This window comes from Suncus etruscus, chromosome 9, assembly GCF_024139225.1.
Source record: "Suncus etruscus isolate mSunEtr1 chromosome 9, mSunEtr1.pri.cur, whole genome shotgun sequence".
Lineage (NCBI taxonomy): Eukaryota > Metazoa > Chordata > Mammalia > Eulipotyphla > Soricidae > Suncus > Suncus etruscus.
The window spans coordinates 12,709,471-12,780,871 of record NC_064856.1 but is presented as its reverse complement, the minus strand read 5'-3'; the positions used below and the strand labels follow the sequence as shown (position 1 = coordinate 12,780,871).

At 46.2% G+C, this 71,401-nt stretch overlaps 1 protein-coding gene across 1 annotated transcript; it reads left to right on the top strand.

The window, feature by feature from the left end:
• The first annotated feature begins 25,232 nt into the window (after positions 1–25,232).
• Positions 25,233–58,302, top strand: FKBP1A (FKBP prolyl isomerase 1A). Its single transcript, XM_049779452.1, has 5 exons — positions 25,233–25,422; positions 25,528–25,575; positions 49,924–50,036; positions 54,571–54,734; positions 57,251–58,302. The coding sequence occupies exons 1-4, from the start codon at positions 25,386–25,388 to the stop codon at positions 54,697–54,699; spliced, it is 327 nt and encodes a 108-aa protein (XP_049635409.1). The 5' UTR covers positions 25,233–25,385; the 3' UTR covers positions 54,700–54,734; positions 57,251–58,302.
• Positions 58,303–71,401: the final 13,099 nt, after the last annotated feature.

Here is a 71,401-nt window from a genome sequence, read left to right as displayed (position 1 = left end):
TATTCTGTCTCTCTGGCCCCAAAAGATTTTTGATGAATTTAAATGCTTATTTTCAACCCAGACAGCTAAAAAGAAAATAAAAGAGGGGCCTGACACATGAAAATGTATGTTCTCCAAAATACCTGATAAGATAATTCCAGTAAGAGAGCTTACCATGGGCTAGGCACCATTCTAGAAGTATTATAAATCTAACTCAGATCCACTTACCAACTCCATCAGTGAGAGAAAAAAAAAAAAAACAAAGACTGGTAAGTGGTTTCTTCCCTGAGGTCACTCAAAAGTAGATGGATGAAATAGGATTCAAACCTGAGTACCTGTGGGACCAGTTTCTCTTCTATCTACAGAGAGAGAGAGAGAGAGAGAGAGAGAGAGAGAGAGAGAGACAGAGACAGAGACAGAGACAGAGACAGAGACAGAGAGAGAGAAGTGTGAAAGAAAAAAGCTAAAATTTGTTTTTAGAGAGGAGGTAAAAATTTGCCAGTTTCTCTTCTATCTAGGGAGAGAGAGAGAGAGAGAGAGAGAGAGAGAGAGATAGAGAGAGAGAGAGAGAGAGAGAGAGAGAGAGAGAGAGAGAGAGAAGCTGAAATTTGTTTTTAGAAAGGAGGTAAAAATTTGCCCATTTTAGGTTTAGTTTTTTGGTCCTGATTTCTGGGCTACTCATTGTACTTAGGGACTGACTACTCACAGTGTTTAGAGGTCGCTCCTGGTGGAGTCTAAAATTGGGGGACTGTGATATCCCCAGGATAGAACCAGGAGCTTCCATATGCAAATCCTGTGCCCATGAACTACATATGACCAGACCCCATCTTAGTTTTTGGCTGAGCCTCTAATGAAGAGTTTAGCAAGAGCAAAAACAGTTGAGTAATGCACGCATGCAGTGCACATCTCACGGAAGAAACCTAACAAACATGACTCAAATGGCAGCTTAAAACTCCCACTTGGAATGTGTCTTCAGCAAAGAACAATAAATCTCTAGAGAAATGACAGAACAAAGGAACAGTTTGGGCTTCCAAGAGCTGCACTGTAGGAAGTGAATCCATGGGAGGAAACCATAGCTTTGAGGCTTGTTTGCAGATTCCCATGGTGTCCTCTCTTCACTGATAAGAGTTTGGCTCCAGTAAAAGGAGGATGAATGCCCTGCCCAAAGGAAGAAAGGAGATAGTTTTCCCCTGGGCTGGTTGCTGCTTAATTACCTTCAGCTCAAAATAATTTTTATTATGAAAGAAGCATATTTTTGGATGGCATATTCTAATTTGCTTCTCTTCCATACTTATATGGAAGATGAATGTGCATATGCATAGATGTCACTTCCACACTCTAAAATCAACCAGATGGTGGATTGGAGAGATAGTACACTATGTTTGGGATGTTTGCCTTTCACGTGGTTGACCTGGGTTCAATTCCTGGCATCCCATATGCTCTCTTGAAGCCCACCAGGAGTAATGCCTGACACAGAGCCAAGAATAAGCCCTGAGCACCATTGGGTATGGCCTAGAAACAAAAAATGATCAGCCAAATGGTAGTTAGACAATCACTGTGGTTGTGGGCAGGGACTGGCTGAGGACTAGAATGGGAGGGAATTTATTTGCCACTTTGTTCTCCCCGTAGTATGTGTCCTTAGAGTTTTGAACCCCAAGAGAAAGCATGCTTTGCATGCAGGAGGCCTCTATTTGATACCCTATACTGCTAACACATGGTTCTTGAGAATGAACCACAGGTGTAGCCAAAAGAAAAAAAAATTTGTTTTGTACCCTGCTCTTTTAATGCCTATTAAAGGTCATGAAGGCTGGGGGAAGAAAATGGCTTACCAATATATACACTCCCATAGCTGGGAGAAGAAATTTTATAGTGCCAAATAGGCCTGTGTTCTCCCTTGAACTTGTATTTTGCTTGCCAGCTATATTTCTTCCTTCCTTCCTTCCTTCCTTCCTTTCTTCCTTCCTTCCTTCCTTCCTTCCTTCCTTCCTTCCTTCCTTCCTTCCTTCCTGCCTTCCTGCCTTCATCCTTCCTTCCTTCCTTCTTTCCTTTCTACCTTCCTTCTTCCTTCCTGCCATCTTTTCTGCCTCCTTCCTTCCTTCTTCCTTCCTTCGTTCCTTCCTTCCTTCTTTCCTTCCTTCTTCCTGCCTTCCTTCCTGCCTTCCTTCCTGCCTGCCTGCCTGCAATATCAATGGTTACTCCCGGCTCTGCGCTCAGAAATCACTCCGACCATATGGGATGCAGGGAATCAAACCGGGGTCTGTCCTGGGTTGGCCATGTGCAAGGCAAATGCTCTACCCCTGTGCTATCACTCTGGTCACTACCTGCTGATATATATTGGTTTTTTTTGTGTGTGTCACACCCAGCAGTGCTCAGGGGTTACTCCTGGCTCTACACTCAGAAATCTCTCTTGGCAGGCTCAGGGGACCATATGGGTTGCCGTAATTTAAACCACCGTCCTTCAACATGCAAGGCAAATGCCCTACCTCCATGCCATCTCTCCGGCCCCAAGAAATCTGTAACTGGCTGTGATCAATTAATCGTAAACACCACTGCACTTGGACCAGCCAGACCTGCTGTATTTTTTTGTTTGCTTATTTCCACTCTAGAGGAGCCTGTGTTCTCACTCAAACATGTATTTCTCTCCCCTCACATCTTTTGGCTTTGGATTTATTTGGGTTTTGTTGTTGTTTGTTTGTCTATTTGTTATTTGTTGTTGTTTAGGGCCACACCCGGTGGCACTCAGGGAGTTACTCCTGGCTCTGCACTCAGAAATTGCTCCTAGCAGGCTTGGGGGACCATATGGGATGCTGGAGACTGAACCCGGGTAGGCTAGTTGCAAGGCAAACTATCACTACACTGAATCACTCTAGCCCCACCCTCACATCTTTTAGGTTTTTTGGGGGGGCTGTGGTTTTGGGACCACAACCAGTGACTCTAAGGGGTTATTCCTGGCTCTGCATTCAGGAATCACTCCTGGCAATCTCAAGAGACTTATAGAATTCTAGGAATTAAACCAACATTGGCTATGTTCAAGGCAAATGCCCTACTGACTGTACTATTGCCCTGCTCTCCTCTCACAGCTTTTAAAATAAGTTTCAATAAAAAAAAATTTCTTGTTGGGCCCGGAGAGATAGCACAGCGGTGTTTGCCTTGCAAGCAGCCGATCCAGGTGGTTGGTTCGAGTCCCAGTGTCCCATATGGTCCCCCGTGCCTGCCAGGAGCTATTTCTGAGCAGACAGCCAGGAGTAACCCTAAGCACCGCTGGGTGTGGCCCCCCCAAAAAAATTTCTTGTTTCAAAAAAATAAAAAATAAATAAAAGTCCCAAGCAGGAAACCACCTAAATTCTCAATAGTTGAATATATAAATATATGTATATTTATAAAATAGGATGCAAATAGCAGATAAAAAATACACACAAGCATACTGATGAATTTCACAAGCATACAATAGTCAAAATAGTGCAGAATATTATACCTCCAGGGTAATTCCTGTACAGAGAACTAGGAATATCCCCTCAGCACTGTTAGGTGTGACCCATGCCCTTTCATCCACCCAGCTCTCCCCCAAGTAAGCAGGAACCAAGCAGTAAAACAGTGGGTAGGATGCTTGCTTCGCAGTTAATCCAAGTTCAATTTCTGGCACCACATAAGGTCCCATGAGCTACCTCCTTTCCCCATGACTGATCCCTAAGATCAGATCCAGGAATAAGTTCTGAGCACTGCTAGGTGTGACCCAAAATATCAAAACAAAATTCCCTAGTAATCTGTGTTGCCCAAAATCAGAATTGATGGAGTACCCTTTGGAAAGAGAAAAGGAGAAAATAGAAGAATTCCAGGAGACCTACAGGGCTGGTCATGGGATGTTTCTCAGCCTGATCTCCCAAATTGTCCGGTGTAAAATAAGTCCATTCACCATATTTCCAACTCTGGGTGAATGGGTCTGAAGAAGGGTAGCCACGAACAATTAATAAATCAAGCCAGTCAGGAGAGAAGCAGGAGTCAGTGGCTTCTCACCTTGTGGACTCCCTGCACGCTAAGCCAGACTGACTTTTCTTTATTAAACCGGTACCAATTAACTCAGGCTGGGGAGGGTAGATTGAGAGCCAGTTGGGTTTTTATATATCAAAGGGACAGGTTTAAAGAAAAGAGGAAACAGGGAAACACCTTTGTTTTGGGTTAACATCTGGGTGTCATCTAACAGTTCATAGAGATGGAACTGCACACTTGATATAAATATGCTACAAGTGACTGTTTCTTGACTGGGATATAGAGAGAAGATGAGTTATTTACAATTGTTGGGTTATTGATGAGTTAGTCATGACCCTGAAGGCTGAAGAAAGTGGATATTTCAAGGGTATAGTTGTCTGGGCCAGTGGTGCCTGAGAAGCTAGGAGAGCATCCATCTTCTGGTGTGCAACTCTCTATGGTGAAGAAGCTGTAGGTGACTCTGGCCTTTGGAAATATAGGGGCTCAGCTTTGAGCCTAGCAGAAGGATAGTGCCTATGTGGTATAAGGGAAGTAATATGAGGTAAGGGACTGAGTTATTCATGAGGAATCACCTGTGTCAGGAAAAACAGTCTTGTCCCTGGATCTCTAGACCTGAAGAAACCTGATCCTGCCTTTCTTGGTCCTCAGACTCTAAGGAAACTGAATTCCTATAACTTAGCCCTTGACTTAAGTTCTCCTGAAGTACGCATGGAGGGACAGTTGGCAATGAGTTATTGGGATTAAACCAAGGTGGGATTTAATGAAATTTCTCTGTCACTATTTCTAAAGTAGTAACTTTGGAGACATAGGAACTGGGGTCTGATAATACTCTAACTGACCCTAGCACAGACCTAGAAAATGCTGGTTCCTCTTGGGAGAGAAGCTCCAACAGGAACAGAAGGTTGTAATGAAGATGTGGAGGTAGACACCAAAAATTCCAGGTTCTTCCCTTTGATAACTTCCTAACTGTAAACTCTGATCTTCATAGAAGGCCCCATATGGAGGCAGTTTGGAAGTAAACCTGTAAAAACCAACTATGTAAAGGCAAGTGGGGCACATTCTGTGGGTTGTGTGACCCAAAATCTTATGAGGTGCTGAGATGAGTTCTCACATGAGTGCTCTCCTTTCTAGGCTTCGCCACATTCTCTCTAGCAAGTGTCTGATTCTCTCTCTCTCTCTCTCTCTCTCTATATATATATATATATATATATATATATATTGATATGTATTGATATATATAGATATATAGATAGATATAGATATATATAGTTATATAGATATATTGAATATATATACTTACTACCCCTTACCCCCAGCCCCTCTTCCTCATTATCTCTAAATAAAACTGTTTGACTTCACTATTTGTCTCCTGGAATTTATTTCATGGGGGAAGGCAACATTTCTGGAAAATCTGGGTAGACATCAGGACTGATTTTCTTTTCCTCATTCCAGCCTGGGTTCTATGCACCCCCACAAAAAATATCAGGTGACAGGGATCATTTCACACACAGGGCAGAGCAGTGGAACCCAGGTGAGTTTGACAGGCCCTGTGAGATGTGACACTGCATCATACAAGTGCTCAGAACAGGCTCTCATCAGTCCTAGATTTCCCAGGTACTTCCCCTGTGGGTTTATCAAGAAAGGCAATATTATCCCTCTCAAGGCTGTTTCCTCTCTTCTCCCCCAATCCACATATGTCATGTACAGTACTCCTATGCCAAGGCCTTGGGCAACATCTCTTCCAGCCTTTCTCATCCACCAACATTCCTGAATGGTCAACTGCACCCAACTACATGATGTTCCACAAAGGAACATATATATGATTTGTTCATGGGATTCTGCTTTGGCCAGTTTCTCTCTGCCCCACTTAATGTTCTACCTTGAACAAACTTTCCTGCTAATTTTCCTACAATACAAGCTGACTTGAAGAGACTTGCGATATATATTGTTTATTCTCCAAGAATCTCCTGAAACTAGATGTACAAGGCATCGGGGGGACCTTTACTGGCAGGGTCTCTCAACATTCAGCAGCTTAGTTTCCCCACATTCATCAGGCTCCATCAGTGTTCATGTTCACCAAGTGATTTTGTGTGTGTGTGTGCGCGTGCATGTGTGTGCATGCGTGATTTTTGGGTCACACCTGACAGCGCTATGGGGTTACTCCTGGCTCTAGCTCAGAAATTGCTCTTGGCAGGTTTGGGAGACCATATGGGATGCCGGGATTTGAACCTTCTGCATGCAAGGCAAATGCCTTACCTCCATTCTATCTCTCCGGTCTCACCAAGTGATTTCTGAATTGGCTTGAAGAAAAGTCACACTTTGTGACCTCTGTGTTCTCTATATATAAAAGTGCTTGCCTGGTTTTTTATCTTTATATTTATAGTCAAAGAAACAAAGTCATTTGTCTTATCAGCTTCTCCAGTCTGAGTGGGTGATATATCCCAGCTGTCACTTAACATGTTCTTTTTTCCCTTTATTTCCTTTTTCAGTGATCAAAGGTCTGAAACTTGGTCATGCTCAGGTTTTGGTTTGGGGACAAGAATAGTTATGAGAGGACCTGGAGAAAGTATAGCACATATGGCACTTACTTGGAATTAACAGGCCTGGGATTGATCCCCATCACTTCATATGGTCACCCAGAACTGCCAGGAGTGATTCCTGAGCACTGAGCCAGGATTAGACCCTGCGTATCACCAAATGTGGCCCAAAAATGAAAGAAAAAACAAGGACAAAAGGAGAAGGAAAAGGAGAGGGTGGGAGAAGAAGAAGAGAAGGGGAGATAAGACAGGAGAAAAGAAAACAGTTATGCACTTCTAACAAAGAGACCCAACGTCCCTTTTTAGACTATTAGCAACCACTGTGGTTCACATTTTTTAGATTTTATTTTGGGGTCACACCTGGTGATGCTCAGCGGTTACTGAGGAATTGCCCTATGATAGTGCTATTCTCTCCAACCCTAACATGCATTTTTAGATCCACTAATTCTAAGAATATGCAGAATAGCAACTTTAAACCTACTGTTTCTTCTGGTTATCTAGAATCATTCTACAATTTACTTTGAGCCAATGATCCTCTACTAAACACAGACCAATGCTGGATTATTTCTGTATATTTCCTAACTTGGAAAATCATGAGTTAAATTTTCAGCATCCTCCCCATGTGTTTGGGAAGACGTCAAAGGAAGTTCTGTATTTTTGTTTTTAGTCAGAATTTTGTTTTGTTTTGGGCACACCCAGAAGTGCTCAGAGCTTACTTCTGGCTCTTTGCTCAGGGATCACTTTGGGTTGGGGGGTGGGGGTGGTTGAGGAACCATACGAGGCACCAGGGATTGAACCTAGGTTGGCTGCAAGCCAGAGAAGCATCCTACCCACTCACTGTATTACCTCTCTGGACCCTTTTGGTCATATTTTTTTGTTTTTATGACCACCTGGAATGTATGGACTTATTTGGCATGTTCCAATCCATAGCAGTTATTACACACATAAGATTTGCTATTTGGGGGGCCAGAGCAATAGCATAATGCATAAGACATTTGCCTTGCACACACACAGCCAACCGGATTCAATCCTCAGCATCCCTTATGGTCTCCCTAGCCTACCAGGAGGAATTTCTTGAAAACAGAGCCAGAAGTAATGCCTGACTGCTGCCAGGTGTGAGAAAAAAAAAAAGGAACAAAAAGATCTGCTGTTTTGTGGACTTTGGAACCATTTTTAATTGGAATCTTTCCAATATGTCAGAGTTTTAGTTCCTACTGGAAGTTAGCCTCTCTGGACAAGCATAGTCCAATTTTAGAATGTTCATGTCTCTGAATAGCATTTGTTTTATTTGATCTTCAAGAGGTTGAATGAAAGGGCAGGAGCGGTGGCACAGTCGTAGGGCATTTGCCTTGCATGCGGCTGACCTAGGACGGACCATGATTTGATCCCCAAATGTCCCATATAGTCCCCTTAGCCAGGAGTGATTTCTGGACGCTCAGAGGTTACTCCTGGCTATGCGCTCAGAAGTCGCTCCTGGCTTGGGGGACCATATGGGACGCCGGGGGATCGAACCGCGGTCTGTCCTAGGCTAGCGCTGGCAAGGCAGACACCTTCTAGCACCACGTGCCGGCCTCAGGAGTGATTTCTGAGTGCACAGCCAGGAGTAACTTCTGAGCGTCACCGGGTATAGCCCCCCCCCGCCAAAAAAAAAAGAGGTTGAAAATTTCTATCAGTGTTTTAAAATAAAAAATTTCATAAACCCACAAACTCTGGATCTTTGACTTCCTTTTCAATTTATTTTATTTGGTTTTTGGTTTGGGGGTCACACCTGGCCCTGACTTCTTTTTTTTTTTTCCAGCTATTGTATTGACTTTGTTGGTGATACAATAATTTTCACAAATATAACTACTAATAAACTTTCTTCTCTTCTTTTCCCATTTTTCAGTTCTATTTGCTCTTTTCTATTTTCTCTTTCTATTCTCTTTCTATTTTTCTTTCTTTTTTTGTTTTTGTTTTTTTTTTGTTTTTTTTGGGTCACACCCGGCAGCACTCAGGGGTTACTCCTGGCTCTATGCTCAGCAATCGCTCCTGGCAGGCTCAGGGGACCATATGGGATGCTGGGATTTGAATCATCGACCTTTTGCATGCAAGGCAAATGCTTTACCTCCATACCTCCATGTTATCTCTCCAGCCCCTCTTTTGCTTTCTTTCTTCCGTTCTTTCTTGCTTCCTTCTTTCCTTTCTTCCTTTTCTTCCTTTCTTTCTTTCTTCTTTCTTTCTTTCTTTCTTTCTTTCTTTCTTTCTTTCTTCTCTTTCTCTCTCTTTCTTTCTCTTTCTTTCTTTCTTTCCTCCCTCTTTCTTTCTTTCTTTCTTTCTCTCCTCTTTCTCTTTCTTTCCTTTCTTTCTTTCTCTCTCTCTCTCTCTCTTTCTCTCTCTCTCTCTCTTTCTTTCTTTCTTTCTTTCTTTCTTTCTTTCTTTCTTTCTTTTCTTTCTTAATATAAATCTTTAAGCACCATGATTACAAGCATGTTTGTAGTTGGATTTCAGTTATAAAAGAACACCCCACATTACAAGTACAACCTTCCCACAACCAATGTCCCCCCCTTTTCCCCCACCCCTGCCTGTATTCGCAGACAGACATTTTTTAAAAAAAAATTAGCATGAAGGGGCTGGAGAGATAGGCATGGAGGTAGGGTGTTTACCTTGCATGTAGAAGGATGGTGGTTTGAATCCTGGCATCCCATATGGTCCCCCAAGCCTGCCAGGAGCGATTTCTGAGTGTAGAGCCAGGAGTAACCCCTGAGCGTTGCTGGGTGTGACCCAAAAAATTAGCATGAAAAGATACTCAGCATTTTTAGTAATTAAAAAAGTTATTAATAGGGACCAGAGCAATCGCACAGTGGTAGGGCATTTGTCTTGCACGTGGCTGACCTAGGACAGACCTTAGTTTGATCCCCGGTGTCTCATATGGTCCCCCAAGCCAGGAGCAATTTCCAAGCACATAACCAGGAGTAACCCCTGATGTGGCCCAAAATAAAAAAAGACAAAAATTATTAGTAATTAGTAAGCATTATTATTTTAATAAAAGCATTTTTAGTAATTAGCAATGCAGACCAAAACTGCAACCAAATACCACTTCATATTCACTGAGTTGACTGTAATAAAAAAGAGGGTCCGTAATTAGGATTGGCAAAAATAAAAAGAAAATGGCCCCACAGACATTGCCAATGAGAAAGTAAAATGGTTTAGAGTCTAAACTTTAGACCTTTTGGAAAAGTTTGTCAGTTCCTTAAAAATAATTGAACAGGAATGTGGTTCAGTGATAGAACACTTGACTTGTTTGTGTGCAGCTTGGGTTCATTCCAGAACTGCCCCCCACCAAAAACAGGGTTAAGCTTAGAGTAAAGATAATGTGACACTGCATAAGACATAAAGGGGTCGGGAAGGTGGCGCTAGAGGTAAGGTGTCTGCCTTGCAAGCACTAGCATAGGACTGACCGCGGTTCGATCCCCCAGTGTCCCATATGGTCCCCCCAAGCCAGTAGCGATTTCTGAGCGCATAGCCAGGAGTAACCCCTGAGCGTCAAACGGGTGTCACCCCCCAAAAAAAAAAGACATACAAAGCACTCACAAGCTCAACAACAAAAAGAGCCAATAACCCCATCATAAAATGAAGAGGGACACATCTAGTTGTATTTAACATTTATTCCAGGCAGGTCCAAGGGACCCTATGTGGTGTCAGGGCTGAACATGGGGTCATGCATGTAAGAAAAGTGCCTTATCCCCTTTATGTTTCACTCTTTGTCATTTTAGTCTTGGTCATTGGGTCTCCTAATAGACTTAATCTTACCCAAAGAGTGGGCAGTGAGAACTCTGCCCAGCTGCACTGTTATACATTTGGTGGCAGAGGAAGAGTCAAACCCACAGTGGTTCACTCCCAGCTCGCCATTGGCAAGGCTGTTTACCAGCCCCCTTGCCAGCCAGGCGGGGCTTCTCTCTTATCAGCAGGGAGTATCCCTGGAAGGCAAGGCTGCTTTCTTTTGCTCTGTCAGGGGTTGGTAATTCTGCATCTGGTTACTGTCTTCTCTTGGGGAGTGTAAGGGGCACAGAATGCTCCATCTCTATTGTTTCTTCAGTCCTGGGATACTGAGCCAGCTCACCCTCCTCAACAGCCTGTTAGTGCCTCCCTTGGGTTGTCTCTTGGCTCTCCAGGGAGGAGCAAGGGGAAATGAATGTCAGCTTGTTAAGCCAGACTTGGAGTAAGTACATTTTTTAAGGCTAGTCTTTATTTTTATTTGTTTATTTTTGTGGTTTTGTTTGCATGTTTTCTTTTTCTTGTGGGGCCACACCCAACTGTGCAAAGGGCTAACTCCTGACAGCTTAGATATCACTCCTGGCTGTGTTGGGGGATGTTATGTGGTGCTGTGGATCCACCGAACCTAGGTTGGTCACATGCAGGGTAAGTGCCATGCCCAATGTACTGTCCCTTTTTTGGTTTGTTTTTGAGTTCTTACCTCACAGTGTTCAGAATTGACTTCTGGTTCTGTACTCATGGACCAGTCCTAATGGTGCTGGGGATAGAACCAGGGTCAGTAGTATGCAAAGCATGCAAGGCAAGTACCTCAACCACTATATTATCTCCTTAGGCCCAAAGAAACTGATTGTATTCATATGCCCTCAAATAGGACATGGGTGTTTGTTGTTCTTACAGAGTAGGAAATTGAGATCACCAGCAGTATTACACAGGTACAGTGTAGCAGTACAAAGACTTGTTTAAATCCTGTGCTCAGGGGCCAGAGATAGTACAAGTAAGGCTCTTGCCTGCATGTGGCCAACCCAGATTCAATCCCCAACATTCTATATGGTCCTTGAGCACTGCTAAGAATGATTTCTGAGTGCAGAACCAGTAGTAAGCCCTGAGTATGGCCAGGTATGACTCAAAAAAAAAATCCTGTGCTCTTTCCATGATGCACCCTCTGGCTTGGAATCATTCCCCTGGCCAAAAGAGAAGGCCCAAGTAGATGACAGGTCCAGATCTGTACGAAGGAGCTGAAGTTAAAGTCTTAGGAGGGGCCAGAGAGATAGAACAGTGGGTAAGACATTTGCATTGCATGTGGCTGGCCAAATTTAATCCCTGACATTCCATATGGTTGGTTCCCCAAGCCCATCAGGAATGATCCCTGAGTGCAAGCCAGGAGTATCTTCTGAACACCAGCCCCCCCCCCAAAAAAAAGAGGGGAAAATGTAATAAAAAGAAAGCCTTAATCTATTGGGTAATTTTTTTTACATAATGGAGAAAACATATTAGGAGTTGGCTATCTGCTGAGAATTATGCAAATATTGGTGCTCTACCCAAATTCCCCAACACAAATTCACAAAGAACAGAAAACTCATCTGAACAAATTCTACAGACTATACAAGGCAAGTGGGTTTCAGACAGAGAGAAGACATGTTCTGCCTCTGAAAGCTGCACTTAAAGCCTACATTTCAGGAGAACATGTAGAAGTCAAGAGCTGTAATTAAAATGTATAGTGTAGGGGCCGGAGAGATAGCATGGAGGTAAGGTGTTTGCCTTACATGCAGAATCCTGGCATCCCATATGCCCCCCACCCAAGTCTGCCAGGAGCAATTTCTGAGCATAGAATCAGGAGTAACCCCTGAGTGCTGCCGGGTGTGACCCAAAAACCAAAAAAAAAAAAAAAAGTATAGTGTACACACTAAATTTCAAGGATTCCACTTCTAGCTAGAGTTAGGACAGAAATTAAGGCTCTTGCTTTCTATTACAACCAACCCCAGACTCCATATATGATCTGTAGGAACCACCAGGAGTAATCCCTACACACAGTCCTGGGAGTAGTAGCCCATGAGCACCACTAGGTGTGGAGGTGTGGCCCAAACCCTCCCTCATTCCTTCCAATAAAGGATTCAATTCCTATCAAAGAGGAGAGGGAAGAAGAGGAGGAGATATGAGAGAGGAAAGGAGAAGAGAGGAAAGGGAGAGAGAAAGCATGAGATACACAGCAGTGAAGAACAGGGAGTGTCTTGCTAGAATTATGTGATGGTGATAATTGTGGTACACAGTGTGACTGCCACTGAAATAGTTCATAATACCACAATGTAAACTTAAAAATAATAAAGGTTTTAAAAAAACAGAAAAAAAATGATAAAGGGGACCAGAATGATAGTACAGTGGGTAGGAAGTTTCTGTTGCACTTGGTCAACCTGGGTTTGATCCCCGGCATCCCACATGGTTCTCTTAGCCTGTTAGGGATGATTTCTGAGCACAGAGCCAGGAGTAACCCCTGAGTGCTGCCAGGTGTGGTCCCTCTTCCCCAAATGGTAGAGTGGGGAAGATAAGTAAAAGGGCTAGAATACAATACTACATTCCAGAGGCCCAAAGTTCAGTCCCCAGTGCTGGCACCATGTGCTCCTCCAAGAATACTAGGAGTAATATAATACCTCTTCCTCCACCAGGAGCAGCCCCCAAGAACTACCCGGTGTAAACCTCAAATCAAAACGAAACATAACATAACCAAAAATGTGAAGATGGTCAACTTTGTTGTGTATGTTCATACATTTAGTGTAGATATATTTAAGAAAATTGCTTAATGTATTGTTGGGGGGTGATGGTGCCCTCTTGTAACGGTAATTGGGCTGGGACAAGCCTCTGGGCACAACCCTAGAACATGCTCCCTGTAACAGATTTAAGGCATTTAAGGATCAGCTCTAACTATTATTGGCTGGCTGAAGCTATAATACCACTTAATCCCCAGTGAAGCTTGAAGTGGAGCTGTTGGTGGCAGTATGACGAGGCAGTTTAAGCAGCAGACTGGCAAACCTTTTCTTCTGGCTACAGCTTTTCTCTCTGATTTTGACAGACCTTCTTTTTTGAACTGCTTGTCCTTTACTTTGTATACCTATTCCATTTACTTGACCCCTTGATCTCAAACCCTGCTGTCTCTCCCTCTCTTTCTCCCTCTCCTAGGGGTTCATCACAAGGCCCCTGGCTTCTATATTCAAAAAGAGAAGTATCTTGTCAGAGTCTTGCCTGCTTGGCCACTGACAAACTGAAGGTCCGTGCAGACTCTGGCAATGTATGTTCTACTGCAATAAAAATAAACTTCAAAGCTAATTTACATTTACTCAACAATAATAAGTGAAGTATGGAGACACATGACAATGTGGAAAAATCTCAATATTTTGTTAAAAAAAGGAGGAGTGGAGCAATAGTACATTCGATCTCTGGCATCCCATCTGGTCCCCTGAGCACAGAAAGGAATGACCCCTGAGTGCTGCCATGTGTGGCTCAATAACAAGACAGCACTATCTACTCTAATTTACAATAATCAAATGTCAAATAAAAAGGTACTGTTCAGGTCCAGAGAGATAGCATGGAGGTAAGGCATTTGCCTTCCATGCAGAAGGTCGGTGGTTCAAATCCCGGTATCCCATATGGTTCCCCAAGCCTACCAGGAGCAATTTCTGAGCGTAGAGCCAGAGCCAGGAGTGACCTCTGAGCACTGCTGGGTGTGACCCCCTCAAAAAAGGGTACTGTTCATATTTTATACAAGACAGCGTATGCATGCATACTAGATGGAGAATATCCCACTGTTGCAGAATGCTCAGTTGCACAGCTCTGTTCTAAAAATGATTGACAGAGATATGGATCAGAATAGCTCTGGCCTCTTGGGAAGGTAACTGGCTAGCAGGGAATTTTCAATGAGTCAGAAGGCTCCAAAATGATGCTTTTGGAGGAACTGTCAAGAATAATGGCAGTGTGGGGCCTGAGCAATAGTACAAGTAGGATGTTTGCCTTGCATGTGGCTGACCTGGATTCAATCCTCAGCATCCAGTATGGTCCCCTGAGTCTACCAGGAGTGATTCCTGAGTGCAGAGTCAGGAGTAAGCTCTGAACACTGCAGGGTGTGACACCCCACACCATAAAAGCAAGAATAACAACAACAGTAATAACAGTGTCTACTTGACACAGCAAGATTAGAATGAACATGTCATGAACTGTGACCCTGATGGACTGAGTAATTAATGTCTCCAGACCCTTAATTATAATTGGATCCCTAGATTCCAAAACAAAGATTGAGTGAGATGTGGATCTGGAAGCAAACACCAACACAGGAAATACTTCACACAGTGAAAAGGTACAAGAACAGGTTCAGGAAATCAAACACTCAAGCCAGGAATTCCATCACACAAGCCTTCTGCTCCTAAGAAGGAAAGCAGCTTGTGGAGGAAGACTGAAAAATGAGCACTGTCCTTCTTCAAACCCATGCTTGTATTCGAAAGAACCAGGCCACATCCTAGGGTGGAAGAGGAATATCAAGTAAGGGAAGCCAGTAATCCTATAACCAGATCACACCCTGGGGGGGGGGGTATGAACACTGATTAAGGTAGGATCAGTAATCCAACATCTCCCCCAATTGACTTTATAGAAAAACAGTCATTCACATCTTATGGTTTTAAGAAAAGGGCGGATGCCTCTAAAGATAAAGGTTGCCAATATTTTGCATAGGCTCAGCAAAAGTTGGGAAAACATAAAAACAAACTTGGCCTAAAAACAGGGTCAACCTACCTACGAAACATCCTGCCTTAGGACCAACTATAGGCTCTAGGTACGCTAATTTGTCCAACCCTCATAGTCTTTCTTCAAGGTCTCAGGAAAGGTTCTCCTTAATCAATTTTCACTGTCAGGTTAGCATGTTAACCCACCTTTGAGCAAGTAAGAATGCCAAGTCAGTTCCATTCATTCCTACATGATATTCAATTTCCATAGGCCAATCTGCCTTATGTATCAGGGTTACCTAGGCTTAGTCATGTAAAGATGTGAAAGTCAAGTCAAAATGAGGAGCCAGAAGACGGCCTTGGGCCTCTCATCCTCTGTAGGAGTGTCCTGTACAAGGATGTTTGTCCCATCCCTCTTCAGTGATGGGAGAGACTCCAATCTCCAGAGCTTTTCTAGATATTGAGAGGAGAGATCAGGCTCTGACCAATTGGTGCAGATCCAGGTAGTGGATCAATTCCTGGTGTGGGTGCAGAGAAACCATGCTGGACCCAAAGATCAGGGGTAATCGGCCTATATCCAAGTGAGTAAAGCCTAAGTCAAGTCACTAAGGCAAATGCTCAGGGTGGAAGGCCTCCTGTAGCAAGATACTAATGAGTTCTCATCCCTGATGGATAGTAACTTCTTAGTTTCTAATATTTTCTAATTTTAATGTGCCTATGCAAAAGGAACAGTGCCACAGGATACTATTGGGGCCTAAGGGGAAGATAATAAACCAAAGAATCCCTTTGGCTCTATCAAAAGCACAAAGACTTCAAGGGTACTATCTATACTATCTTCTAAGAATTTCTACTAGCAAATCTAAATAAAAAGGGGAAAGCTGTAACTCTAATGAAATACACCATAGAAAATATACATGCTGAAGAGATACACTAAAGAAATTTTCAAAGAGGGTATACATAACCCCCAAGTATTTTGAAATAGTCTGAGGAAAGGATAAATTCCAGATCAAAACTTCAGTCTGTAACACAGTCTTGTGGAATCTGAAAAAAAAAAATGGCTTGCAGCATTCACAGAACAGGAAAAGTCCTAGAGTTGAGGATCTCTCAAAAGCTGAAATCAGTTGTGAGTAACAGTCTATGGTGAAATGAAGGGATAGAAATTGACCACCAAGAACACATCAGCAACAGTGATGTGTTGCCTACTTCTTTGAGGATGACTCGCAGTTCAAAGACTCAAGTGACTCCGACAGCAGCAGCAGCCACAGTGATGACATAGAGTATGCAGAATGAATGACTGGAGAGGACCATGAGCAGTTCACACGCCAATGGGGCTGCCTGAGCCCCACTGTCCATGCAGTGGACTGTTCACAGCAAGTACAGTCAGGCTGATTTCTTTCCTTTGCTTTTTGGGTCACACCCAGCAGCGCTCAGGGGTTACTCCTGGCTCTACGCTCAGAAATTGCTCCTGGCAGCTCGGGGGACCATATAGTATGCTGGGATTTGAACCACTGTCCTTCTGCATGCAAGGCAAAGGCTTTACCGCCATGCTATCTCTCCGGTCCCCAGCCAGGCTGATTTCTATTGATCCTTCTACCTTACACCAGAGTGGTACCATAAACACCAGTGAGGCGAATGTAGCAGCAGTGGCATCATCTTCCCAGGAGAAAGAAATGGCCAAATACATGTTTGAGAGGCCAGAGGACTCTCAAGCACAACCAATCAACACACCATAGAATCCAACCAGATGGCTTGAACATTTGTTCCACCAATGAGAGCCAAGCTCTAGCAAATGAAAAGCCAATAAACATTAGAACTTCTAGTGTCCTCCAGGACTCTGCATTCACAGCTCTTCTAAAGTCTGTGAGTTGGGGAGATGTGTGTTTCACCATGAGTCCTTTTCACTCCTCATTTCCTAACTGCTTTCTTTCTTCTTTCTTTCTTTCTTTCTTTCTTTCTTTCTTTCTTTCTTTCTTTCTTTCTTTCTTTCTTTCTTTCTTTCTTTCTTTCTTTCTTTCTTTCTTTCTTTCTTTCTTTCTTTCTTTCTTTCTTTTTTTCTTTCTTTCCTTCCTTCTCTCTCTTTCTTTCTTTCCTTTCTTCTTTCTTTCATTCTTTCTTTCTTCTTTTTCTTTCCTTTCTTTCTTTTTCTTTCCTTCTCTTTCCTTCCTTCCTTCCTTCCTTCCTTCCTTCCTTCCTTCCTTCCTTCCTTCCTTCCTTCCTTCCTTCCTTCCTCCTTCCTCCTTCCTCCTTCCTTTCTTCCTTCCTTCCTTTCTTTTTTTTTGGGGGGGGGGCCACACCCGATGGTGCTCAGGGGTTACTCCTGGCTATCTGCTCAGAAATAGCTCCTGGCAGGCACAGGGGACCATATGGGACACCGGGATTCGAACCAACCACCTTTGGTCCTGGATCGGCTGCTTGCAAGGCAAACACCGCTGTGCTATCTCTCCAGGCCCCTTCCTTCCTTCCTTCCTTCCTTCCTTCCTTCCTTCCTTCCTTCCTTCCTTCCTTCCTTCCTTCCTTCCTTCCTTCCTTCCTTCCTTCCTTCCTTCCTTCCTTCCTTCCTTCCTTCCTTCCTTCCTTCCTCCTTCCTTCCTTCCTTCCTTCCTTCCTTCCTTCCTTCCTTCCTTCCTCCTTCCTCCTTCCTCCTTCCTTTCTTCCTTCCTTCCTTTCTTTTTTTTTTGGGGGGGGGGCCACACCCGATGGTGCTCAGGGGTTACTCCTGGCTATCTGCTCAGAAATAGCTCCTGGCAGGCACAGGGGACCATATGGGACACCGGGATTCGAACCAACCACCTTTGGTCCTGGATCGGCTGCTTGCAAGGCAAACACCGCTGTGCTATCTCTCCAGGCCCCTTCCTTCCTTCCTTCCTTCCTTCCTTCCTTCCTTCCTTCCTTCCTTCCTTCCTTCCTTCCTTCCTTCCTTCCTTCCTTCCTTCCTTCCTCCTTCCTTCCTTCCTTCCTTCCTTCCTTCCTTCCTTCCTTCCTTCCTTCCTTCCTTCCTTCCTTCCTTCCTTTCTTCTTCCTTCTTTTCTTTTCTTTTTTCCCCCATGATCCCATACGAGGTAAGACACATAGTTTCAAAAGCTAAGTCCTAGGGATATCTAGCTCAGTGAGCCAAGCATAGGCCATACAAGCTTTGTATTTACACAAACCTTTATATTTCACCAAAGACCTGAAGGAGAATACACTTCAGTCACATAGCAAATCATTGTTAGTGCTGGATCTAGAATTCCCACTATGCTATCTTCCTCACCCTGGCAACCATCCTAATATCCAGTGTGTTCCTTCTCAGTGAATCGCTAATATCTACGGAGAAAATGTCCTTTGCTGCTGCCTAACCATCTGGCACAGACCACTTAGGTCCCATAGGCAAGGTGGGCAGCTGGTTGTAACTTTAGCAGGACCTCTGGAACAGGAAGTGGGGTAAACTTGTGAAGAGGCTGGTTCTAATTTCAGGATGCCTGTCCTAGGTCTGTTCTCATGGGCCTCTGATAATGTGGGGCTTCTCCCCAGCTCTCTCTCCTGTAATCTTTAAAGCTGCTTGACTACCACATGGAACTGGATCCTTAGCAACCTTAGCAGCTGGTGCCTCTTATATGTCACCTGGTCCCTTTTGACTTAGTACACAAGGAAACTAAATTAAATAAATTAGGGAGCACTGGAGAGATAGTACAGTGGGTAAGGTGCTTGCCTTGAATGTGGTTGACTTGCACATGGGTTCCATTCTGGCATCCCAGATGATATCCTGAGTACTACTAGGAGTAATTCCTAAGTGCAGAGCCAAGATTAACTTCTGAGCACAGCTAGGTGTGGGCCCAAAATAAAAAAGAAACAAGGAAAAAAAAAACTAGGGACACAGGGGAATTCCACAGGCTGTTGCTGCTTTCAGTGTCTATGAATCTCAGTCCATTTGGACTCAACATGTTCTCACTAGCTAAGTCTCTAGCATGGTCTAACAAGGTAACCTGGTGACTTCTAATACTTGCCATCTGTTTGCATGAATGTCCCCCCCAAGTGCACCCATGGGTTGCCCTGCACACCATCCCTTCCAATATTTCAGACACTCATTCTCAGTCAACTCGGAACCTTGAACCATGGAGTGTTTTTTTTTTCAGGCTGCTTCATGCTGGGGCCACAGAGATAAAACATCAGGGAAAGTGCTTATAGGTTTGATCTCAAGTACTCTAGAGGATCCTCTGCCAGCACTGTCAGGAATTATCCCTGTGCACAGAGCCAGAGTAAACCTTAAGCACCAGTAATTGTGGCTCCAAATGATAATGAAACAAAATCTGAGACTTCTACATATATCAGTCAGCCTTCATAGCAATGTTCAAAGAGCATTCCATGAACCTCAAGGCAAATGAGTCCTGCTTGGGGTCTCTATGCCTATCACATCTCTCATGCAGCCTAGGGGAGTCTAATTCATTTCCTCCATCCAAGGTCTCTGGTGGAGAGGAAGCAGCAGCATTGGGTGTTGGGGCATCAGGAAGACTTACAGACATTTCTGGCTGATTTTGCATTGTGTGTGTGTGTGTGTGTGTGTGTGTGTGTGTGTGTGTTTGGGGGGGAAAGTTCTCAAGGAGTGCTCAGGGAAGTTTGGAAGCCAATCCTGGTAATAGTCAACCGACCAGAAACAGTGGAGTCCAGGATCCATGAGGGTTGCATTGGGTATGTGGTGTGGTGCTCAGGGATTCATGCAGTGCCAGCAACCAAACTCAGAGCGTTGGTCACATTCCACCCAGTCCCTGTCCTGACTCAGCTACTGGTGGTTATTATATTTATTCCTGGTCAGTGTCCACATCACTTCAGTTTTCAAGGCCAACAGTTTCAAATCTCCCAGTTCCATGGCCTGTTTGTGCGTGTTTTGTGCAAGCACCTACATGCGTGATCTTCTTCTTACATACAACTCAGGGTCCATCCAGATTATCTAGAATCATCACCCCATCTTCAACTCTTTAAACCCATCTGCAAAGGACCTGTTATGCACATAAAGTAGCATATATAGGAGATTGGCACCTTATACCATAAACAGCTTGCCCACTTTCATTACCCATTAAGCTTTCCTTTCAATGAAAGAAGATAATAACAGGGAAGTGGGCATGAGTTATCATTCTCTCAGTAGGGGAGGATAAGAGGGAAAGTCAGTAACAATGGAGGAGGCTCACAACAAAAGGTGAGGACAAGGTTGCAAGGTCCCCTATAAGTTTCCTATTATTCATTCAGGGAAATCTTCCAGAGAGGGCCATCTTGAAGCCAGAGGGGACATGCCAAAGATTTAACACCAACAGAGCAATGGCAAACAGAAGACATGCCCAGGGCTACAGTAGGTGCTGGTATATAATTATAATCCTGGGCTTCAAAATGAGGATATGGAGAAAGAAGAAAAGAAGGAAGAAAGGGAGGGAGGAAGGGATGGAGGGAGGAAGGGAGGGAGGAAAAAAGAATACAGTGACAAGAAAAACAAAAACTAAAACAATGGGAAGGAGGGTGGGCAGACATCTGGCTTCCTGTTTCCTCCTTGATTCTGGAGACCAGCTCTTGCCAGGTATAGGGTTTGGGGAGGCCCCATACCGGAGCCATTCTCCCTAGCCTGGGGAGTGCTGGGAGGCTTGATAGGCCCCCAGCTGCCCATGTCTTTTTCCCCTGACTCCAGGCCTTCCCTGAGTGCCAGCTCAGATGGACAGAAGTGGGTTCAGGTGGACTCTTAGTGGTCCTCAGGCTTCCCCCCTACCTCTCCCTACACTAATGGGAATGCACTTTGGGAGGAGGGTGGGTCGTTATAGCACTGGTTTATGTTGGGACAGTCACTGGAATTTTTTCTCCTTGTTTTCCTATTGATAGTATTGTATGCATATATTTTATATATCCATAACATCCATCTTGTATTGTGACCTTGATACTGCCCTACAAAACTCATTTCTAATATTTTACTGCCTCAGTCCCAACCCTTATTTCCCCCCATATTCCCATGTAGGTGCAGCTCATGACATGAAGCTCACCACATAGAGTGATAAGTGCAGTTAGAGAAATAACTACACTGAAAACTATCATAACAATGTGAATGAATGAGGGAAAAAGAAAGCCTGTCTCGAATACAGGTGTGGGTGGGGTGGGGAATAGGTAGATCCGGGAAATTGGTGGTGGGAATCCTGTACTCGTGAAGGGGGGTGTTCTTTACATGACTGTAATCATACAACTACAATTATACTTGTATACAATTATACTTGTAATCACGGTGTTTAAATAAAAATAATTAAAAAAAAACTAAAAAAAAAAAAAGATCTGGTGAGATGTGGATCTGGAAGCAAACATTGACGCAGTGAAAAGGTACAAGAACGGTTTCAGGAAATGCACCACACAAACCTTCTGCTCCAAAGAAGGAAGGCAGCTTAGTGGAGGAAGACCAAAGAATGAGCACCTGTCTTCCTCAGACTCCTGCTTTTATTCTAGGGTGGAGGAAGAATACCAAGTAGAGAATAATCCAAAAATAATAATCCAAAAATCCCTTAGGTCACACCCTAAGGAGTGAGAATATCAATTAGTTTGGACGAGTAATCCAACACTGGTAGATCTGTGGTGCTTCTTTCTTTAATGGCCGGATCTTAGAGGTAAGGATCTTCCTGGGGAGATAACAGGGGCATGGGGTACTGCTATGTAATGATTTATATCCTAGTACTGAAATCATTGAGATTTTGTAGTAAAATGTCTAAGAAATGACCCTTACAGAATCTCCTGTATCTTCCTTTGAGAAGTGGGCTTTAAGTTTTTTTCTTTTATTTATAATCTGTTTTGAGGCCACATCCAGTAGTACTCAGGGCATACTCCTGGCTCTGTGCTCAAGAATCATTCCCGACAGACCTTTGGGATGCCAGAGATTGAACTGTCATTAGCCAGGTTCAAGGCAAGTGTTCTACTCACTGAATAATTACTCTGACACCTCTAAATTCCTTTTCTTTGTGGGGGGCAATGGGATGTGGGCCATACCCAGGGTTGCTCAGGAGTGACCTCAGGCAGTAGATGCTCAGGGACCACATGCAGTGCAAGGAGGGTGTTAAGGGAGGGGGTGTCTAACATGTTTTTTACTGTATGAAAGGCAAGTGCCTTTGTTGTGGAGTTGCACAGAAAGACTCAGAAACTTGGGAAAAGTTTAAGAATTTCAAGTTTTTTGGGCCAGAGCAATAGCACTGTGGGTAGGGTGTTTGCCTAGTACGCAGCCCAAGTCTGCCAGGAATACTTTTTTTTTTTTTTTTTTTTTTTTTAGTTTTTGGATCACACTGGTGGCGCTCAGGGGTTCCTCCCAGCTCTGCCCTCAGAAATTGCTCCTGGCAGTCTCGGGGGACCATATGGGATGCCGGGATTCAAACTGCCTGTCCTGGATCAATTGCATGCAAGGCAAACACCCCACTGCTATGCTATCTCTCTGGCCCTGTAACTTTTTGTTTTGTTTTGTTTTTGTTTTTGGGCCACACCTAGCGGTGCTCAGGGGTTACTCCTGGTTGTTTGCTCAGAAATAGTTCTTGGCAGGCACGGGGGACCACATGGGACACCGGGATTCGAACCACCTTTGGTCCTAAATCGGCTGCTTGCAAGGCAAACGCCGCTGTGCTATCTCTCTGGGACCAGCTTTTTTTTTTTTTTTTTCAGCTTGTTTATTTTAGTCTTTTCTTTGTGGGCCACATTTGGTGGCGCCCAGGAAATACTCTTGGCTCTGTGCTCAAAAATCACTTTTGGCAGTCTCGGGGGACCATATGGAATTCCAGGGATTGAACCCGATAAGTAACTTCTGAGCACAGAGCCAGGAGTAATTCCTGAGCGCTGCCAGGTGTGGCCCCAAAACAAAACCAAAACCAAAACAATTTCAAGGAGATGGGGCCGGAGAGGTGGTGCAGCAGTAGGATTTTTGCCTTGCAAGTGGCTGGCCTAGGTAGAAGCGCAGTTGTATCCTCCGCGTCCCATATGGTCCCCTAAGCCAGGAGTGATTTCTGAGCGCATAACCAGGCGGGTCACCGGTGTGGCCCAAAAGCCAAAAAAATAAATAAAAAGAATTTCAAGGAGTTTTATTAGCTGGTGAATACACAGCGTCTCAGACCCAAATCATTCAGTCCTGTTAGCTTGTCTTACTAGACCTTATATAGAGCTGTTTGCTAGGAGACAGTGTAAGCCACATAGTTTTGTTACAGAAGTAGATAATCAATCAGCAAAAAGCCAGCTGATACAGAAGTGGCTGAACAACATAAGTGTTTTAGTCATTATCTCTGCTGTGTCCTTGTCCGGATGAGAGTTCTGGTCTATGGCCCTTTGTTAATTGTGGCATTTCCTTATCTCTGAGTGTTCTTCTGTTGAGCTTTTCCCAGGGCTAAGGAAAAATGAAATGGTTGGCTTATAACAATGGCATATATGTCATCACAACTTATCCCCTGTACATTTCTGCAGTCCCTACAATTCCTTTCTTTTAATCTGGAAATGGGAGCTGGGGGGGTTAATATGGAGTAAGCAATGTAATGTGTTTTCCGAGATAAGGTCATAAAATGAAATTGTTCTTGGGGTGGATGGTTGAGTGTGGGCTTTGCATGTTATCTGCTAGGGCAAAGCATGGGAGTAGCCACCACCAACCAGCATGTGGGGTGTGGCACAAAAACCAAAAGCAAAGATAAACGAAATTGCTGGGGACAGATAAATCAGGATTAGTCTTTGCTAGCCCTGATTCCATCTCCAGCACAGCCAAGAGTGATTCCGGAACATGGAGTCAGGACTAACCCTCACCATCCCAATGAAATAATTCTACTTGGGTTTTTGTTTTGTTTTGTTTTGGTCACACCCGGCTCCTGGCAGGCTCGAGGGACCATATGGGATGCCAGGACTCAAACCAATCTCCTTCTGCATGCAAGGCAAATGCCTTACCTCCATGCTATCTCTCCGGCTACTCTACTTGATAGTTTTTGTTCTTGATATGCCTCATTGGAGACCCCACCATCTGTTAAGTTGCCAACATAATACCCAGTATTGAATACCCAGCTTTCAGAGATAAAACTTTGCACTATTTTTTTTTTCGGGCCACACCCGTTTGGTGCTCAGGGGTTATTCCTGGCTAAGCGCTCAGAAATTGCCCCTGGCTTGGGGGGACCATATGGGAGACCGGGGGATCGAACCGTGGTCCTGATCCTTGGCTAGCGCTTGCAAGGCAGACACCTTACCTCTAGCGCCACCTCAGCGGCCCCAAAACTTTGCACTATTTAACACTCTTCCCACCACGATTCTAAACTGTTTCGAGATCAGGGACTGCGTCTGCATCCTTAGCAGCTGGCTGGCATTCCTGACATACAAGCACATGGCATATAGTAGGTACAGGTGTGTGTGTGTGTGTGTGTGTGTGTGTGTGTGTCCTGACTATTACTAGGAGTGTGGGCTCGATACTGACCACTCCAACTTGAAAAGAAAAAAAAAAGCAGGGCTGGGAATATTGAGTCCCTTTAATGACCACTAAAAAGCAAGAGCACAGGGAAGCGCTGACCTTGCACTAAGAAGGGGGGACAGGGGCCAAGAAGAGTGCACAAGAGCAGGGGCCGGGGCTGCAACACGGAGCGGTGAGTGTGCTGGCCTTGCACCGCAGCAGCCCCTGGTGGGATTCCCGAACAGTCCACAGGATCCCCGGAGCACCCTGGAGCACTTCCTGAATCCCAGAGCCAGGAGTCAACCCCGAGCATCTCCGGGAGTGGCCCCAAAAAACAATCCTAAAGAAGAGCAAGACAGGGCTTTAGCTCCCTACAGTGCCCACTTTGTGGGATCCTCTCAGGGTCCCACCCAGAAAGCAAAGCCAGGAGCCAGTGGGGGAAAAAAAAAACCCGGGCGCCGCGTGAAGGCCCAACCCCCAAAAAGTAATCCTGCTAGTGGTCCCCCGCTTCTTCTCAGACTTGGAAACCCGCTTCGAGACGCGGCCGCCAGGATGGAAGCGGATGCAGAGCGAGGAAGCGGGGTGGGGTGGGGCGAGCCTCGCCGCTGGGCCCGCACAAAGGCGACATCCGGGCGCCTCGGGGCTTCCGGGCTTCCGGTCCCTCAGCCGCTTAGGCCGGCGCCGCGGGGACGCGCACGTTGGTGGTGGTGGTTGGTGGGGGGGGGCACACACGCCGGGAGTCAGAAACACACACACGCCAAGGATTCGGGTCGGGAACGCACACGCCGCGGTCGGGGACGCGCACGCTGGAGGCCGGGAACGCGCACGTCGGTGGGGTCGGAGACATACGCCGGGTCGGGAGCGCGCACGTTGAGGATCGGGAGCGCGCACGTCGGGGCGGGGCGGGTTGGTCGCGCGCGTGCGCAGAAGGAGGGTCGAGGCCGAGCAGCGAGCGAGCGGAACCCGGCCGGGTGGGTCCGTCCCTTCGTGGTCTGCGCTCCGCCGCCTTGCCCCGCTGCTACCGTCGCCGCCGCCGCTATGGGAGTGCAGGTGGAGACCATCTCTCCCGGGGACGGTGAGTGGGGAGCCCCCTTCCGCGGGTGGGGACCCCCGATCACGCCTCGCGTGATCCGCTCCTCACTCACCGTGCATCTGTCTGTCTGTCTGTCTGTCTCCCCAGGACGCACCTTCCCGAAGCGCGGGCAGACCTGCGTGGTGCACTACACCGGTGAGTGCACGGGGAGGAAAATTTGGGGGTGGAGGGTCCCCAACACCCAGGCCCATGTGGCCCCCCAAGGCTGAGGCCTGTCCGGTGGCAGCGCCCCCCCCCCCCCCCGAGAGGTGTAACGGCCTGTCATCATTCAGGCCTGCACATCCCCGCAACGCCCGCCCTGCCCCAGGCCCTGCAAAGCCTTGGGGGGCCTCTTGGGGGCCTGGGGAGCCGGCCCCCATTCGCACCCACCGCACAGATGGGGACCTGGAGGCTCGCACACTCGGGGAGCGGCCACAGCTGGGACCGGCCCAAGGTCATGCGAGCCTCGGGCATGGCTGGTCGGTGCCACCTATTCTGTGTATATGCCCTGGTGGCCCTGGCCTTGTCTTGGCTGGCCCGTTACTCCAGCTTCCAGAGAAGGGAGGGAGGGAGGGAGGAAAGAAGGAAGGAAGGAAGGAAGGAAGGAAGGAAGGAAGGAAGGAAGGAAGGAAGGAAGGAAGGAAGGAAGGCATGGCCCAAATGGGGGCTCTCTAGCTACTTGGGGTGTTCCTGAGACGCAGCGATGGGTGTCCCACCCACCCCCCCGAACCCTGCTGCTCCGCACCTTGTCTGGGATAGTGTGTCCTCTTTATCTGGACACTGCATGGGCCCGGCCTGGCTTCGAAGAAATAAAAATCCTGCTGGGTTGTGTATCCTCTTAACATTGGAGCTTCCTACAGATCCAAGCCCCTGCTGACAGTGATGGCTCAAGCAAAGCAGAACCTGTGTAGGATTCAGCCTCACCCCCAGTCCTCCCATCCTTATCAGCCTCCTTTATTGGGGTGGGGTGGGGGGCACACCCCGAGGTGCTCTGTCTGGGCTCACTCTTGCGGTGCTGAGGGATGTGCTGTGACAGGGATGGAGCCCCTGGTATGTCGGGGTGCAAAGCAAGTGCCTTAAACCGTACCCTGCCCTTCTATCTGTCCTCTTTTCTCTGACCTCAGCCTCATTTTAAAGGTAAGGAAACCGAGATCCAGTTAGGGTTCACAACAGAAAAGACGTTTCTCCTTGTACCCTGCGACCATCTTTGACTTCATGCCCTTACATGGGCCTCCTGGGTTGTAATGGGGGGTGTGGGGAGGAGCTGGGGAGGGGAAGAAGCAGGCTGGCTGTGCGCTGGAGGAGGGGGCGGTGATTGGCATTGTGTAATGCTTGCCCTCCCCTCCTGCTCTTTCTCCCCTCTCCCACCCTTTCCTCTGTGCTTCCCCCTCCTTGCTCTGTTTCTTCCTTCTCCTGCTCCAAACAGACTGGTGGAGACCATTTGGGCCATGCTGCCCAGGGTGACGCTTTGGCCACTTGCCTCTGTGGAGGAAAAGGACTCTCTTTAAAAGGGGGAAGGGGGAGGCTGCCTTCTTCCCACATGCTCTAATTTTTTTTCCCCTTGGGGCAGGGATGGGTGTGGATGGAGGAGAACCTTTAGGTGTTGTGGCTCATCTCTGCAGAGGATTTGAATGTTCAGTGGCTGTTTCTGTGCTCTGTTTAGTTCCTGCCCCTCGGAGTGCAGTGAAGTAAAGGTGGTGGGCTGGGAGAAAAGGATGCCAGCTGGGTCGTGTTTGGGCAGTGGGATGAGATGAGTAATCAGGGCCGTCTGGCGGTACCCAGGCAGTGGGCTGTGCATCAGGGGACCCCCGAGGTGATGAGGTCACATGGCCCTCCTCCCCCCTTTTATGAGTGGCCAAACCCCTGGGAAGCATCATCTGTGCCCCACATCTGTTCTTCTTCCTTAGCTCACCCATCTTGTTTCTGCTGTCAAACCCCGACCCCCAGCCACATTTCTCCAAGCCACGTGTTGCAATGTCCCCACGTAGCATAGCTGGGACCTTTTCCTCAGAACAGATGGCTGTGGGACCCAGAGCACCAGCAGGGCTCCCCCGTGCCTCCTCTCTGCAGCTGTGCTTGCCTCGAGGGTGGTATCCACTCCATGATCCCAGAGCAGCACCAGGAGGACCCTGGCATGCTTTAGGATGGTCGCTTGCTTTCTTTTAATAACCCCCGCCCCCCCTTGCAAACAATGCCGTGGTGAGAGGCGGGCTCTGCCTCCTGGTTCAAGCAGAACCAGCAGTTCCCTGCTGGGTGGCTTTGTTCCGCTGCCACTTTGCCCCCAGCCTCCCAGGAAGAACCTGTTTGAGACTTGTGGGGGCGTGAGAGGAATGGGTAGGCACTTTGAGATTACATCTGTAGCAGTCAGGGCTTACAAGCCGTGGGGAAGCAGCTCCATCTTGAGAGGACATGATTGTGGAGACTTGCTTGTATCAGAAAGATCTGAGGGGCTTCAGGGAAGGGAAAAGAAATGCTCCTAGTTCTCTAGTTCTCCTCGCAGATATTCTTCCTCCCTGGGTGCCCACAGCCCTCTTTTTGTGGGTGGTTGGTGTTTTGTTTTGGGCCACACCCAGCAGTGCTCAGGCTTTACTCCTTCCTGGCTCTGTGCTCTCGGATCACTCCTTGTGAGCTCAGGAGACCATAGGGGCTGCCAGGGATCAAAGCCTACCTGCTATACTGTTTTGAGCTATACTGTTTTCATGCCTTTTCCAAGTGGTAAATGGTGAAAGTCTCTGAATGCGCACCCTCTTATGTCTCTGGGTCTCCTTTTGGGTTTGTAGCTCCGCTTGTTTGACTGATTCTGATGATTTCCGCTCCTCGGAAGGAGAATGTGATCTCCAGGTGCAGGTGAGCCAGTCAGATCTGGCTGGAGATCCCCCTGCAGGTTCAGAGAAGCAGCCTTGGAAGCTAGTCACCTTGCTGTATGTATGCATAGCACAGTTGGACACATACGAATGTATTTTTTTTTTTTTTTTTTGGTTTTTGGGCCACACCCGGTGGTGCTCAGGGGTTACTCCTGGCTATCTGCTCAGAAATAGCTCCTGGCAGGCACGGGGGACCATATGGGACACCGGGATTCGAACCAACCACCTCTGGTCCTGGATCGGCTGCTTGCAAGGCAAACACCGCTGTGCTATCTCTCTGGGCCCACGAATGTATTATTTTATGGTGGATTGGTCTTGTTTTGTTTTTGGTGGTGCAGGGCATCTCCCTGGCAAAGCTTTCAAGCCTGGTTTCTCCTGGTGCTGCTCAGCTTAGCCATGCCAGAACTGACAGGCGCTCAGTCATTGTTGGGAGACCCTCAGGGCTTTTCCTGGTAGTACACAGAGGGTTGAGCAGGACTGGCGATGGAACTCAACCAGGTACCTGCAAACCGTGCCCTCTGCACTTTTGAGCCATAGCCCTTGTCCCCTGTGTAAGTGTTGTCATGCTGCAATGGTAGTAACCTTGTAGCTGCCACCCCCATTCCCTGGGTGCCTTCCATGGCTTCTGGCAGGGCACAGTGTAGGCCTGCAAATGCGTGCCAGGGTGTGTGTGGAGGAATGAACACTTTATTATCACAAGCCAAAAACTGTTCAGTAGTAGGGGGTGTTATTAAAGCCAGGCCCTACACCCACGTCTGTGGGCTCTTCTGGCTCTCCCTGGCCTCCGGTAGCTTCATCGACCTTATTGTTGAGTTTGCCCTGACACGGAGCCAGGCTTCTGTCCCTTCTTACAACTGCCATCGTCAGAATAGCTTCAAGTGGATGGAGGAATGCTTTATTTTTTTTTTTTTGGTTTTGGTTTTTGGGTCACACCCAGCAGCGCTCAGGTTCCTCCTGGCTCTAAGGTCAGAAATTGCCCCTGGCAGGCATGAGGGGATGCACATAGGATGCTGGGATTCAAACCACCGTCCTTCTGCATGCAAGGCAAACGCCTTACCTCCATGCTGTCTCTCCAGCCTGGAGGAATGCTTTTAAAAAAAATTATAGCACCATGATTTACCAAACAAAGCACCGTTGTTTCAGACATTAAATGTTCAGACACCAATCCCACCACCATCACCAGTGTCTTCATGTTTTCCACCTACCACCCTAGTCTACATCCTTGCATGCACAAATAAATATACTTCATATTGTTTGTTACAACACAAAGACAAATGGAATTGTCAAAATTAGATTGGGGCCAGAGTGATGGTACAGCGAGTATGGTATTTGCTTTGCACCCAGGTTTTTTTCTTTCTTTCTTTCTTTTTTTTTTGTTTTTGGGCCACACCCGGCGGTGCTCAGGGGTTACTCCTGGCTGTCTGCTCAGAAATAGCTCCTGGCAGGCACGGGGGACCATATGGGACACCGGGATTCGAACCAACCACCTTTGGTCCTGGATCGGCTGCTTGCAAGGCAAATGCTGCTGTGCTATCTCTCCATCACCCAGGTTTGATCCCTGGCATCCCATATGGTCCCATATGCTCCCTGGATCATCGCCAGGGAATGATTCCTGAGTACAGAGCCAAGTGTGGCGCTAACCACACTCTCCCCCCCTCCCTCTCTCCCCAAAAGCCATCTTGGATCAGCACAGGTCAGGGCCAATTTGAAATAACATCTCTCCATGCTGTTACTAACATCAGTGTTTAAGGATTTACTGGGTGTGGTTGGTGCTATGCTAGTTCAGCTTTTTGTGTTACTGTTTAGGCTTACTGATCTTGATAGGTTACCATATAACTTTCCCATCAGATTTCCTGTGATACTTTTGGGCTGACACTACTAAAATTTTGCGGTGTCCCGTGGCTGCAAGTAGCCAGGCAGTTCAGGATTTATAGATCTGAAACAAATATGGTGGCTTGGCATTTTTGATAAAGTTAAGTCTCAGAGCTGGGCTATTTCTGCTGGAGGGCGTAGGGGGAGGCTCTGGGCTGCTGCGGTTCATACAGAAAGGAGTATCTGCCCCAGTCCCCATTCTGAGAAGGCCACAGAGGGATCAGCCAAGACCTGGCTGGCTATCTGGAAGAGTTGGCAGCCATTATTTTCTTTTGGGCTTGGTAGAGGAGCCAGGTTGTTTTTCTGCCAGGGAGATGGCAGATATGGGCGGAGGCTACTGGTTTATTTGGGGATCAGGGTAGGCATGGGGTGGCTCGGCCTGATCCCCTTTCTGGAAAGAGTCCTGGAGTTTTCTTTCAGCCCTGTTGTCTGGTCGCTTTAAGACAATTCACCTGCTCATGTTATTTGACTTGAATTGTGGAACTGGGAACTTGAATTGTGTCGGAGGGCATAGAGTGTGGTGCTGCCTGCTGTGATTTCTGCAGAGAGGAGGGATCTGTCTCTTCAAAAGAACTTTTGAGGGACTGGGGGAATAGTACAGGGCTTAGGGCATGTGCCTTGTATGTGCCCAACCCTAGTCACATCTTCAGTATTGAATGACCCTGAAATATTCCCAGGTGGAGCCCTTGAGGTCCCTGCTCTCCACTGACCATGTGGTCCTCAGACCCACAAGATCCAGGCATCACTACCTCCTTGGCCTAAACATTGAACTCAGCGAAACATTGAACACTGAGAAAGGCCCCTGGACACCTTTATCTAATCTCAAAAGTAGATGGACATCTTGTCCTTGGGATAACTTTAAAAATTTGTTTGAACTCTGGCTTCTAATTGAGCAAAACCAGGATTCCTCAGTCCCATCTCCTCAAGGGGTTTCACTTAGCTTTGAGGCTCCTGGGCAGGCATGGTCACTTAACTGTGTTATTCCACCCTGTACCCCCCGTCCCCCAAACTCCTTTTAGCCAGTGGGTCTCTGCCTCCTCTCTGCACCATTGTACGTACATTCCTGCTGAATATGTCTTGGTTTGGGATCTGATTTTTAGAAAACAGTCTTCTCCCTAGCAACTCTCCTGATGCAGCCCTTGCAGTCAGTATGTCTTCCTTGAGCCCCAGGTGGTTACTGTTTGGGCAGGGCTGGGGCAGGACCCTTTGCACTTCCTTCTGCAGTGTTTATTGAGAAGCAGCAATTAGCCAAGCTCCAGGGATATGGTCCCTGAACTAAACAGAAATCACCTAAGAGTGATCCTTGGCTGGGAGGTCCTTGGTTGGGTACATTTCTCGCCTCTGACTTGTGCCGAGCGAATGAGAGAGCTTAGATTGTGGCCCCCCCCCTTCTCTGGGCTCTCTGGATCCCAGTTCCTGTGGTGGGAGTTGTGCGTGGGTGGGGTTGCACGCATGGGGGAGAAGGATAATGATGAGTGACGCCATGGTTGCACATTCTTGTTGTAGTTCAGGCTCCCTGGGTCCAAAGCACTGAGTAATGGTGTGTTTATTTTCTTCCCTCTCCTTGGATTCTTTCAGCCAGCACCATTTCTGATGTCTAGAGTGGACATAGCAGAGCCTAGATTTTAGAGCTCCAGCTCATGGAGTGGTGGAAACTTCATTGCAATTTAGTTGGAGTTAGGCGGTACTGAAAGTCGGTCTTCCATTTTACAAATAGAGAAAATAGGCAGTTAAATGGGTCTGAACAAATTATCATTAGTAGTAGTAATTATTATTTTAGAATGTTGTTCTGCATTGGAAGTTTTCAACTTATCTCTTCACAGCATGCAAGGCCAGTGCTCTGCCAAGCCCTGCAGGTTCATCTTAAATCCAGCCCACACGTTGCATGCGGGATGTGTTAAGAAAACTGCAGCCATTCTCTTTACACTTGGGGAGCAAAGGCAGTTTTTTTTTTTTTGTTTTTTTTGTTTTTTTTTTTTTTTTTGGTTTTTGGGCCACACCCTGTGACGCTCAGGGGTTACTCCTGGCTATGCACTCAGAAGTTGCTCCTGGCTTCTTGGGGGACCATATGGGACGCCGGGGGATCAAACCGTGGTCCGTCCTAGGCTAGCGCAGGCAAGGCAGGCACCTTACCTCCAGCGCCACAGCCCGGCCCCGCAAAGGCAGTTTTTAGTAACGCCCATTGTTGTTTCTGGGTGTGTAGGAGAGCAGTAGAGCTGGGCTATCCTGGTTTGACTGAGTGGGTCACTGTCAGTCCCAGATCGAGAGATGTCTCGGAGGTCTGGAGTCCATGCTTTTGTGTGCTGGAGCCCTGGTTTCATTTCCCAGCATCGCGTGGTCCCCTGAGCACCACCAAAAGTGACCTCCTTAGCAACGAGCCAGGAGTAGCCCCAGCACCATCTGGCATGGCCTAAAAGACAAAAAAGAGTCAGTTCTTTCCCCACAGCCCCAAATTTTCTTAACAAAATGGGAATTCAAAATTTTGAAAATAAGCTTCGTTATAGAAACATTGCCTTGCTTGATGTTGTAATTAGCAAAATACAGACATTCAGATGCCATTTTCCCATTGCAAAAGTAAAAGCAGAAAGTAACTCTTGTCTTTCTTGTGTGTGGTGCTGGGGTTTGAATTGAGCCTCCCACAGGCAAAGCATTTACATTAGTCCTTGGACCTCTCTCTCTGGTCCTCAGAGTGTTAATAATAGCCTTTTTTTTTTTTTGGTAGGGGTAGATAGTAGGGTGATGTTTGTGCCACACTTATTGGTGTTCAGGGCTTATTCTTAGCTCTCCTCATTCAGGATCACTCCTGGTAGTCTTGGGGGTGCTGGGATCAAACTGGTGTCAGATGCTTGCAAGGCAAGTGCCCTGCCCACTGTGCTATCTCTTCCTCTTCCTCCCCAGTGTGTGTGTTTTAAGAGAGAAGGTTTATCTTACAGAATACCCTTCCTCTGTCCCATTGTTTTCTAGCATTGTTCTTGACTTCATCTTCTGACTGATTTCCTGTAACCTGGAAGTTGAGTTTTAAATGTCTGAGTAGTTTTTGGTAAACATTTTAGTGGTACTTGACTCCTTGTGTTTGATTCTCGGTACATGTACCATATGGCAAATGTTATTGTGGTGCCAACTTGATCAGTTTTGTAAAGGTCCAGTTTTCCCTTTGCAGTTTGCAGGGGATCTGTGAAGTATTTGGATATACTGCAAATGCTGTGTTCTTCACCAGCATTCACTAAGAGTATCAGTTGATAATACTCATCAGTTACTGGTGCATTTAGTTTTCATTGGTATTTACAAAATGGTGGGTGGTGGTGGTGGTGGTGGTGGTGGTGGTGGTGGTGGTGTGTGTGTGTGTGTGTGTACAGGTTTTATTTGGGCACCATAATAATCACTACTGTTAATTTTCCTGTTTGAGAAATATGGTGTCACTATACCACACTCACCACTTTGTTGTCAGGCTCCCTGTACCACTGTCCAGATCTCCATGAGCCCCCCTCCCCACATTCCCTCACTTAGCAGTTCTAGACTTTTGGGGTTAGTGACCTTTCATCACTTTTTTTTTTTTGTTTTGTTTTTGGGCCACACCCGTTTGACGCTCAGGGGTTACTCCTGGCTATGTGCTCAGAAATCGCCCCTGGCTTGGGGGGACCATATGGGACGCCGGGGGATCGAACCGCGGTCCTTCCTTGGCTAGCGCTTGCAAGGCAGACACCTTACCTCCAGCGCCACCTACCCGGCCCCCCTTTCATCACTTTTATTCCCTTTCTTTATACTCCACTTATTAAAAAAAGATCATGTAGTATTTGTTGTTTACCTTTTGATTCAGTTTGCCCTCCAGTTCCATAGCAAACAGCAGGATCTTACTGTCTCTTGGAGCATCGCATATATATATCATGGTTTTTTTTTGAGTTATTTTTTTGGGGGGGCATACTTGGTGTTCAGGGATTACTCCTGAATCTCCCAGGGATCACTCCTGGTGATCTTGGGGGACCAACTTGGTGAGCTTGGGATGATGGGGCTCAAACTCAGGTCTCATGTGCATGGCAAACCCTTCTTCCCCCCACTATACTATCTCTCTAGCCCCAGATACCATCATTTCTTTATCCACTCATTTATTTTGGAGTCAAAGTGGTGAGTTTTAAATTGCTGCACTCCTACTACATTTGTTAAGTGCCATTCTTCTATACAACAGGGTAAAACTTAATTTTTTTTTCCTTTTAATTCCCAGAATTGGAAGTGAGACATTGGTGTTGCAATTCTTCCTGGTAGTAACATGTTACTTCCCTACCTCCTGTTTTTGTTTGCTCTTATTCAAACTTGTACAGGAAAGAAAGCACAGCAGCAATTTTTACTAAGGACCTTAAAAATCAGTGATTTTTTTTTTTTTTTTTTTTTTTTGGTGCTACACCCAGCTGTGCTCAAGCTTATTCCTGGCTCTGCAGTTGTAGATCAATCCTGGTAGTGCTCGGAAGACGTTATGGGGTGCCAAGGATTGGACATGGTCATCCATGCAAGGCACATGCTTGACCTGTTCCGGCCTCTCCCATACTCATTCTAACGTGAACATTTTGATAGTTAAATACCAATTTTAGTGACATATAATGCATTTGTTTCATTTTGTAAGTGGGGGCAGGGGGTTATGTGCCTTGGGATTTTTCTCTAAAAATATTTAGGGACTGGAGTGATAGTACAGCAGGTAGGGTATCCGGTTTGGTCCCCTAAGCTTGCTAGGAGTAATTCCTGTATACAGGGACAAGAATAAGAATAAGGCTAAAGCACTGCCAGATGTGGCCTCTCCACCAAAAACCACATTGTCAACTGCTGTTTCTCCAGGAAAATGCCAGGGGTATCCCATATAACTTAAATACAGTATCCGGTTCTCCCTTTGGTACCCATGGTAATATTTGTTTATTATTCTCCTTTTCTGTATTTATTTATTGATTGTTTTGTGACCACACCCGGTGGCACTCAGGGGTTACTCCTGGCTCTGTGCTCAGAAATTGCTCCTGGGGGCCCGGGAAGGTGGCGCTAGAGGTAAGGTGTCTGCCTTGCAAGCGCTAGCCAAGGAAGGACCGCGGTTCAATCTCCCGGTGTCCCATATGGTCCCCCCAAGCCAGGGGCGATTTCTGAGCGCATAGCCAGGAGTAACCCCTGAGCGTCAAACGGGTGTGGCCCAAAAACCAAAAAAAAAGAAAAAAGAAAAAAGAAATTGCTCCTGGCAGGCGCAGGAGACCATATGGGATGCCAGGAATCGAACCTGGGTCTGTCCCTGGTCAACCTACCACTGTGATATTGCTCGACCGCTGTTTTATTTTTTAAAGCCTGCCAAGGGACTGTTGGATTACCGGTTTCCATTCTGTTCAGGATATTTATTCTTTGCTGGGGCTTGTTAACTCATTGGATAGAAGCACCATTGGATTGAAGCACCTTGTGGATTGGTCCCTTACCCTCCCCAGGGTGTGGTCTTTGGTTCCCAATAAAGCCCCGGATCTCAGGGAGAAGCTACTTGCTGTTTCGGTTTCCACTCCTGAACTTTCTGTTTGCTGGTCTTAGTACTAGGAGCGGAACTTACGGTGGAAGTCCCTGAACCTGTTTTATCTCCTTTAGCATGTGTGGATTATTTCCTGTGTCGTCATTTGCTCCCACATCCGAGTCTCCCCATTTCCCTGGGCATGAGACTGCCGCTTCAAAGGAACTTGTTTTTCCTCAAGCAGTCCCCTGCCATTTTGCCAGATACATTTTAACAGTGCAAAAAGGAGGAAGAGTAAAGGGAAGTGGAGGGAAAAGATAATCAGCCACCCCTTTTCTCACGCTGCCAGTTTCTGCTCTCACAGCTTCTCCTTTCTGCACCTGGGACCTTGGCCTGGCCTCCTTTCTTCCTGCATGTGCCTTCTTCTCAGGAAGGCCTCTGCATGTGTCTTTGCCACTAAACTCTGCTCACTCCCCATCACAGGGCAGGCTCTTCATTTTAGACAATATCCTAACCAACAGTGATCATCCTGGAGCCTTGGCTCTTAATCTTTACTCTTTTTTTTTTTTTTTCAAGTCCCAGTTCAGGAGGTTCCTGGGGGCTGCAGCATGGAGTAGGGAATTTGTCCAGGACTGCTCTCAGTTCAGGCCTTCTGGCATCTGGGGCTCTGGACCTCTTGCCTGCTAGTGCTTGGTCTTCCTGGTGGCTGTGTGGAGCCCCATGACCTCAGCTGCAGGCTTCCCCATTGGGGAGAGAGAGAGAGAGAAAGAGAGACAGAAAGACAAAGAGAGGCAGACAGAAAGACAGAAAGAGAGGCAGAGAGTGACAGAAACAGACAGAGAGCCTCTGAGCAGGGAAGGAGAGTCTATCTTTACTCTTGACATACTCAGCAGCCTTTAATTCTCAGAGTTCGGGTGCTGCCTATCTTCCATCACAGACAGGCTGCGTGTGGACTCGCTCCTTTGGACCAGGCCACTGTAGCTTCATGAGACCCCCACTGAGGCCTTTCTCTAGTCCTCTCCCCAAGAGTGCCTGAAGCAGTCTGTTAGGACCCGGCAGTCAGCATCCAACCTCTAGACAAAGTAGTGGAAACCTGTATCTTTTTTTTTAGTTTATTTATAATTGGCCTCTCTTGCTTCTGTTTACTTTGCTTGTTTGTTGCTCTCATAATAGAGTGAATTTAATTATGTGAGCTCTTAAAATTTACATATATATAGATAATGAAATAAATTACACTAAATCAATGTGATTGTGTTGAACAGACTCACCCTGTGTTTACTAACTCTCTTTATTTCTTCCCTAGCAATATATTTTTATTTATTTATTTTGGTTTTTGGGTCATACCCGGCGGCACTCAGAGGTTACTCCTGGCTCTAGGCTCAGAAATCTCTCCTGGCAGGCTCGGGGGACCATATGGGATGCCGGGATTTGAACTACCGCCCTTCTGCATGAAAGGCAAACACCTTATCTCCATGCTATCTCTCTGGCCCGCTAGCAATATATTTTTAAGCTATTTGACCCCTTTTGAAATTAGTTATCTATTACTTTTCTGCCCCAAAGAAATTACTCTTAGAGTATATTGAATAGATCTCTTCTTTGTTTCTCATTGTAGACATTCATTCTTTAACTTATAACTGTTATTATAAGTTGTGTATTTTTGTATTCTATTCCTATTATAGGTATCCTATTCCTGTTCTGTTTTGCTTGTATAATCAGATGTTTATAAGCATTCTATTCCTACTTTCCTGAATATTTTATTTGTTTTTAAATGAATTAGTATTGAATTTTGACACATGATTTTTGGGTATCTAATGAGATGATCACATGATTTTTAATTTTACTTGGCTAATATGAATTGCATTCTTTTTTAAAAATATTGTGAAACTTCAGTTTTAGAGATCAGTCTCCCTTGTCAATATAGTCTTTTTAAAGTAAATTGGACTTTATTTGCTAAATATTTATGGAGAAATTTAGAAAGTTTTCACTTATTTTTAATAGTAATTTTTTTTGAGGAAAATAGATTAATTTAATTTTATTTTTTGGGGGCATTTTTGTTTATTTTTCTTTCTTTTTTTATTTAACCAACTTTATTACAAACATGATTGTATTTGGGTTTCAGTCATGTAAAGAACACCACCCATCACCAGTGCAACATTCCCATCACCAATGTCCCAAATCTCCCTCCTCCCCACCCAACCCCCGCCTGTACTCTAGACAGGCTTTCTATTTCCCTCATACATTCTCATTATTAGGATAGTTCAAAATGTAATTATTTCTCTAACTAAACTCATCCCTGTTTGCGGTGAGCTTCATGAGGTGAGCTGTAACTTCCAGCTCTTTTCTCTTTTGTGTCTGAAAGTTATTATTGCAAGAATGTCTTTCATTTTTCTTAAAACCCATAGATGAGTGAGACCATTCTGCATCTTTCTCTCTCTCTCTCTGACTTACTTCACTCAGCATAATAGATTCCATGTACATTCATGTATAGGAAAATTTCATGACTTCATCTCTCCTGACAGCTGCATAATATTCCATTGTGTTTATGTATGAAACCTGTATCTTATGATGATTAGTTTAATAGTTGTTTCCTTTTAGAGTAAGAGAAAATACTTACAACATTTTGGAATATTAGTCCACAGAAACTATTATCCCAGTTTCTGTGGACTAATAAGATTGTCACTACTCCTTCTCATTCTCAGCACATTAGCCATCCCTGCAGTCATTACTTGAACAGCTGGGCAGCTGGAGAATAGGCTTGTCTTGCCCTTGAGGTGCTTGCCTTGTTAGATAAGGGAAGTACCATTTGATACAGGATGTGTGTGGCCGAGACAGACTAAAGGTAAGTGCTTTCCTTAGTCTAGGTGTGCCCAGACCTGATGGGGTTGGGGTTTGGTGGGGAGAGAGCCTTCGGTTTTTCTCTTGGGTACTTACCATCAGTGGTGTACAAGGGTGCTGTTCTAGGTACTAAGAATGAGTGTCTGGCTGGAGAGATAGCATAGCAGTAGGGCATTTGCCTTGCATGTGGCCAGTCCAGGACAGACGGTGGTTTGATTCCCAACATCCCATATGATCTCCCAAGCCTGCCAGGAGCGATTTCTGAGCGCAGAGCCAGGAGTAACTAACTGAGCACTACTAGGTGTGACCCAAAGTCCAAAAAAGGTGGGGGGGGGGCAGAGAGTTGGCACAGTGGTAAGGCATTTGCCTTGCATGCAGAAGGATGGTGGTTCGAATCCTGGCATCTCATATGGTCCCCCGAGTCTGCCAGGGGCGATTTCTGAGCGTAGAGCCAGGAGTGACCCCTGAGCGATGCCAGGTGTGACCCAAAAACCAAAAAAAAAAAAAATGAGTGAAGACATTCTCCCCAGCCCTCGTTGATCTTCGTCTGTAGTGGGAAAGGCAGGTAACAAAAACATAATGCATTTCTTGCATGTTTTATTAATGAATATGTGCTAAGGAGGGGACAGAAAATGTTTAGATAGATTAGCAAAGTCTTCAGTGGGAAACTGACATTCAGATTATGATCTGAGGGTAACACAGTAATTTGTGTGGCTGAGTAGAGACATTATTTTTGGTTTTGGGGGCCACACTTGACAGTGCTCAGGGGTTACTCTTAGCTCTGTGCTTAGGGATCACTCCTGGCAGTACTCGGGAGACTGTTATGGCATGTTTGCAAGGCAAGTGCCTTACCAGCTATACTATCTGACCCCTGAGTAGGAGCATTTCAAGTCCAAGGAGTCCATACTTTTCTCTGGGATTAATACAGAAAATAAGAAAACTTCTCTCTGTGGAGAAAAGTATGGGTGATTGGTGTTAAGGCCAAAGAGGTGACAGCAGTGCTTATTGGGCCTTGGAGGTCAATTTAAGAACTTACTTTTAGCTGGTTCTGACTGAGAGGGAAAACCATGCATGGAAGGGTGTTTTTTGTTTTTTTTTAAAGCACAGGAATAAAATAATCTGATTTGGATTTTAAAAGTCTGTCCCTCTGAGGGGCTGGAGAGAGGGTACAGTGGGGGTAAGGCACTTGCCTCATATGTGGTTGCTTTAGCAGTTATCCAGGAAGGCCCAATCCTGGCACCACATACAGTCCCACAAGCATTCTCTTGAGTGACCCTTGAGCATTGACTCCGCACCACTGGATGTGACCCAAAAGCAAGCAAACAAAGACTGTCCATTTGGCTGCAACATCAGAGTCAGACTGAGAAAGCATGAGTATAGGGAAGATCACCAGGGCTGGGGTGCCAGCCCAGAGGTCTGGGGTGCATGTTGCCATGGCCTATAGTCCTGGTCACTCTGTGACTCCACATGGCCTCCCTCACACCCATTAATGCCACCCTAGTGACTCCCAGCACTGCTTGGGAAGCTGCTCAAACAACAACAACAACAACAACAACAGCAGCAGCAGCAGCAACAGCAAAAGGGAGGGAAACCACGGAAGGGGTTGCTGGAGCTGTGTTCTAGGCCTTTCACCATTAAACTGGCCCTGGCACAGGAAAGGAGGGAAATGCTTTCTGAGATGTCTGTCTGCTGTATGTCATGAACCTGTGGGATTGTGTCTCTTATGGCTCTGTCTTTCAAATGCACTTTTGGTTGTAGAACTTAAAGGAGTTGAGCCAAAGGTTAGAAATCTTTTCAAATAAGGGGTGGAGACTGGGTGGCTTGTGCTCAGATTTTGTGAGGGGGAGAGAGGTCAGGTCCCTCTTTGTAGGCCTGCCACCCCCACCATTCATCACAGAATGGTAGCCAGAGGCCTGGAAAATGGAAATGGAACAGAGATGGAACCATTCACTGCATGTCCTCTCTGCTCCCGTGTGGAGCATCTTTAGACCCACCATAATGGGAGGGACAGAGAAGATTGATGTGTTTATCATGTTAAACAAAAATTGACATGGCTTCACTAAACATCTTCTTTCAAACCCAAACATAAATTATTTCATAATAGGCATTGAAGGTGCCTTCTGGTGACTCTTCTGGTGAAATTGTAGAGTAAGGACTGTTGTTGAGGCTGTCTAAATACCATACATTATAGATCATTGATTTCTTTCTCCAAGCATGTATTGGTGTCATTCATAGTTACTCAATAACAGTATTATAGTGACTGGCTTGTGAAAACCTCATGGGAAGATTCATCAGTCCATATAAACCATATCGCCAGAGCTTTAGCTGCAAGTGCTAAAGCCTTTGGCTTTGCAGAGGCTTCCTCAGCTATCTTCCCTGCCCAGTGGGGCCTCAGAGCACAGTTCGTCTGAGTCCCCTGGCCTGGGCTCTTCGTTGCTGTTCAGAGTGGGGCCAAGCCGAGATCAGGTGGTTTTGGTTGGCCGGCCTCTGCTGCTTCCGTCTGAGGGAGAATGGTAGAAAGCAGAATAGCAGCAACTGCTTCCTCCCTGACCTTTCTGCTCCTTCCCTCTGCCCTCCTGTTGCCTTTCCAAGGATTTGAGTCTGGTTCTTTAAAACAAACAAACAAACAAATAAAAAGCAAAAGACAACGACCAGTGGAACAGTTTGGAAGGCAACTGAAAGGAGAGTATAGGCTGCCCTGTAATCAGAAGCCACTTGAACAACCTTTCATGGTCGTCTTGCTCTCACTCCTTCAGGATCTTTTGCATTTAACCGGACACCCCCAATTTGTTCACATTTTTTCTTACTAATCAGTATTTTTTTTTATTTTTTACTGATTAGTAATTTAAAAGGTGCCGAAAACAAAAACTCTCGTCTAGGTTCCCCTTCAGAGTCTTCCTACCATATAGGGAAAAGTTCTAAATGTGGAAGTTTCGTGCGTGTCCTGCCGGTTTTTTAAAAATCGTTCAAGTGAAGCAAATCTGAAACTGCTGGTGAGTGCCAGCGCTGCAAGTGCCAGGGGTTGAGCTAAGTGCCACGGAGGCAGGACTCTCACTCCAGGTCTGTGACCTTGAATGGTGTTCCCAGAGACAAACAATTCTTACTGGGCCAGAAAGATAAGTACATTGGGTAGGGTGTTTGCCTTGCACAGGGATGACCAGATTTGATCCCCAGCACCACCTGTGGTCTCTAGGCAGTGCTGGTAAAACATTAAAAACAAAAACATCAAAAATTTAAAAAAATTGGGGGGATATACTTTAGAGTGCACAGGGTTATTCCTGCCTCTGTGCTCAGGAACTACTCCTGGAAAGTGTGGGGATCACATGGGTTGCCGGTGATTGAACCTTGATCAGCTGCATGCAAAGAAAGTGCCCTACTTTTGCTGTACTATCGTTCTGGCCCCTAAACTTTTTGAAAAAGAAAAATTTTGGTGGGGGATTAGCAGTCACTCTCAATCAGTGATGCTCCGGAGACGAGATATTCAGACCTTGAGTTCTGGTTGCAGAACAGGCTGTCCAGCCCATTGTATCTTATCCCTGGCCAGGAATCAGTTCTTGACAATGATAATGCACACAGAGTCGTCCCTAGCAGTTTCCGGGTTGTGATGTATACCGAGCATTTGAAGTTGGTCAGCTTACGGTCAGCATGGTAGATACTACTATGGGTAGGGCACTTGTTTTGCATGCTGCCAATTTGAGTTTGATCCTTGGTATCCCATATGGTCCCCTGAGCACCAACAAGAGTGATTCCTGAATGCAGAGCCAGGAGTAACCCCAAGCGCTACAGGGCGTGACCCAAAAAACCCAAGCAAATAAAAAGAACACTTTGGGACTTGAGAGATAGTCTAACAGGGGTCCTCAAACTTTTTAAACAGGGGGCCAGTTCACTGTCCCTCAGACCACTGGAGGGTCTGACTATAGTAAAAACAAAACTTACGAACAAATTCTTATGCACACTGCATAGATCTTATTTTGCAATGAAGAAACAAAACAGATACAAATACAATATGTGGCCCTCGGGCCATAGTTTGAGGACCACTGGTAGCAGGTAGGATGTTTCTCTTACATGTGGCCAATCTAGTTTCAGTCCCCAGCATCCCATATGATTCCCTAAACATTACCAGGAGTGCACAGCCAAGAGTAACACTACCATGTGTGGTACACTTCTCTCCCCCTCCCCCCCCAAAAAAAGATATTGGTCAGTTCTGCACTAGTCAGGGCTCTTAGTCATGGAAGTAGTGGTTTGTGCTTGCAGGCCTTCGAAGCTTAAAGTGCCTTCACCATGACCTCAGTTGCCGTCTCTCAGCTTTCTCTAGGAAATGATGGCAATGACTTGGCAGGTTGTTTCTCTGGGTCCTGGCACCAGTTGTTCAGATTTGAAGTGGGAGCAGCTGCTGAGGCTTTACTTGCTTCTCCCAGAGAAATGTTTGCCAGGTTGGATATTGGCAGTAACCATGTGCAGGATTTTAGTGAATCTCATTTTTTTTTTTGTTGTTTTTTTTGTTTTTTTGGGTCACACCCGGCGTGCTCAGGGGTTACTCCTGGCTGTCTGCTCAGAAATAGCTCCCGGCAGGCACGGGGGACCATATGGGACACCGGGATTCGAACCAACCACCTTTGGTCCTGGATTGGCTGCTTGCAAGGCAAACGCCGCTGTGCTATCTCTCCGGGCCCGTGAATCTCATTTTTTAAAAATTATATTGAAACATTTGTGTTGTACAAAGTTCTTCATAGTTGGGTTCAGACATACAATGAATCAGGGCCAATCCCACCACCACTTTCAACCTCCTTCCACCACGTTTTCAGAGTGTATCCCAACAACACCCATTGCCCCCAGCCTGCCAGTATAACTGGCTCTTTTACAGTTGAGATGGTTAGAGTTTGGGTCTCTTGATTCCATTGTTGTTGACTTTGGCTTGGATATTTAGTTCTGTCCTTTTTTTTTTTTTTTCCTCAACCAATGAACCTGAGACCGCTTGGCCCCCGGCTCCCATCCTTTCATATTGGTGTTTTTCTTCTTCCACTCAGTTTCCTTTTTGCTATACTCTGGGGAAGGGTGTTTGAGACAACTCCCTTTTGGACCATCTCATTTCTTCATGCAATTTTTCTAAATACCACATATAAGTGATATCATTCTGTATTTACCCTTCTACCTAGATGTCCAACAACAGACGAGTGGATCATGAAGATGTACATATATACAATGGAATACTACATAGCTATAAGGAATGATGCAATCATGCAGTTTGCAGCAACATGGATGGAACTTGAAGATGTTATGTGAATCACATTTTTACTCCCCTCAGAATTATTTTTTTTTTGAAGTTAATTTCCAACTAACTGCACTTTTTTTTTCTTTTCATTTTGGTTTTTTGGGCCACACCTGGCAGTGCTCTGGGGTTACTCCTGGCTCTGTGCTTAGAAATCACGCCTGGCAGACTTGGGGAATCATATGGGATGCTGGGGGATTAAACCCTGGTCACCTGCGTGCAAGGCAAGCACCCTACTCGTGTACTACCTACTACTCTGATCTGAACTGACCAATTTCAAATGCTGAATATACATCGACTTAAATCTGCACTTAGAGATCACTCTTGTTGGGACTTGAGCCCAGGTCACCACAGGGCAAAATCCTCTATCTGCTGTCCTATTGTTCACGTTTTGTTGATTGTTTGAGGTAGGAAGGTAAATCAGTTCCTTTCTTCTTGGGTCTGTAGTAACTGTTTTGAGCTCCAGTTTCTCTCTTCTGCACTGTAATTCTAATTCAACATAATTCTCACTCTAGAAACATTGCATACACATTTTTCCCTTCTAGTCAGTTGGTGCTTCCTTTGCCTGCCCACCACCCCATAAAAGGCCATTTCTTCCTCCCCACCGGGAAACCCCTCTGCTGCCTTCATAGTGCCTCTGCCAGTTGTGTGACTGGACAGTCCAGAGTTGGCCTTTTGAACATTGCAGGAAATCCCCTCACCAGGCCTAAGGAAATTCACTATCACGGTCACTTTCATGTTAATTTTGTAGCCTGCTACTTTGCTATATACAAATTTATTGTTTCTAAAAGCCTTTTGATAAGAGTCTTTAAAATTTTCTGAATATAGTATCATAATATCTGTGAACACTGAGAGCTTGACTTCATTCTTTCCTAACTGGATGCCCTTGATATCTTTTTTTTTTTTTTTTGTGGTTTTTGGGTCACACCTGGCAGTGCTCAGGGACTATTCCTGGCTCCAGGTTCAGAAATTGCTCCTGGCAGGCACGGGGGACCATATGGGGCACCGGGATTTGAACCAATGACCTCCTGCATGAAAGGCAAACGCCTTACCTCCATGCTATCTCTCCGGCTCCCCTTGATATCTTTTTCTTGTCAGGTTGCTATGGCAAGTGCACCCAGTACTATGCTGAATAGGAGTGGCAAGAGGGGACAGCCTTGTCTCGTGCCAGATCTTAGAAGGTTTATAGCTTTCCCCCATTGAGTATAATATTTACTATGGGCTTATGGTAAAATGGCCTTGAGCATATTGATAAGAATTTCTTCCATTCCATTCCTTCCATTCTCTGCATCTATTGAGATGGTCATATGATTTTCATTTTTCCTTTTGATAAAAGTATATTACGTTGACTTATACTTGCTTATGTCAAACCATCCTTGTATTTCTAGAATGAATTCTACTTGGTCATGGTGTATGACCATCTTGATGACGTGTTGGATCATATTTGCTAGGATTTTGTTGAGGATCTTTGCATCTGTATTCATCAAGGATATTGGCCCATAGTTCTATATTTTTGTGCATCTCTGTCTGCTTTTGGTACAAGGTAATGTTACCTAATAGAAACTTTGGAGTGTTTCTGTTTCTTCAGTTTCCTGGAAGAGCCTGAAAAGTACTGGCAGTAGGTCCTCTTTAAAGATTTGAAAAAATTCACTAGGGAGTCCATTTGGGCCTGGGCTTTTGTTATTGGGAAGACTTTTGATTACTATTTTCATTTCCCCAATAGTGATAAGTTTGTTCAGATATTTCAGATCATCTTGGTTCAACCTTAGGAGATTATAAGTCCAAGAACTTACCCATTTCTTCCAGGTTTTCTTGTTTTGTGTGGCATAAAGTTTCTCAAAGTAATCTCTGATTACCCTTTCAATTTCTGCAGTGTCAGGCCCCTTCTTTGTTTCTAATGAATGTTTGCAAAGTTATACATTTTCCTCTTAGTACCGATTTTGCTGTGTCCAACACATTCTGATATTTTGTGTCTTCATTCTTATTTGTGTCCAAGAATTTTTTTATTTTCTCTTTAATTTAATCTTTGACCTTCTGGTTGTTCAGTAGTGAGCTGTGTAATTTCCAGGTGCTAATGTTTTTCTCTCTGTCTGTTTGTAATTCACTTCTAATTTCAGTGCATAATGATCTGAGACAGTGGTTGCTACAGAGAAATCCTGCTTTTTAAAAGTTTGTGTGGGCCCCCACCGAACTTTCGCCCAATTCTCTTTCTCTCCCTCCCTTCCTTCTTCGTCCTCCCCGCCCCTGCCCCACCCCTCCTCCTAAAAAAAGAGAAAAGAAAGTGTGTGTGGGGGGCTTCCCAGCAATGCTCAGGGAATCCAGGCATCACTCCTGTTGGAACTCAGCTGTACTGTACGACTTATTGCTCAGGTGCCTGGGGCCACTGGGGCCACACCTGGGGTGGAGGGTATGTGGCTGAAAGTGATGTGATGCCAGGTTTGAACTCAGGATCTGGTATGAGCAGGGCCTATGTTCCTCTCTCTCCTGCCGAGAAATCCTGCTTTGTGCTTTTATGATTTCTTAAAATAATAGGGCGAAGCTTCGCCTCTCATAGACCCAGAAAAGCAAAGAGAACTAGGTTAGACAGAACTTCCCACAATCTTTGTGCTGACAGCACCCACTCTCCTGGCTGAGTCAGCATCAGAAAGAGCTTGGGGCCCACACATGTCCCTTGCCAGTCACCAGCCAGATGAGTGCATCATCTTCCTCTGGTGAAGCTGGAGTGTGTGTATCGGTGTATGTTTGTGTGTGTGTGTGTGTGTGAGAGAGAGAGAGAGAGAGAGAGAGAGAGAGAGAGAGAGAGAGAGAGAGAGAGAGAGAGACATATATGTGTATATAGATGTAATACAGGAGTAAAAGAGAAAGAAATGCCACACAAGGGAGGAACTTTCTATAGGGGTAAGTCCTAGAATTATGTTTTTAGCACCTGCAAGTTGCATGGCCTTTGCTAAGGCTCAAAAACAGAGAATGTTCCTTAATACTTTACCTTTCCAGTGCACTTAAATTTATTGCCTCAGCTAGGAGTATGGTTAGGAGGAACTAGGGTTTTGGTTAGGGTGTTTTTTTTTTAAAGTATACTATATTATTTCAACTCTAAGTTGTAACTTTTGTTCATCTTGAAATGAATTTAGGGACTTATGATCACCAGTTGTTTTCAAAACTAATACTTCTCACACAGTTACTATTACAAGTTTTGTTTCACATATACAGACTTGGTGTGTTTGGGTACAGAGGTGACCCTGATCTGTTATGATAATCAGTGGTAGGTCTTGGCCATCTGGGCTGAGATAGTTCCACTGCATCGTTTCTCCTCCGGTGGTGGAGTACAGTGTGTTGTGCTAGTCAGGTTATATCCAGGAGCAAGTTTCACTTGAGATAAAGCACTAAGAGTGAACCCAGAACCTCACACATGCACAGCAAGTACTTTACCACCAAACTCTATCTCCACCCCTTTCCAGGTACCATTTTAACCATCTACAAAAATAAGCTTCAAAGGGGTGGTTGGAGGTGAAATCAGAGTGATAGTTAGCTGTTCTGGGGTCAAGGGGGTGATGGGCAGCTATCCTGAAGCTGGAGTGATGCATAGCAGTCCTGGAACCGTCCTCAGTTGCTCTGTGCAGACCCTCAACTTGGGGAGAAGCGTGGGAGCTTTTTCCAGTGTCCTTAGCCTTTAGATAGTTCTTCTCTATAGACCTCTGTCAGGCTTCACACAGTAGGTCTTCATGCTTGAACTGTCCCTGCTCCCACCCTTACCAGCCCTGGCTGAGGAGAAAGGCTCCACTTTGTACCTGGACCGGAATGAAAGTCTGGTCTCCTTTGTAAGGGGGGTCAAGGAGGAAGGGCCTTGCTTCCAGCTGTCCCTGCAGCTTGTTTTCTTTGTGGATCATGTCTCTTCATCTTCTGCAGACGACTCAGGCCAGGGACCAACTTCCTGTCCTTGGCCCTTGCCAGGTGCCTCCTGGTTTGTGTTACAGCTGCGAGTTTGCTCAGGGAGCTCCTGAGTTCTTCTGACCAGCATGGACAGGAAGAGCCTGGTTCTCTCTCAGTGTTGCTCTCTACTCATGGGCCACATTTGGCTGAATAAACCTCTTGGTTACTGGGAAAATAATTCAAATGGTGGATCATGAGTGGGGCCCCAAGTTTGGTCCTTGGCACAGCTTAGATGCCCACACCTCCATCCAAACAATGCTGGGGGTAACACTGGTGGGCTCTGAGCACTGAGCACTGTGTTCTATGGCAGTCATAACTGTGTCATGAGTGACCATAGAGGCCTGCACTACTTGCAGTACTGGTGTGTCTTCCCCCCACTTCTTTTGAAAAGCACATTTGCTGGAACCAGGCCTTGTACCTCATGCACTGCCTCGGAGCTTGGAGGGCTCCTTCCTGAGCCTTGGCTCTGGCCTCATTTTCAGCAGGGAAGTGCCGACCTCTCTGCTTGGCCAGAGTTGAACTCAGATCCTGACTGTTCACTGTCTGTGTGTCACCTGCCCACCCCTCACCCTCTGCACACACACAGAATCTCTGAGTGCTGGTGCACTGCAGGGCAGGGAATGCATGTGTGCAGTGAACACCGTACAGAATGAAGATGGAGTTTTCCTCATCTTTAGGAAGCCATTCTGCTCCTACCATGTGCTATTTGATCAGGAGTTAGGTTGGGCTCTGTCACAGGGTTAGTGTACATGGGCCCCATGTTATGACAGTTTCTGGCTCTGCACTGATTTGGGGCTGGGGCGGACCCCTCCCCAAACACCCCAAGGGGTGTTTCCACTTAGACTTCAGCACCAGATTCCAGGCAGTGGCAACGCCTGCTCTCCACCAGCACTTCTGCTGGAGCACCCATCTGCTCCTTAGCAAAGCAACTCCTACCATCTCCAGTTTCCATTTCCCATTTGGTCAAAATCTGAATAGTCTAGAGACTCTGGAGATGGCTCAGAGGACTCATGCTTTGCGTTTGAGAGATCCAGGTTCAAACCCTAGCATACTGCACACACAGTAATCCAAACACCACAAAGCTATTTCAGACCAACTGTTAGTTAATCTCTGCCTTCCTCAGGTATTGATGTTGTTTGGGCTGATTAGGTTGGGGTGTCGATGTGGTCTCCCACTTTGAAATGCATTGAGCAGAACTGTGTGCCTATGTCTTCTGAGTGATGTGTAGGGCCATGATGGATGCTTACCCACAGCTTTTTGTTGGTGAGATATGGTTGACCAGACGACCTTGTCCCTCCTGGGGTCCTGCATGGGAGTTTTAAGAATCTTCATTACAGCCACTAGAATAGGATGACATAGGCCTCTAGAGAAGCTGGAGAAGCCGGTGTTCAACAGGAGTCACAGCTGTTCGTTCCTTCCTCTTCTCAGGGACTTTATCCTTTGGTATCTTCATTTCTGGAATTCCCTATGAGGAAGAGGTTTCCCAGTGGTTTGTTTGGCTTCTGGGAAGCTGGTACAGCAAAATAAAGATGGTTTGGAAGCTCTGCTCTCTTGACATGTGATTTCTCATCTCTGCCTCTGTTGTTTTGTTGGTGACATGGGAATGGTTTGGTGAGGAGGATTGTAACACATTGACATCGGCGCCGCAATTTGTGTTAACTAAGCCCCATCTTAGCATGAATTCTTAGATGGTTCAACTCTGGATTTTGTTTGTCCAGATCCTGACTTGGAGCAGAGGCATTGCCCACCAGTTAGCTAGTCAGTCTTGCTGCCTTTCCCCCAAACAACTTTTCCAGTTATCTGATTCTCTAATACCAGCTGCCATCCCAGATTTTCCTTTAGTTCTTAGATTTAGTTCAAGACCCTCAGTTCTGTAAATGCTGGTGGGTGAATTGAAGAAGGATTACAGTCTATGAAAAGGATTGTAATCTATGTAACTTGTCAATGTTTGCACCTGATATTCTGAGTCTAGGAGGAAATGCACGAGAAGCTGGAAACATTTGCCAGGAGAGGACAGAATAGACCATGCTAGGCTGGTAGATGAAGTTCTGTCTATACTCTACTTGAAGTTGGGGGAGAACGCCCCCAAAGTCAGGCGAGGAAGGGGATTTGACTGCCCCAGCTTCTCTGAAGCCACGAAAGGATGCAGGAAGCCCTGCCTGGCCAATCTCTTTAGGGCTGACATCTGGAGTAGGCGCGACTAACTGCTGGCTGCTAACTCGACTCATGTTATAACTCCGTGATGCTCATGTTACAACTGCCCTTTTTCACAGGGATGCTGGAAGATGGAAAGAAATTCGATTCTTCCCGGGACAGAAACAAGCCCTTTAAGTTTATGCTAGGCAAGCAGGAAGTGATCCGAGGCTGGGAAGAAGGGGTTGCCCAGGTATGCTCTCATTTGTTTCTACCTTAAGTCTACCTTTGTAAGTGATATTTATTCCTGTGGTTCAAGGATTTTATTTTATTTTTTTGTTTGTTTTGTTTTGGGGCCATACTACAAGGAGCAGTGCTCAGGGCTCACTCCGGGCTCTGCACTCAGGGATCATGCCTGGCAGGGTGGAGGGAACCACATGGTATGCTAGGGATCAATCTTAGATTGGCCTCATGCAAGGCAAGCTTTACCTGCTGTACTTTCTAGCTTTCTGATTCAAAGATTTTAAGTGTTAAGTGTTAAGGGGTCACTTTAGTGTCTCAGCATACACACAGCATGTGCCAGGCCCTTGGCTTCATCTTTGGCACTGCATGGTCGCCCGAATCCCCTGTGCCCTAAGCAGTGCCAGTTGGGGCTGTGATGGCACTTGAGTACACGTGTGCCGGACCCAATAACTGTACCTCCTAGACGAGCATCACCAGAAGGGACCCCTTGCTCCCCTTAGCCTCTCTGCATGTTTGTTTCCCTGTCTTTTTGTTTTTATGATGTAAGGTAACTTTTATTTCTCTATTTCTAATCTGGGAGCAGGTAGGGGAAGAGGGTTAGGTCATACCTGGTCATGCTCAGGAGAGATCCTGTGTGGTATTCAGGGGACCATATGTGCTGCTAGGGTTTGGTGAATGCAAGGCAAACACCTGTATTCTCTGGCCCTTTCTAGTTTTCCCACCAGTAATTCCTGTTCTGGTATCTTTAATTTTAGAATTTCTTTTTTTTTTTTTTTTTTTTTTTTGGTTTTTGGGCCACACCCGTTTGATGCTCAGGGGTTACTCCTGGCTATGTGCTCAGAAATCGCCCCTGGCTTGGGGGGACCATATGGGACGCCGGGGGATCGAACCGTGGTCCTTCCTTGGCTAGCGCTTGCAAGGCAGACACCTTACCTCCAGCGCCACCTACCCGGCCCCAATTTTAGAATTTCTTTAAGCATATACTGTGAGCACTTTTTCTTTTAGACATGTTCTATACTTAGACATTGTTCTATACTTTTCTTTTTCACTGACCTGTCTTTGACATGACATGCTGGTATACACAAGAGTGGGAAAACCTTATAGCTCTATTGTATTCCCTCAGGTGGCTGTGTTGAGTTTATCATTTGTCCTGTTTCTTGTCTTTAGCCATTTGAGTCATTACCACATCTGACTACTGTGAGCACTTCAGTGGCAGGTCGTGTGTGGACTTTGTTTTACATTTGTTGAAGTGTTGCTGTTGGCAGTCTCGGATGTGGTGTGCTTTTCTGGGGACCAGAGTGTTAGTTGCCAGCAAGGGACTGTGAACGTGTCTGTCTCCTTGGGTCCCACTAGCACTGATATGAAACATTTGGGTTCAGGGGAGTATGACAAAGGAAAAATACAGCCTCAGTGTAGCTTCATCTATGTTTGTTCCATTGGCATACCTGCACAGCATATGCAGAGGAAAGTTATTTTGTTTGTCTTGACAGTTTCCTTATCTCTCCCTTTTCCTGCTGTAGACAGTTTTTTCTTTTAATGGTTTGAGATTCCCGGTACTCATTAGGAGGTACAGGATTTTCAGATTATCACTTGGATTCTTTCCATCAAGCCGGAAATTCTGTTCTTGGCACTCACCAGATAAAGTGAGTTTGCTGTGGCCTGGGACCTGGCACTTAACTTAGGCCCTGTCTGATGGCATTAGTTTATTTCCTTCTCTCCAAAGAGAATTGGAGGTTTAATGGAAAGAGAGAAAGACTCATTCTTTTTTCAGGTGTCGTTGCAGCACTGATTCACTGATTTATCTCCACATAAGTGGTTTTGCTTTAGAAACTTTAAGCCAGGTGTCTCAATTTCTGTCCCTGCAGGGGCAGAGGATTGGCTGTGCACAGGGAGATTTTGTGGCTCGCTTCCCTTTGGAATCTTTGCCAGCTTTGCCTTTCTGTTCAGTCCATTCCTACCTCTCACGTCTAGCTGGCTCTGTGCACCCTTAGCCCACCCCCCATCTCTCATGCCAGCTATTGTCCACACCACGGCTCTTCCCAGAATGTTCCTGTACTGGAACAATGACTATGTTGTGTGTTCCAAGAGCTGTAGCTGCTACCGCTATAGTATTATCAGCCGATGTCACATCCCAGGCTGGCCAAGTATGACACTTGGGAAGATGCCCAGGCTCCCCTTGCACCCTGTGTGCTTTGGTGTCAGCCACAGCCTTGGCGCCTGGGAGGAGTCTCAGGCCTACATAGAACCTTGTTATTTCCCCACAACACTGGGCACCCCACAGGTCATTCATGTTCATGGGCTATTCCTTGTGCATTGATCCTGACCCCCTAGAACAGCATTTAAACGTCTTCATGTGAAGCTTCTCCACCTCCCCAACCCTAGTACCAGGGACTGAATCCAGCATTTCATAAATGCAAGGTCTGTGCTATATTGCTGAGCCATGTCGCTGGTCCCTTTACTATTGTTTTGATTTTGTGTGTTTATTGGTAAACATTCATGCCACAGGTGCATTTTTGGTCACTTGTCCACCCTACCCACCTCAAATGCTGTATCTTGGACATTTTTCCAAGTACATGAAAAGTTAAAGTCCCATTCCAGCGCCTGGCTAGCACATCTGTAGTCCACCTGTGTACCCACTATCTCCATAAAAGGACATGTGGGTCCTTGAAGTGGAATTGCCAGGAAAATCATTGGATCGTTTTTGATTTTGGTAGATTAAGGCTTTGAGTTCTATCAGTCCACATGTCCCATTTTCTGAAAGGAGTGTGGAGGCAGCAAAGCTGCCAGTAGCAGTAGAAGCTTTGTGAGAGCTTGTGGCTTCTCTGTCCCTGTCTCCTTGTCTTATCAGAGACCAGGATTGAGTACACAGACAGCAGCGACAGGTGCAAGGCTGGCACAAAGCACTGTCTGCTTGCTCACTGTTCAGAAAACAGATAGTGGGGCTTTGCCTTTGATTCCAACAAATGGAGAAAATACTTATCCTAAAAAGTGAATTTTGGGGGCCAGAGCTATGGCGCAACATAGGACATTTGCCTTGCACGCACTAACCTAGGACAGACCTCAGTTTGACCCCCTGGATTCCCATGTGGTCCCCCAAGCCAGGAGCGATTTCTGAGCATGTAGCCAGGAGTAACCCTTAGCGCGTCACAAGTGTGGCTCAAAAAACAAAAAAAAAAAGTGAATTTTGACCCTGACTATTGTATTCTCTTTCCTGTGGAAAACCATTGGTGTTATTTATGCCCTTCCAGCAATATTTTCACTTTACACAGGTGGGTACAGAATACATATGCGTAAATATCGCCATCTTTTAAAACACACGTGTTTGCTGTTGTATTTCAGGAAATCTTGGCCTTGAAAGTTCTTTCTTTTCTTTTTAATTTCTTCTTTTTTTCCTTTTGAGTCATACCCCAGCAGTTCTTGGGGATGGGCCATATGGATTGAACTCAGGTTGGCCATACATCTGCAAAGCAAGTGACTTACCTGCTGTACTGTCTGGCCTCATTTTTTATATTCATAATAGTGTTGAAAGTAAAGAAGTATAGTTGCCCCAAATAGTCCCTTTGAGCAAAAATGGCACTTTTTAAGAGCTTAGATGACATTTACGTGTCCTTTGAGTGACAGGCCACTGAGACATACCAGGCAGTGATGCTTTTCAAATATTGGCTGCCTGAAGTGTGGGGTCTCAGCTTACAGTTCCACATAAGAAATTAGACAGATGGGCCGGAGAGATAGCATGAAGGTAAGGCGTTTGCCTTCCATGCAGAAGGTCAGTGGTTCAAATCCCAGCATCCCAGATGGTCTCCTGAGCCTGCCAGGAGCTATTTCTGAGCATAGAGCCAGGAGTAACCCCTGAGCACTGTCGGGTGTGACCCAAAAACCAAAAAAGAAAGAAAGAAAGAAATTAGACAGAGTCGTGGGAAAATTTGCATTTCAGCCAGGAGGTGTTGAGCAATTTCTTGCATCTTACTGAGCCAGCTTAGTTTCTCATCTCTGCTACTTTTTCTGCCACTTCTTTTGTTTTGTTTTGGTTTTGTGGGCCACACCTGATGATGCTCAGGAGTTACTCCTGGCTATGCACTCAGAAATCGCTCCTGGCTTGGGGGACCATATGGGATGCTGGGGGATCTAACCGTGGTCGGTCTTGGGTCAGCCTTGTGCAAGGCAAGCACCTTACCGCTGAGCCAGAGTTTAACATAAATTGCCTGTTGGTCAGGGTTGGTAATTAAGGGTATTTGTGCTAATTAACTCAGAAAAGGTGAAAGGAAAAAATAAAGTGATTTTGCAAGTTTTACTACAGAGTCAGGTTAGTCCTGAGCATCTCAGTTATTCTGGGAGCCAGGGAGGATTTGGCCCCACTCTGGTGTGACCAGTGACCTGTCTGGCCCCTTGGAGCCAGATGCAAGGACCAGCCTGCTGCCCTGCTGTCCACACAGACTTGGCAAGGTCATGGGTACAGGGCCTGGCTAAGGCCCCCAGGTGGACTCTGTGGCTCGTGGAGGCTGTTGGGTGTGTGTGCTACTGATGGTCTTTCATTCTTCCCACAGATGAGTGTGGGTCAGAGAGCCAAACTGATTATCTCCCCAGACTACGCCTATGGTCATACTGGACACCCAGGCATCATCCCACCCAACGCTACTCTCTTCTTTGATGTGGAACTTCTAAAGCTGGAATGACAGGAATGGCTTCCCCCTGCGCTCCCCATTCTTGGGTAAGAAAGTGGCACACCCGTCTCTCCCTCTCCCTGTCTTGCTCCTTCTCCCTCCCTCTCTCCCTCTTCTCTGCCTTCTTCTGTCTAGTCTCCTTCTGTCTCAGTATTAACAGTCTGGTCATCTCTGAGTGATGCTGGTCTTTTCCAGTGGTATCATTCGGTAGTTTGGTCATAGCTCCTCACAGCATCAGTGTAGCCTCACACCAAGAAGGCTCCTTAGGCATCACTGGAGTGCTCACTGTTACCAAGATGTTGGGCTGTGCATGACTGCTTTTTTTGTTCGTTATTGTTTCTGAGCTGCATTTAGCAGTGCTTGGGGGCTGTTCTGTGCTGGGATGGCGTTGGCATGCTTGTTGCGAAGCATGCACTCCTCCCCTCTGAGCTCTCTCTCTGGTCCCCTTGATGCTTAGTGGGTCTTTTTGTTTTGGGCCATTCCTGAGTTTGTGCTTAGGGATCACTTCCGTGGGCTCAGAGGACCAGATAGGATGGCAGGGATGGAACCCAGGTTGGCTGTGGGCAAAGCAAGCACTTTGCTATTCTGTCACTGTAGCACATGCATGCTCAAGGATCACTGGGGGGGGGGGGTAGGGTGTGTGGATCATATGTGGGATCGAACCCAGGTTATCTATGTACAGGCAATCCACTGTACTATCCACTGAACTATTGCATCAGCCATATTGCTTATATTATGCTTGTTTATTGGTTGGTTCTATTTTTGTTGTTTGTAACTGAATATATAGTGCCAAGTTTGTGGGCCAACGTTTTAAGAAGTAAGACTGGGGGCCGGAGAGATAGCACAGCAGTAAGGCATTTGCCTTGCATGCAGAAGGATGGTGGTTCGAATTCCAGCATCCTATATGGTCCCCTGAGCCTACAGGGGTGATTTCTGAGCATAGAGCCAGAAGTAGCCCCTAAGCACTGCTGGGTGTGACCCAAAAACCAAAAAAAAAAAGAAAAGAAAAGAAGTGAGACTGTTGTGGTCCAGACTCAGAACACTTGAGCCAGCAAGCTTGTTCCTTGTGGAGTGAAAGTTGAGTCAGAGATGGGTTTTTCAGTGTAAACAACAACAAAAGTCCAGTTCTATGAAGGCGTATAGGGTCCTGGGCCTCCCTCCCTCTGAAACAGATGCAAACAGCCCCAGAGAGAAGGGCTTCCTTTATATCCTGTATCCTCATGGCCTTTGGGTGGCGCTAGAACCCTCAAATGCCTGCGTGTTGGTTGGACCACTTCTCTGCTTTCCTCTTCCTTCTCTGGGACAAATGGGTCGCAGCTTGGGGAGGAGACAGCTTGTTTCAAAACATTATTGTGGGCTGTTCTGGTGTAACCTTGTGCCTTTTGGGGAGGGGCTGTAGAATTTGGGGCCACACCCACAAGGTGGCGGAGATCCAACCCAAGTGGGCCCGAGTGCAAATCACATGCACTCTAGCCTTTGGAGTATCACCTTAGCCCCTTTGACTTGTTCATTCTTTCCTCAGTAGTTTGAGGAGACTAGTAGGTCAAAGGCCTGGGCAGGTTTGATGACCCATGTCCTTTCTGCCAGAAAGAATCCCCAGAGCTCACAGCCTCTGTCTGCTCCTGCACAAACCTTACTTTTTTTTTTTTTTTTTTTTTTGGTTTTTGGGCCACACCCGTTTGACGCTCAGGGGTTACTCCTGGCTATGCGCTCAGAAGTCACTCCTGGCTTGGGGGACCATATGGGACACCGGGGGATCGAACCTCGGTCCGGTCCGTCCTAGGCTAGCGCTGGCAAGGCAGACACCTTACCTTTAGCGCCACCGCCCGGCCCCCACAAACCTTACTTATTGCTCTTTGAGAACAGTGTCACTTAACAGAGACCTGTCCAAGAGCCTATAGTTGTCCTGATGTGAAAACAGACTTTCTGTGAATGGGTAGAAAGAAGGGAGGGGAAGAGAAGTGCTGAAGGACTGAGTTCCCTCAGCACCCTCTGTGTACTCTGCCAAAGAGAAGTTCAGTACTTGCTGCAGGGGATCTTGAAGGAAGCCCCAAGGACACACCCCAAGGTTGCCAGTTCTTATAAATGAAAGAATACTGCTGTAGGTATGGAACTCAGGGCCTCACACTCTGATGCTTAGCCACTCCCGCAACACTTTTCTTTTTTTTTTTTTTTTTTTTTTTTTTGTGGTTTTTGGGTCACACCCGGCAGTGCTCAGGGGTTATTCCTGGCTCCAGGCTCAGAAATTGCTCCTGGCAGGCACGGGAGGACCATATATGGGACGCCGGGATTCGAACCGATGACCTCCTGCATGAGAGGCAAACGCCTTACCTCCATGCTATCTCTCCGGCCCCCGCAACACTTTTCTACTTGTTTTTTTTTATTGCAGCAGAAATTTAGCCAAGCCACTGGATCTGCAGCTAGAGCAGAAAGGAATTAGTTTCAGTCCAACTTGGTTGGTTAGGATGGGGAGCTAGTGTGGCCCGTAGCTGTCCCTGCCATAGATAGAGAACTGTCCAGGTTGCTGGGGTTTATAAACTCACCAACTTCTCGTCCCCAACAGATGTGCCGTGGAGGGATCTGGCACCTCCCAACGCCAGCAGGCGGATCCACACGGAGCTTTTCCTGACGTCCCACTCCACTCTGTAGAAACATCTTCCCCGACTGAATGTTCTATCACCTGGCTTTGCTCTTCCCCTTTCTCCTCGTATGTGTGTTGACCAACTATATGCCATAAACCTCAAGTTAGTTGTTTTATTCTGTTTTCATTTTGGGGTGAAGATTCAGTTTCGGTCTTTTGAAATAGGTTTCCAATGAAGTATTAGTCGAGTATTAACAGCACAAGCAATGGGTTAACTTCAGAATGGGAATTGGTGTGGGTGGGAGGAGTGCAAGAATTTTTATTTTATTTTTTTTTGATGAAATTTTTATTATATATTAAACATTCTTGCTGCTGCGCTGCAAAGCCATAGCAGATTTGAGGCGCTCTTGAGGGCGGAAATATTCTCTGAGTTGAGAGAAGTCCTTGGGTTGAATGAACAGCCCTACCTAAAATGAAGTGGGGAGAGCCTTTGCCTTCACTGCCTGCCCCACCCTCCCCTTAATATCCTTTGCCTTCGAAAGCAGATTGTTTTCACGACAATGATGGACACTACAGGTATCCTCTGGGCCTCTCAGGACCCCTGAAGCCTTCTCTGTGGCCGGGCCCTTCCCTCTGTCCCTCCCTTCCCCCTTCCTGTGGTTTTTCTAATGGATATTCAGGACTTTTTGTAATCTAGTTATCCAAACTACACTTCCTAAATTTTAAGAACTTCAACGGAAAGTTTAAATTGAAGGTGCTGTTTCTCACCACCAGTGAAAGCCCCGTCGTCACGACCAACCCTCAAGTGTTCTCTTGGGAATGACGCTGCTCGTCGCAGCTTCGGCAACTCTGTCCTCTGATGCTCGGCTCCCTGCCCGTTTCAAAGTCCCTGGCTCTTCCTCCTCTCCCCCTCTCACCCCTTTGCTGTCTTGTGTAGTGATTTGGTGAGAGAAATTATTGCTGCCCACCCCACCTCCCCGCACTACGTATGAGTTTCAAGTTTTATTATTGCAATAAAAGTGCTTTATGCTGGCTTTTCTCAGCTCTGTGTGATGGTGGTCACTTGGTCACTTTCAGCTGGTCTTTGGGACACGGGTGGGGGGGTGGAGAGAAAGAGACAGAGAGAGAGCGAGCACGTGTGTTTGTGTTTGTGTATGTGTATTCATTCGAGGTGAAGTTTCAGAAATGAACTTGAGCAGTGAACATGCTTTCCCTTCTTTTGATCTATATGGTGGGAATGGAGGGAGGAAAGCATTAGGGAGATCAGAGAGATCGGGAGCACCCTCTTGACAATCACAGATGTTTATTAGATGCTGTGGGCTGGGGGGAGTCTGGGTCTGAGGTAATCAGGAAGTGGGAGATGTGACCACTCTCAGTGAATGATGAATCAAAGCCCAGTGGGATGGAAGCACACCATTGGGGTGCCTTGTATGAGGCATATGCCTTAATCCCTGCACAACCCCTTGACCTCATACTTTTTGTCTGTTTGTTTGTTTGTTTGTGTTTGGGGGCTACCTTTTGGGGTCATTTTGGCAAGAGTTGCAGAACTTTGACCAGACTAGTAGAAGTCAGATTCACAGATACACAGTAGGACTTCTCAGGCTAGAAGGTGAGGGAGGGAGTCCTAGGGAATTAGAGATTCCCTGTCAGACCCTCACTGCAAACTACTCCTTATAGACTATTTTAAACTCAGTCTATTATTGTATTATACTAGCCATTTGTGTGTTCCATTTTACTTTAAGAATCTTATTTCTAAAAGAAAGCAAAATAAGATTAAATCAGATGTTTGCAAGGAACATTCCTTCTTAATCAAGAAACAAAACATCAAGACCTCTAAAAATAGATGTGGTCTCCTAAGAATGAAATAGGAAACAAAACATGGGGTGGAGAGAGTACATTAGGCAGAGAGCTTGCTTTTCAAGTAGCCAACCTAGGTTTGAGATCTTTCACCATTTATATAGTCCCCCAGGAATGATCCCTGAGCATAGACCAGGAGTGTTTGGGAAGGAAGAAGGAGGAGTCACAGGAGAAGGAAAATAATAAGTGTAACAAAAATCTCATACACTATAGAAACTGCTAAGGAAAAGACAATTCAGCACAAAATAGTAAAAAGCAGGCCAGAGAGAGATAGTGAGGAGAGCTCTTGCCTTGCACGCAGCTGTCTCGGTTTCAGTTCCCCACACTACATATGGTCCCCTGCACACAGCCAGGAATGATTCTGAGCACTTTAGGGGTAAGCTCTGACCACTATCAAATATGGTTCAAGACAAGAATCCAAAGTAGTTTCCCCCCCCCCCCCCCCCTTCGGATTTTACATTGTGTCTTTCTTCATATGCCCTTGTAGACCGTTTTTCTCACCACCACATCCCTATCACCCTCACACCCAAACTGCTCACAGTATGTGGTTCTTTGTTCCAAGATGAAGGGAGACACTCCGGTCATCTTCACAGGTCACTGCTGCTCTGTTCAGCCCATGTTTTTCATTGCTCAGAAATCAGCCTTATAGCCAGCCAAAAATTGTGCTGCTCCTCTGGGGGAGACTCCTCTCTCTCTCTCTCTCTCTCTCACCCCGAGGAGCAGCACTGGGAAGCAAAGCAAAGTGACTGACGGTTCAAGGGCTGAGGGGACTGTGATGGTAACACTTTGCCCCACCAGGTGTACAGATGCTTTTCTATTCCCCTCACTGTGATAGTTGGGTCATTTTTTTCAAGATCTGTAGTTATTGTCTGTAAGATGAGAATGTTGCTGCATTGTCTGTAGCATTTAGTGCTTTAGAAAGAGTGGTTTGGTTTTTGTTTATCACTCACTTTATACAATCACTTTTATTCATCTGATATTTTATAGGATCTCTGCTTATCATTGGTCTAATGAGTTTGTGTGCTATGATGTGTCTAATACAAGCTTTTCTGGACATATGCATAGGACCAAAGCACCTTAATCCAGAAAACCATGTTCTTAGGTTTGGGAGATTATTTAACCTGTTTGTTTTGTTTTGTTTGATGGCTCTATTCTCTCCAAAATGGAAGAGTGGCATTACATTTTTGCAACTCCTTTTTAGTACCTGGATGACTAGAAGATGACTGAATTCTCAGATCTATTTCACATTTCATCTGTAACAGGATGTTGTTTTGGTTGAAATATATGAAGCAGTTCTGTTGGGCACATTTGTAAAAGAACTTTTTTTGAACAGATCGTAGAGAAGTCACTGGACTAGGATCCTAAGAGCCATTATTGATCTTAAGACTTGACTGTATTGGGGTCTATTTCATTTTATTTGATGCTCAGGAGCTACTCATGGCACAGTGCTAGATAGAGGGGACCCTGTGGTGCCAAGAATTGAACCCAGGGTTCCCGCATACAAAGCATGTGCTCAGTCCTTGAAACCATCTCCTCAGACCAAAGGTTTAGCTGTTTCAATAGTGTATTGATTGAAGACAGTTCGCTTTACTTCCACGGGTGCTGATATGCTATACTTCATTTGTGGCCTTGGCTGTAGAATTTGTGAAGAGACCACTGAGAGAAATCACGTAGACACTTTGTAAATGTCATTAGCCAAGAGAAAAACTACTGGGCCGACCACCCCTAGCTGGTCTAAGAATAGCCATCACATTCAATCTGCTGTTCAGAGTAAGGAATTTCTTTCACCAGGGAAATGAGTTTCGTCATGGATGGAGGACAGGATGCCGAGAACCTGGGGATTTGGATGGGATTTTTGAGGAAGGTTCCTGACTCATCACAAGACGTCAGATATTCCAGGATCAGAGACATAGGCTGCTGGGTAGGGCACTCTTATCACACACAACTGTCCTGGATTTGATCCAAGCTAGCCAGGAGTAATCCCTGAGTACGGAAGCAGGAGTAGGCCCAGAGCTGGTTTGGCTCCCAAACAACCAAAAAAGACATCAGACATAGTTATAGAACCATGCAGAACAGCAGCCAACCCTCTTTCATAAAATGAAAAGTCTTGGGGCCAGAGAGATAAGATACTACAGTAGGGAAGGCACTTGCCTTGCATATGCCTAATCTTTGGCATCCCATATGGTCCCCTGAGTACTGCCAGGAATGCTTCCTAAGGTAGAGTCAAGAGTGAACCCCTGGTTTTTGGTTTTTGGGTCACACCCAGCAGCGCTCAGGCAGGGGTTACTCCTGGCTCTAGGCTCAGAAATCACTCCTGGCAGGCTCAGTGGACCATATGGGATGCCGGGATTTGAACCACTGTCCTTCTGCATACAAGGCAAATGCCTTACCTCCATGCTATCTCTCCAGCTCCCCTAAAATTTTTTCTCTTCATTCCTTGAAATGAGTTCTTAGAATCAACAACAAACTTTCTCCTCTTTGGATCTAAGGGCAAAACCTTTGAGAAGCATACAACAGTGACGGTGGCAGGAATAGGTGGTCCACTGGCTCAAGCATTTTGAGGCAAGAGCAGAGAAGGGAACAAAAGTGGAAGAATAAAAGAGATTGCCAAATGAAAGTATAGGCAAAAGTATAGCAGTAGTACTCGGCGACAAGAAGGGATAAACTGTCCAGGAAATGGATGAACCTCAAAGATACACAGGGTCAAAGAAGCAGACATTCTGGGGGCCAGAGTGACAGTACAGTGGATAGGACAAATGTATTGTGTACACAGCTGATCTGAGTTTAATCCCCAACATCCCATATGGTTCCCCAAGCACCACCAGGAAAGATTCCTGAGCACTGCTGGATGTGCCCCACCCCACAAAAAGTGCATTCTGTGTGTTTTTCTTTCTCTGAAACTTGAAAAGACACATTCAGTCCATAAGGGAGAAGTCGGATCAGTCCTTGTTGGTGGCTTGTGACTGAGAACAAGAGTACTAGGTAATCATGGAGTAAGGAAAATAATTCTGTTTTTCGACCACGGGCATAGGCATACTGGCATTTTAAAATGTATAATGTATGGAATTGTAATTTTTTTTTTTTTTTTGGTTTTTGAGTCATACCTGGCAGCGCTCAAGGGCTATTACTGGCTCTGTGCTCAGAAATTGCTCCTGGTTGGCTCAGGGGACCAAATGGGGTGCTGGAATTTGAACTACTGTCCATCCTGGATCGGCTGCATGTAAGGTAAATGCCCTACCGATGTTATCTCTCTGACCCCAGAAATGTATGTTTTTAGTGGCTACATTCTTATTGCAGGTGTTGCTCAAATTTTTATTGTAAACATAGGAAGCTAAGTTACAAAAACTGACAGATATAATATCTTATTGCTAATTGATAATATCACTATGCAGAAATTCATCATCAAAAGGTATCAAAGAAATTGGCAACACCGTCAACCTAGTAAGACAACTTTCATAGAATATTCCACACAATGCCGTAGAATATACTTTGTTTAGGGCCATGCCCAACTGTGTTTAGGGGTTGGGGGACCATATATGGTATTGGGCATTGATTTTGGACTGACTGCATTCAAGGCAAGTACCTCACCCATTGTACTATCCCTGGCTCAGAATATACATCTTGTTTTCTGGACCATGCTGGGTGGTGTTTAGGGGTTACTCCTGGCTTTGTGCTCAGGTTTTTATTTTTCATTCATGGAGTTGGGAGCATACCTGGTTGTGCTTGTGCACTCTTTTGTGCCGAGGAGTGACCCCTGGAGGTGCTCAAGGGACCATATTCTGAAGGCTGGACGGCTGTGGGCGAGGGAAGATAAGGAACCAAAGCCAACTTGCATGCAAAGCAAGGGCCATAACCCCTGAATTATTACCCCACCCCCTCATATTAGTTTTATAAGCTGCTCCCTGTTCTTGTTTAGTTTGTTAGTGCATGAGTTTTTGTTTGTCATGGAATTGTTAATGTTTCAGTTTAGCTCTATAATGTCAAGATTCTTTTTTTTTTTTTAAGATACATTTTAGAGGCTGAAGTAATAGTAGGGCATTTGCTTTGCATGCTGTGCCTCAGGTTGGATCCCGGATATTCCATATGGTCCTCTGAACCCACAAGGAGTAATTTCTGAGTGCAGAGCCAGAAGTAACACCCCCAGCCCCACCCCCTGAGCTCTGTATGGCTCCAAAGCGAAAAAAGAAAACCAGACAAAACTCAGACTTTAAAAGACTCATCTCAGTGACCAGCATCTTCTTTATTCACTATTAAACATAAAACATAAAACATGGGGCAAATGGGGGAGTGGAGGAGTCAGGAGCACTCGTATTCACAGACTGAAGTTTTACTACGCCTGCAACCAGGAAGAGGAAATCAGGCCACGAACAAGTGGTATCAGAAGAGCTCATGTGAGCAGCAAGACCACAGCGTGGGGTGGACTTGTGACCGTACTTCAATAAGTTCATGACTGTCTTCCCAGCCACATGCATCCCTGCCCTGCACATAGCATGGAAGCAGGGTGCAGCAAGCATGCCACAGGGAACCCTACTTGCAAAGCCTTTCTAGCACTGAGTCTTGGCCACAGGCTTGCGTTCTGTGCTCCCTACTCCCCACTTCGGTGCTGCCTCACTTTGCTTTTCACCCAACTCACCATCAAGGGGCGTGTGTGTGTGTGTGTGTGTGTGTGTGTGTGTGTGTGTGTGTGTGTGTGTGTGTGTGTGTCTAGCCCTTGGGGGCATCCACATATTGTGAGTTTGTATAAGGTGCCTCACTTTGCTTTTCACCCAACTCACCATCAAAGGGATGTGTGTGTGTGTATGTGTGTGTGTGTGTGTGTGTGTGTGTGTGTGTGTGTGTGTGTGTGTGTGTGTGTGTAAGATTTGGGAGTCTTGGGACACATTGCTAGCCCTTGGGGGCATCCATGTATTGTGAGTTTGTATAAGGACACCCAGGTAGGGTGTCCTGTACAGGGGCATTGCTGACCCACACTGGAACCACCTTGTCCTCCAGAGTAACCAGCTGCTCACCAAGCCCCAGCAGAGCCAAAGCCCCCATGCACCCAGGTTCTGCCATTCCTGCCCACACTCCAGAGACCTGACCTAAAAAGATGGGCTGGAGCTTTTTCTCCATGTTTCAGAACTGATGCTGCAGCATGTGTGTGTGCGTGTTATTCCTATTCTGGTTATTATTTTTGTACCTTTTCTCCCTCTAGAGTCATTGGCCAAGCTTTTATTCCAGTTAAGGTTTTTTTTTCTTTTTTTTAACCACTCTATCATATGGGTCGACCAGGTACAAGCACCCTACCCATGGTCCTATCTTTTTGCCTGCCCCCACTAATGACAGTTCTAAAGGACACACCTGATAAGATTCTTTCATAAAAAAAATCTGTTGATGCAATATTTTCCTTTATATAGAATGCTTCAATTGATGCCATTAATCAAGTGAATCCACTCAAAGTAAAGGTAGGTTTGATCATGAGCAATGGAAAATCCAATTCCTGGCTGGAAAAACTGGATACCAACCTCTTTACAAGGTGGTCCAGGGTCAGTCCCTTTCACTGCATGGTCCCCTGAAAAGAGAGAGCAAGGGAAGGAGGGAGGAATGAAAGGAGGGAGAAAATAAAAGAAAACAAAAGATAAAAGAAAAGAAGACCCACTTCCAGCTAGCTTACATGAAAGAGCATTTCTTGGCTCTGGAGCAGGCAGTTAGTTGGCTTCAGGCACAGCTGGATGGAGAGTTCCTGATCTCTGCTCTGGCCCCTCAGCTCAGCCTCTGTGCCTTGGCCCCATTCCCATCAGAAGCAGGATGTCTGCTGCAACTGCAACAAGCAGCCGCACCCCCAGACTGCCATTTCCATGCTGCTTACCATCCAGGACACAGCCTGCTTGCCATGGGCTAGAATTGGGGCACCTGACTGCAAAACCCTCTCCCAGAGCTCCCCCCAGATTCGCCTCCACCTCATGGAGCCTGCTGTGGAGGGAGTGGAGCTTCCTCTTGGAGAAGTGAGGGTGGCCATCATGAGAAGGGGAAAGATGCTCCAAGCCCCAGTGGTGATGGGAAGGCTCAGGGGAGCGCCGAACAAAACTTGGAGTCCACCCGCTGCAGAAGCTGCGAGAGTCACACAAGGACACCGGAACCCACTCCTAGCCTTTCTGATTCTTCCCTGCGGGTTTGGTTAAGGACCAGTGGGACTTGAGGAAGGAACCTCCTATGATTCCCAGCAGCTGAGTTGAGCGTCTTTGGCCTGCACAGCCCACTATCTGGTCTGGCTATTCTAGATGGGGCATTGTGGGCTTCCACAGGCCTTCCTCCTCCTGCACCTCCACTTTGCCCATCTGAAGGACATTTTTTTTTTTTTGCAAGGGTTTTGGGCCACACCTAGCAATGCTATGGAGTTACTCCTGGCTATGCACTCAGGAACCACTCCTGGCAGGCTTGGGGGACACCCTGCACCTTTGGATCCATCACAGCAGGGTCTGCCCATGGATCTTCCAAGGCCCTGGACTTCCTATCTTCCACCCTTGGACACCCACAAGAATTTTGCATTCTTGTTTTCTTTTTAGTGGTGGTCTGGTAAGCTTTAGCAATTGTCTCTTTGTGTAATATGTAACACTGGCAGCGGTCTGTTAGGTTTTAATAATTGTTTGCTAAATATCTCTTTCTTCTAACTGAGTTATATTGGTTTTGGTTTTGGTTTTGGGGCCACATCCGGCGGTGCTCAGGGGTTACTCCTGGCTGTCTGCTCAGAAATAGCTCCTGGCAGGCACAGGGGACCATATGGGACACCGGGATTCGAACCAACCACCTTTGGTCCTGGATCGGCTGCTTGCAAGGCAAACGCCGCTGTGCTATCTCTTCGGGCCCATATTGTTTTCTTAGTCATAGGTAACACTGGTAGTGGTCTGTTAAAATTTACTGATTGTTTCTCTGGTTACCGAATATCTCTAAAAATTGATGATGACACTGTTCCTTTGAAAAGCACTCTATAAAAACTATGCTGAAGTAATGGGTCGGGGTCACTTCTTTGGTTCTGACCCTGACGTGCCAGAAAATAAACCACCTGTGTGACTTGCATGACTCTGCCCCTCTTGAAACGCTCGAGGTGCCGCTCCGGAGAAGGGGGTTCTGATCCCCGACCCCAACATTGTGATGCCCATTGTTTCCACCTTCCTGCTTCCTGGGGCTTCCAGGAACCCGGGAATCCAGGAATCCAGGAGAGCAGTTCCATCTTTTCACCCCTTCCTCCTCTTCCCCTGTCCCAGCCCCCACTTCCCACTCATCAGACTCACCAGAGGTTTCCTAGCAGTGTGTGACAAGTTCTCTGGCCTTAGGCCTCCTCAGCATGTTTTTCCTGCAGAAAACCAGAAACTAGATATTTGCTCCAGGCTTTCATGCCACTGCTCCCTGCGGGGTAAAAAACATTTGGGGCTGGATCGAGCTACCTCTCACTGCCTCCCCTCAACCTCTCAATGCCAGGCAAAAAGTGGATGAAAGGGCTGGGCAGTTTTCCCAGGCTGGCAGTAACAAGAGGCAGGATTTGGAAGCCTTGGGTCCTGGCTGTGCTACTGAATTGCTGTGTGACATTATGCCAGGGCTCGCCCTTTCTGGGCTTCAGTTCCTCTCTTTTCTTGGGGTTTAAAGGCAGGTGTGCCTTCGAGCTCTGCTGGCCCCCTAGCTCGCTGAGTTGCCATGGAAACAGGTCTGCTGCCCTTTTGCTGCAGAATGGCTCTTTTTTTTTGTTTTTTTTTTGGGGGGCCACACTGGCAGTGCTCAGGGGTTACTCCTGGCTGTCTGCTCAGAAATAGCTCCTGGCAGGCACGGTGGACCATATGGGACACCGGGATTCGAACCAACCACCTTTGGTCCTGGATTGGCTGCTTGCAAGGCAAACGCCGCTGATCTCTCCGAGCCCTCTTTATAATTCTTAAAATTACATTAATCTTTTATTAATGGTGCTTCTTACTCCATGTCATCTGTATAACATTTGAAAATTTAAACTTTTCTGAGCCATAAGCTCCCATTTTAATGAATACCTTTACAAAAGGTTTACTTTTATATGTTTTATTTATTTATTTATTTTGGTTTTTGGGCCACACCCAGCAGTGCTCAGGGGTCACTCCTGGCTGTCTGCTCAGAAACAGCTTCTGGCAGGCACGGGGAACCATATGGGACACCGGGATTCGAACCAACCACCTTTGGTCCTGGATCCTGCTTGCAAGGCAGACACCGCTGTGCTATCTCTCCGGGCCCACAGAATGGCTCTTGGTGAGGATTGAGTAAGTAGTGGTGGTGGGGGGGCAGGTTCCTTTTTTCTCTGCTGCCTTCACTCTGCTCCTTCAGGAGAGGAACCCCCATGCCACAGCTTCTGAAAAGTTGGTGCAAGCCTGGGCTACAGTCCAGGTAGCTGGACAGCACCTGAAGAAGGCTGCTCACAGGCTTCTTCCCCATCTCCCATCCCAGGGGAGCCAAGAGGGTCTCTGTGGCTGCAAGCAGTTTTAAGGAGACATGATGGGGGGCGTTGTCTAGATCACCCTTGACCCCAGAGCCTAGGGAGGAGGACAGAGAAGGAAAGAAATAAAGGAAGGAAGAAGAGAAAGGGAAATAGTGGGAGAACAGGGACCAAGGTTGTACTGGTGATATGGGAGGGTGGTATAGCTATAAATCCAAAGCTCAGACTCAACAATATTGAAAGCATGAAATCTAAGCAGCAACCACTGAATTTCATAATTCTGTCTGTCATGGTGGCAGGCAAGGAGGGGGGTGAAAGTGGGAGCTGGGGAGTGACAGTGCTGGTGGAATGGTGTTGAAATATATACTGGGGCTGGAGCAATAGTCCAGTGTGTAGGGTATTTTCTTTGCATGCAGCTGACCCAGGTTTGATCCCCAGGTTTTCAGAACCTGCCAGGAGGAACCTTTGAGTATCGCTGGTCATGGTCCAAAAAACAAACAAACAAGAAAAGAAATACATGCCTAAAGCTCAGCTATCAATAACTTTGTAAATCGTGGTTCTTGAATTAAATAAACGGGTTTTTTATTCTTAAAAATAAAAAGGCATAAGTGACATGGGGCAGCATATCCAGTGCCTGGTGCCCATTGTGAAGGAACAGATCTCCAGTCCACAGGTGACCTTCATAGTACAGCGTCAAAACCTTTCTGCTTGCTTAGGGAAAGGGTTCCCAGAGGCCACAGTTCCTGCAGCCTCTATGTCCTGTTCCCCTGGACCTTCTATTGGTGGCTCTGGGGATCACAGCAGAACTCTCAGGTTCAAAACTCTTGGAACATGTGGGTACACCAGGGCACTTGAACTCGTGAACTTCTTCACTCCCTTTTTTTTCCCTCTTGATTGTGAGGACTGATGAGGTTGCATGCATTTGGTGTGGTGCTTGCATGCCTGTTTGCTGGCGGCTGCAATTTTCAGCTGTTTGCACACATGTGCTGCAGGGCACTGGACTGTGCTCATGAGCACACACACACATACACACAATTTTGCTGTGAGTCCTGGGATCCCACAGCAGGGCTTACTCAGCTGCTGTTCCCAAACCTCTTCCCTTATCTGGGGAACCCCCAGAAGATGAGCAGCCCTCCCATAGGATGAGCCAGCTTGTTAGTGGCTTTGCAGCTGGGGCACATGGTCTGGGGGCTCTGACCACTCAGCCCCAGGGCAGATCTGAATTCACAGCTCAAGGAGCCCAAGGAGCCAGTCTGCCCCCTTCGGTGACAGGCTGACAGTCCGGGTGTCAGTAGCTTGGGTGCTGAGGAATGATCTGAGTCATGGAGCTGCCTGGTTGGGTTCTCTGACCTGCACCTTAGAGACCATAAACACCCCAATGGATTAGTAAGTTCCTTTGATGGCCACAGAGCCCCACAGATAGTATCTTTGGGCTGTGACCACAAATCCCAGAAAACTTCCCTTCTCTGACTTGAGGTTGGTATTTCACACATTCTGAGGCACTTCTCTGAGCTGACTCTACCCGTCAAAAACAAAGTCAAACCCCTCTCTTTCCCCATATTTGCTCATCTTATTTGCTCATCATATTTCCCCATCTTTCCCCATATTGTGCTCACCGGGGACCACAAAATCACATCCAGTACTAACTAGATTGTAATAATTAGAATAACCACTGAATGGATTATTGCATCAAGTGGGGATGGGGGGACAACTCATATATCTTACTTTCCTTCCACCAATCATATCCCTTACTTTTTTTTTTTTTTTTTTTTGGATATCCCTTACTTTTGAATGTGGCTGAAGACACTATTTACAGTAGCCAGAATCTGGAAACAATCCAGGTGTCCGAAAACAAATGAGTGGCTAAAGAAACTGGTACATCTACACAATGGAATTAGTACTATGCAGCCATTAGGAAAAACGTAAGTCATGAAATTTGCCTACATGTGGATGGACATGGAGACTTATGCTGAGTGAAATAGCCATAGGGAGAGGGATAGGCATATATCTCATCTGTGAGATATAAGAAAAATAAGACAGTATGATAATGATATATAGAGACAATAGAGATGAGGGCTGGGAGGACTATCCCATGATATGAAACTTGCCACAAAGAGTGGTGCGCTGTTAGAGCATTAGCTGCACTGACAATTACCATGATAAGGAGGGGGGGGCAGAATGACTGTCCCAGAGACAGGCTGGGGGTTGAGGTTGGTGAGGGAAATGGGGGACTCTAGTGGCAGGGAAATTGCACTGATGAAGGTTGGTGTACATTCTATGACTGAAACCAACTGTTGCCCCATATGTTGGGTCCTGTTTACTCTTTTGTTGATTGTTTGTGAATCCGCAAAGAGCTCCCAGAATGAGAAATTGATTCCCACCCTCTTGTCCCCTCTTGGGGGGAGATCTTCGTAATATTTGTCCGCAGCAAATAATCCACACAGACAGGAAGGTTAAGGGGTAAAAGGTGGGCAAAGAGAGTCCTTTGTCAGCCTGCTGCTAGCTCCAAAACACATCTAGAGCTAGCCAGCCAACTCTGGCAAAAGACCCCCAACACCTCGCTCCCAAACTATTTATTCGGCTCTCAACTGCGCCTCACCTGGAAGGTCAAGATGGGACAACAGGCAAAGAATAATCTTACGGAAATATTTTCATATACAACACCAACTACGAACATTTCTGTAACCACAGTGCTTAAATAAGGAAATTATTAAAACAAATAATGAATATGTTGGAAAAAATATGGCTAAAGACAAAACCTCCAGGAAGTCCCTGCTTCCCTTTTACAAAGAAGTCTAGGTTGGACTCTCCGAATGACTATTGGTTTCCTTAGTAAGGGAGGCTGGTAAAAGCTGCATTTACTGGAAAGCGCACACTTGTAAGGGCATCAAATGCAGGTCTAAAACATCACGCATATTCCTTGTGACCCTGGCATGGCTCTAAACCTTGGTTTCCTCGCCTGTCACCACTCCATACAGGCATTTTATTTCTTTTGGTTTGGGAGCCACATCTGGAAGTAGACAAGGGCTGTTCCAGACACTGTGCTCAGGAGTGCCCTCTGGTGGTGCTCAGAGGACTGACTGTGTGGGGCATCGTTACCCGGCCAATGTCACCCCACCCCACTGGCCCAGGCATTTTTTTCTTTGTTAGAGCAGGGGAGGCGAACAAGTTCGACACAAAGAGCCAAAATTTTAAACTGTGAGAGTCAGAGAGCCACACCACACCACACAGTGACCTGCCAAAACAGACAAACACTCACACAAAAGCATCTAATTTTAACAATAATCTATTAAACACATATTGCATTTTACCATTTGGAGTGAGGGTCAAAATCCTGCAGTGATGGTGAGGGTGTGCTGCGTCCTCCACACGAAGAACTAACGGCAAGATGTGACCCAACATGTGACACACGGAGCCCCCGCTCGCTGGCCCGTGCAGTTGTTTCTGAGGGATGGGAGATGGGAGGACAGGACACAGCCTGGGGGAGGGAGAGATCTTGGCCCTCAGAGATCTCTCCCCAGAGGTCCCTCCTCAGAAGAAGCAGAACAAAATCCAAAATTGGCAAAGAGCCACTGTATACGAAATAATGATAAGAGGCAAAGAGCCGCATTCATTTTGGCCGGGAGCCGCATGTAGCTCCGAGCCACGTGTTCGCCACCCGTGTGTTAGAGTGAAAAGGTGGAAAGCCCTTTGCTCTGTGCCCTTGCTCTGTGCTTAGCAGTGTAGACATTGGACTTGAAGAAGCTATGGTTCTGAGATCCATGTGATAACATTTGCCTTGCATTGGCTGATCCAACCTCAATTCCTAGCATTCCATATGGTCTCCCAGAATCACCAGGTGTGAT

Bases quoted from the DNA above. Each gene is read 5' to 3' on its own strand.
- FKBP1A (XM_049779452.1), top strand. From the start codon at position 25,386: ATGGGAGTGCAGGTGGAGACCATCTCTCCCGGGGACG. The intron at 25,423-25,527 runs GTGAGTGGGGAG...CTGTCTCCCCAG, and splicing joins GACCATCTCTCCCGGGGACG to GACGCACCTTCCCGAAGCGC. The intron at 25,576-49,923 runs GTGAGTGCACGG...CCTTTTTCACAG, and splicing joins CTGCGTGGTGCACTACACCG to GGATGCTGGAAGATGGAAAG.